This window comes from Accipiter gentilis, chromosome 18, assembly GCF_929443795.1.
Source record: "Accipiter gentilis chromosome 18, bAccGen1.1, whole genome shotgun sequence".
NCBI classification, from domain to species: Eukaryota; Metazoa; Chordata; class Aves; order Accipitriformes; family Accipitridae; genus Astur; species Astur gentilis.
In genome coordinates, this window is record NC_064897.1 from 6,910,709 (window position 1) to 6,982,797 (window position 72,089).

Sequence of the window (72,089 nt, forward strand, 5' to 3'; positions counted from 1 at the left end):
ATGAAATGAGCTGAAAGAAGGGTCAGAGCATCAAGGTCTCTACATTCACCAAAAAGGGGTAGAGAAACTGTTGCCATATGAATTTACCTCAGCCTTGCAGCTGGAGTAGAAAACAAGAAAAAAGTTTCTCAAAACTCCAAGAAAGTCCTTTACTACATAGACAGCTCAGGCTGATGCTGAGTTGAGGAGGGATGAAGGGCTAGGTGAAGACATGCACACAGGAGCACCACTTGCACCGCATGGTTGTTGTATCACTCTGCACTGCACTGCAGAGAATATCTGCTCTGCAGGCAGGACCACGGTGGCAGGTTCACACGCGTGACTCCTACCAGTGGTCTTTGTACCGGGAAATGAAGGGGTTGGGTGCTGTCTACGTGAGCTTCTCAGATCTACGTAGCAGCAGAAGACTCACGAGAAAGAAACAGTCATTGCTTTGTGAAAGTTAGTTGCAAATACATATTGCTAGTGGCTGGCACAACGGGTGCTGACAAAGGTACTCTTTGGAGCCAGTCCCTTGCTTTCTCCAACAAACTGTCAAGCTAAGGGCAAGAGACATAAAATCGCTGTTTCTAAAAGGAGGATGTAAGCCTCCAGAAGCAGAAAGTGGGGCCACTTTCCTGAAGATTTTGGCAATCCTCTCTGGGAGCAGTCCTGATATAAAACCACTCACCAGTACAAAGAAAAAGAACTGCTTGTTTTACATTTGAAAAGACACCTTCATTTGTCAGAAGGGAGCAGAAAGAGTAGAAACTGTTGAAGAAGAAAACATCTTTACTGCATATAAGGACACTGGGGAACACTGGAGCTATGGCAACGTTTCAGGTCTTGAAAAACGGGTGCAAGGGAAAAGGTGAGAGCATTTGTTTCAGCTAGACATGGAGTGCAGAATAATTACAGTTTTTCAAGGATTAAAAAGAATCATTAAAAACAAGCAGAAAGCAAAGACTTCTTTGACAGGCTCAAATCCACAAAAGAACAGGTATAATAATGGATGGGTCACGAGGAGAGGAAAAGGATCTAGCAAGCCCCATCTGGGCAGAGGCTAAGCCTGGGACGCTTCTGACAGCAACAACTGGGTGAACTAACAGACACTCACCATCATGTCAGGGAAGAGCTGGTGAACCCACTGTCCCCCTGCCTCCCCGTGTCACACAGATGCAGGATGGGTGCGGGAAATGGGAAGAGTTTTGTTAAGGGAACTATGAGATGCCACCGTGCTTGCCTTAGAGCAGATCTCTGCAGATGTTTGAGATCTGTCCCTGTCTGAGAGGCATAAATAAAGCTGTGTTTCAACTGGTTCAAGAGCAGGCAAGTTTCAGAACTCCTGCCTAGCAAACAAAAATATGAGCCCAAACTGAAGTAGTTCCTGTACAGCTAACCTATTAGACATCACGCACGTGCTTTTTACAATCCTCTCTGTCACTGCAGACTTGAAAAAAACCAGCAGCTAGACAAAGTGTGGCTTCATCTGGAGATACTGCTTCATGGTCCTTTCCATCCCGTAGCTTAAATTGCATTGTGAGACCATTAGATTATCATGTTAGCCTTTGCTAGGAAAACTGCAGCATAGCACACTATCTGATAAAGATATCTTCACTGAAACGATTATAATAATCACTTTTGTAATTTCCGAGAGGGACAAGCCATGTTTAATATGGCACCTGGCTGTGATTAAGTCCATGGAGGCTGTAGTGTTTAACTGTAACTGATGGCCTTGTCATCATCTGTGGCACAGCTTAATCCTCTGGCGATTGCATCCTTGACTGCAACAACTGACCATGACTCATTCCTGCCTTCACTACCCAAGAAAAAAGAAATTTTTTTTTTTTTTTTTAACTAATGACTCTTCCCTAGGTAGAGTCTAGCAGAGAGCAACAGGAGGCACAAAGCTTTTCGCAGTGCAACTTCAGCAGGTTATGGAATAGAATGAGTCCTCCATTTCCATTTATTGCTTCATTTCCTTGATCTTTCTAGCACGAAATGGTTACAACTGTGTCGTGCAGGTCCAGATTACAGCAGTTCTCCTGGGAAGGAAAACAATAATGTCAGAATAGTGAGAAGACTTTGGTTTCTCAGAAGGCTACAGCGAGTGAAACGGGCACGCTGCTCATGGGGACAGCATTTGGGTTTGTACACACAGATGGGAGGATGGTGCCACTTTGATGCAGATGGTGAGCTGTGTAAACAAGAAGATCCCGTTCTGCATCAGCCTGCTGATGTGCCACTTGCAAAAGGGCATCTTCAGGCTGATCATTACCAGTTTACAGCCCGGCTGTTTCCACCATTCCATCAGTGTTGCTTGTATAAACAGGGAAAAGGCACTGCACCCGGCCAGACTCCTCTGCCCCTTCAGACCCAGGGAAGCAGGGAACCTACACATTTACTGCTCAGAAAGATACTTCAGTGAGAAGGGAAAATATTACACATAGCCATAAAAATAGTCATATCTCCTACCCTACAGCAACATTATTTCAGTGTGATGGATGGCGTAAACCAAATAAAGTTATGTTCAGAGATTAACCTCAACCTTCAGGGCTCTTTATTAGATACATAAAGCTTGATCCAACTGGGCTCTCAAGCAGCTGTTTAAACATGCACGTAGTCTTAATGAAGCCAACCATGCTCCTGATGTGCTTCAAGTGCTCTTTGCTGGATCCATGTCTATACAACTCAGCTCTACTGCCTTTAACCACAGAGGTATTTAATGGGCCACCTGCAGGCTCAGGTGCCACACGGTGGAAGTTGTTGCCAGTTCTGTCACCCAAAGGGAGATGGGTGCATGCTGTGGACCAGGTTCAGATAACACTGGATTTTACTCAGCTTCAGTGGAGCTACTTCCACTCCAAATGTTAAGACCAGCATCAGAGTTGAGCCTCTTCCCAAAAGTTACAATGAGCTTAGCTGTTGTTCATATATTATTCACACATTCAGCTGACAACCCAGCAGGCAAAACCAGTGTAGTGCTCAAAATGGCCTACTTTACTACCATCGCTAGTAGTAGACTGTGTGACTAATGCTGTGCATATGGTAACAATATACTTTTTGCTAGGTTATAATTCTCAGTGCAAAACTGCACACAGCCAACAGACAAAGTACATTTTAGCCCTGGTCTTGAAAAAGGGTAGCTATAACTGGTTTTATTATATTTGTGAAATTCCAGGTGCACATCTGGCCAAAGTACCAACTAGTATTTTCAAACTACATGGGATGCCCAGCAGTGATGTTCAAAAACATCTTCCCCAGACTGATACCAGTCTATGCAGTTCATTCTTCCTTCTTTTCATTCTTCCTTCTTTTATGAATGAGAACAGGGGCAGGCTTATATTTACACAACCTCATTTGCCATCTCAGCTGGGGAGAGATGGAGCTCAAGATGAAGACCATGCCTGTGACAGTGTCTGTAATTCAGGCTGGTTCTTTAAGCTTGGTCTGCAATTGGAGCAAATCCAGCCAGTGCAGGGTCCTGAAGCCCACTCACCCAGCTGACCACCAGCCAAAGACTGCTTCGGACAAGCAGAAGCTCTCTCTTGGCTCCATTGGCTATGAACAGGATCTCCATAGCTCAGTTCGGTTGCTTAATCATGGACATCTGATGCCATCTGAGATGGCTGAGGATGTGCCTGCTTTGATTTTTGGCTACTGCTTCAGGACAGTGCCACGCGCCATGCCTGTAAGTCCCCAGGCATGTCTGGGATACCCTAGGAAGCTCGCTGTTTATTTATTTCAAACCTTCTTGCTCTAGAAGAGATGCTGTGTGTCAATGACCTGAGGATTTTACTACGTGCTCACAAGAGAGAGGTGTCCTGTGTGACAGAATTTACCACTCATATTAACACAAGTAAGAGTAACATTGCTTTGAAAACAAAAATCCTGTACCAAAGAGCCCCACTGCTTCTAAAAGCTATTAGTCAAGCTCTGGTTTTAAACCTTGTGAATTAACTAATTTCTTAAAAAAAAAGTCTAGTGGTCAGGCAGTTCAAAGAAGTAGTACATTCAAAGTGAGTCATTCACAATATCCAAAGGAAGTCCACTTTAAATGTATTGATGAGATTATTTCTTCCAGACCAGCAAGAGTCTGAGACACTCAGCAATCCAGAAGCAGAACAGACTATGCAATTTATTTATCTGGTCTATGCAAGCTAACATAACTAGGATTTTAAATAGCAATTTATTGATAATCACCTATTTATGAGCACCATAGAGTCCCCTGAGACTGTGGCATACTTCTTCAGACATAAATGGTCAGACAGTTAAGACAGTCTGAGAGCAGAGAGGATGCAAACACAAGTATCCTTTCATATTATTTTTGCAAAGCAATATAGAAGACACTGAATTAACACCAAGATCATCACTCCTGTACACGGAGCAGTCACTGTCCAATGTTCTGTTCCTGGATGTGTGCCTGACTTCTAAAAAGCATTTTGATTTGCTGTACCTCCGTTTCTCCAGTGGAAAATGGCCACTCTGATGCTATGAACAAGAAATGCTATGTGAATTAAGCTAACGATCTATTATGTCTAATTCTGCCTACAGCCGGTGAGGTTTGTTGGCACGGCAGACTTGTGTGGGTCAGGCAGGCATTCTGTTTTCTTGCACAGTCCTGGAATGCTAGTTTGCAGAGGTGGGTGTGTGGGTTTGCAATTATGGTGCTGTTGACTCTAATCCATCCAAGAGAAGACAGTATGATTTGTACATAGCTCTGAAAAGAGTTCTTGTCAGGCTTGCTACCATCTGGGCGAAGAGTCATTCCCTGAACCACGTCAGCTGCAGGGAACGCCAACCAGAATAAGCAAATTTTATGAGAATGAAGCACAAATGGGTGTGTTATTAGTTTCAGGACAAGGAGGCTGGCTATATAACCTGAAAAGCTTCTGACGATATGCAAGGAGATAGCTGGATGCTCATTCCACTGCCTGGTCAAGGTGAAGATGGGTAGGAAGGTGGACATCTTCTTACATGAAACTAAAACCCAGGCAAAACTGATCTCTGCCAAGATTTGATTACAAGCATGATTCTCAGGTTAGGTTCATCAAAGTTCCCGGACATGAGCCGAGTATTGATTGAAATGACCGCTCAGATTTCCAGCAGTTCCAAGTTATGTTTAGAGTCAACCTAGGCTCCAGGGCTGAGGATCTATGGTTGCAGAAAGGAAGGTTATGAACCTAAGGGATTTTAATCAGAAACCAGTGCAAACTAAGATCTGGAAAAGTGCTGCTTTCTGTTCTCTGTTTAGCTATATGAGAACAAAATGGTGAAAAAATGAAAAAGGTTTTCTAGCAGAACTGCTTAAAAGTGGAGACCTGCATGATTTTCTTCTGCCTTTCCACAGATTTTGGATCTGTGTTCAAGCCTTTGTTCGCATACGCTGAAAATCAGAGGGGAATTCTGATTTGTTTTGTTTTGTGGGCATTGCTATGTTGGCATGTGTTTGGCTGGTATCCACTTTCCAAATTTGGAAATTACGTCAACATTTGCATTTTCTATTCTTGTTTTAAGCCATTCTGCTTTTAAACTCAGGCTCATCTTCAAGACTAGAGCTTGAGATCCCTAATCCCATATATATTTCAAACCTTTTTTTTTTCCTTTGATGAAGTGAATTTCACTTTTTATTTCTCCTGATTGCAGGAAGAAAAATGGAATATATGTCATTTTATCAGACTCTTCCTAACTACATATACCTAGACAGAGAAAAGCCCAGAAAGGACCACGTGGGTCTAGCTCCGTCAGGATTAAAGACACCAGAAGTGCACGCATGGGAGGCAGACTGCCAGGCGTGCTTCATGCTGTGTCTTACTCTTTGTAGCTATGTGTCAGGTCTTATGTTGACATCTGTCTCTATGTTGACATCTATGACTCTAGCAACTGAACAAACAAATTGAGTCAACAGTGCCCCCCTACAGAGATCAGCATGAATCCCATCTCTTCACTGCATCCTGCTGCATGACATGGTATTATCAGCGCAAGAGGGATGCTAACTGTGTCAGGGTACTGCTGCTCCCTTTTCCTCTATAGCCCATGCTCCAAGGCTCTTCCACCTCAGACAGCTGAAGCTCCTTTACGCTCCCCCAGCAGCCTGTAAGAAGATGCATGGTGGCAGTGCTGTTCCTGTCAGGGGAGCAGGAAAACAGGGCTGATGTCTTTCTGCCTTGCTGCTGCAATGTCTACCCACAGTCCTACAGACGATATGCTGTGCATGTGCTAAGCAGCACTGCAACTGATGGGCTTCAGAAAGCACTGCTTACCTCTGAAAGGCAGCTTCTAGGGTGATCTAGTACTGGCAGAGGGGAACGCAATAGCATATTAGTCAAATCCTTCTACACCTGCGACCTCAGAAGGCTTTTGGGGGAATATATAAAAACTAAAGCCTGCTGCTGGTGCTTGTGCTTGTCACCTTTCATGTAGATTGCAACAGAAGGGTTTACACGTGCTGCCCATGTTTTGGGAACACAAGTACTCTGCACATTCTGCGGCAGTGCAGATTTTGTGGGGCTCAGCTGAAGTCAGCTGAGCTGTTCACGTGTCTGATGTCAAACTATTCTTCTGCACATCGCTAGACTTGGCCTTCAGGTCTACCCAGTGGAGGTCTACCTCACCAACAGGGGCTGCTTCTCTGCTTTTCTTGACTGAACGGTGCAGAGCATCTGCTGCAGTGTGGGATGGTCATTTGGCTGGAATACCACTTATTTATGCTTTTAGATCACTAGATGGCACTCGGGTCAATCTCTACAGCCAACCTCACCAGGACAAGGGCTTTGAAACATCACTACAAACTCTGCAGGGCTGGTTTTGATGTGAAGGATACAGGATGTTTCTGCTCTGGACCTCATTTGGCCCTCCACCAACAAGCCAATCCTCAGATTGCCCTTGCTGTCCTTCCCATCCTGTTTAGTATGAAAACACCTTCCCTTCCCCCAGAGCTGTATGAGTACAAGCTGTGAATATTGCCTGGCTCCACTCATCTTCTGCTTTTTATTTGAACAGAAATCTATCTTGGTCCTTCCAAACAAGCCAGCCTGCCTTTTTCTGAACTGTGGGAAAGGCTCCAGCGAGCTGCAGGTACTTCACGTTCATCTCCCCAGAGCAGAGCAGCTCTCTGTAGTGTTGCTTTGTGGCTTCATACCATGGCTACCCTCCAAGTCAGGAGACATGCTGGAAACTAGGAATGGGCAGGTAAAGAGAAAGAGTCCAGCTGAGGTTGTGCCATGTCCCAGCTCACCTTCTGTTCACCTGTGTGCTGCCCTTGCTCTAAGGCAGGACGACTGAGCAGACAGCCCCAGCATGCTGTGTTCGCTCAGCCTCGCTATGTCACGCTTTACCCAGGTCTCAGTGGCAGTGACAACGCAGCCTGCAGTTTGCAGGCTATGACTAACTTCTCTTAAAGAATAGTCCTGCCCTGGTCTCTGCTCAGCCAAGTTCCAGCCGCCCTGTCTGGCTGGTGTGCCTGCTGGTGTGCTAGCACCGTGTTCTTCGTGCCTGCAATCCCATTTCCATGCACACAGGACCAAGAAGGTTCTCCAGAGGCAGACCTGAGAGGACAGAGCCTCCCCATCAGCACCACTCCCACCCTCTCTGCAGATTTGTGCTGCTGCTTCCCACCAGCAGAAGGTAAACTGGAGCACTGGAGTACAGTGGTGTCAATGGCGTGGCAGGACAGAAGAAGACAAGGACCTAAAGTCCCCCCTAATGACCACAGGAGTCTGCAGCAGCCTAACTGCCTCCAGTATTTGAGGTCTTTGCCTCCTGGAAATAGTTGATAAAGATCATATAGGGACCTCTTTTCTAGTTTTTATCATTTGGGAGGACAGAAGCACTGCTCTGGAAAGCAGTCTGCAAAAGATTGTGTTCTGCAGAACAAAGTCCATCCACTGAGACCAACACCAGCCAGCCAGTCTTTTATCCTCAACTAGCATCCCTTTGCCATGCAGCCTGACAGTCCTTGTAACCTATGGGCTTTTCTTCCATGCCCACAAAGCCAGGGTTGGCTGTAATTCATGCAATGTTCTTCCAGCTTCTTTCTCTGAGTCCTGTTTTCTCTAGGGGCTGCTCTCTTTCTATAGGTTTGCTTTAGCAAAGATAAAATAAGCTGTAAAATTCCCACCTTCTTGCAGAGCCATTCCTGCCTTTCCATACTTTCTAATGCTTTTCTGGCCTTTCTGCATTTACCTAGCTATTACTTATGCAGAACCCATCCCCCTTCAACACTAAATTGTTTCCCTTTTTCTTATGGTTCCCTCTCTCAAGTAATTTTTTGGCTTTTCTAATTAATCTCCCTGCAATGCTGAGATGTTAGTAAAATCAGAGGGAGAAAGGATTTTGTGGGACTCACAAATTGCTTGAAAGCTAACAACCTTGCTAAAGCAGATTTAAGAGATGTTAGGTACAGGCTTGCTCTGTGTGCAAACCTTGACTCAGCATATATGCAAACAGGCTCCAAAAATAGACTGCGCTTTCCCAATTCACATGTGATGCATGTGCCATATTTCTGTGCTGTGCTTTCCAAAAACAGCATTCACATACGATTGGTCGGTCTAAATCTGTGAGTATTTAGCTGCACGCTTTTTCAACACAGGCATCAAAGCACCGGGCTCCACAGCCTTTTCATAGAGGGATTTTTCTCATGGGTACCTCCCCCTCTATTCACAAAAATAAGGGTTATGTTCCCTCCCCTGTGCAATTGCTTAACATCCCCGTGGCAACTGCACAAACCCCTCACGTGGCGAAGTGACATTAGGTGATGGCTGAAATGTATTTTTAGCTTCTTTCCGTGCTCTCGAGCAGCTGGAAGCAAAGAGGTAACCCATTACCTAGAAGCTCACCAATCCCCCTGAAACACCAGCAAGGGCTCTGCAGACCAGTAACCCAGAAACTGCAGTCTGACAAGCAGAGGTTGTTTGCACACAGATCTGAACAGAGAGCGTGGTTAGAAACTGAATAAAAGGCTTCTCTCCTGTAATTCAGGGGAGCAAGTGAGTTTCTGGGTTACGTGTAGATGTCGGCCAAAGAGAGACTGGAAACCAGGACTAAATGGGCAGAGCGCTGCTCTGGTCACAGGGATCGTTTCTTTGTGGAATAAAGCAACTAGGGAGCTGGGGAGCAACAGCTATGCCAGTGCTGTCGCTTAAGGATGGCCCTAAATCCATGCCCCAGTGCTAGAATGTTTGCACCATCTAGTAAGAGACTGTAGAACTCCAAGACATTACAGACCAAGGGATGCCTCACAGGTTTCCACCCACACTTCAAATGTATCTCTGATACACACCCACTACGCTACAGGCACAAGAAGAGTACATAGGAAGAATCTATACCCTGTGTAGTGACACTGCAAATTTCTTTTTAAGAGTCCTGGTGCTAAAGCAAAAATGGCACAACCACATAGCAAAAGCACATAAAGTCACTATGCCCATTTGAATGCACCCCAAAGGGTACCAGATTAACTCCGTCCCATCAAGCTTTATGTCAGAGCAGGTGCTATCCTTCTTCCTGCAACTACCGTAAGCAACTACCACGTGTGCTATCAATAGTTCAGCAGAAACGTGATCAACATCTATACCTTGTTTCAGACCCAGCCGGTCCTGCTGGATGATCCAATACTGCACCGATCCCATATCAGCAGTCATGAATTGTGCAACCACAGCCTGAGGTGAAAGGGACAAACAGAGGTGACATAGGAGTCATATCACTTAGCGGATATGGTCTTCAAATGCAGCAGTGATAAGAAGAGATCTGCAGCAAAGTACACTTCATTATCTAAATCTGCCTCCCATCAGGCAGATAACACTGATGTGTCCTCCAAGTCTGAGGAAAGGAATTTAACTTGCAGGAAATCCAGCTGCTTAAAAAGAGCCTGGGCCAACCTCATTTGGGGCCAATACTGCAAGGTGCAAAGTACTTACTGACAGCATTCAACACCTCCCTTTCCCTTATCTAAATAGCCTACTACTACCACTACTTCACTTATCAAGTGCTCCTTTATACTTATTGAACTCCAACAGCTTTACTCCTAAATACACCAGCATACAAATATGCTGGCATGACTCAGAGCTGGTACTATTGGTGGGTTTTTTTCATGTAGCAGGAACGTTTAAAGATAAAAAATAATGCAGTTACTCTAGGGGCAGAGAAAGAAGCGAAGGAGCTGGCAGCTCAAATCACATTACCTGCTGGTATCTTTGCTGAGTCGTCACAGGCTCTGACCAAGGGTCCTTCACATCGGCTTCAGCACATGGTGGAGATGCTTAGCTCTTACAAACTGACAATTTAGAGGAAACTCCCCGAGGGTTTACAGCTTTCTCTCTGCTCAGCCATCTTCACTGCAACACCAGTGTCTAACGTGGTATTGTTTCCCAGGAAAATAAAAAGTGAATTATTCCTGTCCCAACCCTTGGACTCCCATCACACTTTGAGCCCCCTACAAATCCCTGCTTCAGAAAAGCAGTGCTACAAACTGCCGATACCCGGGTTGCAGCAGAGGTACAACAGTGACCTAGGACTGGGGACGAAGGGCATTTAAAAGGATGTGCCCAAGATGGAGGCTCAGCACCATTTCTGCCCTGTTTCCCTGTGAACAGAGCAGGTTCATCTATTCATGAAACACCCCCTCTGTTCAGCAGTGCCAACAGCCCCGCTGAGCTGGCAGAGACTGTGGGGTAAAGCAGCACGGAAGAGTCGGGGTGTGACAGACAGGCTGTCTCCTCCGCTCCTCCGTCATCAGGTAGCGCTGGGATGTCAGCATGCAGATGTGGGTGGGTACGTGACCGTGCTCTCGATTGCCATTCCCTCCAAGGAGAGGCAGCCTGGTTTGTGCGTAGCTCTGAACAAATTCCCTGCCAACCTCACAGCCATCTGCTATGGCAGTTGTACCCTCAACCAGCTCAGCTGCAGAGAGCACGAACCAGAATCGGTGGCTTCTCAGAATTTGGGATATGGTGCAGAAGGCTGGTGCCGAAATAACTTGAAGTCAGGCAGTTTTCTTGGGGGCTTCCAAATGATCGTTCTTTGCCCAGTGGGATTATAAGAAGAGTGTAAGGTATCTGCAATGAAATGCAAACCTAAGCAAAACTCCTCTGGTTTGGTTACAAACGCAAGTCTCGGGTTAGGTTCACAAAAGTTCACAGCTCTCCTGGTAAACTTGAGATGGGCCTTTCGTGAACCAAAACTGAATGCTAGGCAATTTAGAGCCTTCAAGTAGTCAGTGAAGTCAAGTTGTGAGTGAGGAGGCAACAAATAAAGGGGCCGGTTCAAACAAGAGCAGGTGACTCTCCACGTGGAAGAGCCGCGTTGTGGAACTCCCTGCTGCAGGATGTTGTGGGTGGTAATTGTTTACAAGGGTTCAGCAGGCAGCTGGACAAATTCATGGAAGAGAAATCCCTTGGACGTTTATAATTGAAATGAATACCACCAGTTTGTGAAGCTCCTGGATGTTTCATGGTTCAGGGAAAGGACTCAGAGCAAGGACTGTGCAAGTAACAGAGCCATTCTTGCGTACCGTACGTTATTTCCTTGCCCAGCACCCATAGTGCATACCAGGGCTCAAACATGCAGAAGTATCGATGATCTCAAATTTTACTGAAACAAGGAAGTTTAGGTTTCTAAATGCCCTTGCGATTCTGGAGAAGGGTGGCTCGCCACCTCCCATGGAGACATTCCCTCCATCCTCCCATAGCATTCACACAAGAAGCTGATTGAGGAGGTGCTCTGCACGTTTCCATGGCCTGTAAACTCGGTGCTGAAAGGCACAGCTGAGCTCTTACAGCTCAAGGAATGACTGCACATGGGTTGAAGTGCAGGAATTGTCCTCTTGGGCAGTGTTGTCCGCAGCAGGCAGTATGGGAGAGACATTGGCTTAAGCATCCATGAAAGAGATTTAAGATAGACATTGTCCCTCACATTTGTGAGGAGATCGGAGCACGACATGGGCAAATACTGTGTTAAGCTGATGTGTGGTAGCTTGTGAAGCCACCATAGCTCACTGGTAAATCTGAGACTAGCTTCCCTCGCAGACAAATGTTCCCCCACATCAACTAGTTTGACTGACATCGGTGGAGCAGTGCCAGCTTACACCAGCAGTACATCTGCTCCCACATCTTTACATAACTGTTCCTGACTTTTTCCCTTTTTTTTTTTTTTTTTCTCCTCCCCACAGGTAAAAAGAAACTGTGCTTATTCCAGATTCATTTGAGAAATGCCACCAAAATTGATGATATTGTGATGATTATTACTAATATTTTCTACTGTTCGTATTTTAAGCCCTTCAAACTCTTCCTTACATTGCTTTCAGAGCTGGGCTGTTTAACTCATTCCCAATATAAAAGGCAAGAAAAAGAGCTTTAGAAAAACATTAAACACACTGCAAGACTTGGACCAAACCTAATTTACAGTCACTCTGGATGATCTAATAATGTACAGATCAGGTTCATGCAGCAGTGAGCAATCTGACGGTCAGACCAACGGTGTTTCAGAAAAGGGGAAAGTCATGAGGCAAGCAAAAGGATGCTCTGTGGAAATAAAGCACTTCACAGTGGGGCTGTATTTGCAAAAGCATTTTTCACATTCAACCGTAATGTTTTTCTGCTTTAAAACAATACCTATTGCAAATGCTGGATACATTTACTATAGGCACCACGTTGACACCACCCTAGAGAAAATAACAATGGTTTGGCAGCCTGCGAAGTCTTTTAAAAATAGACTGTGAAGCCCCTGAGAAAATGGCAAGCTCTAAAAATAGGACTAGAGCTGAGGGAGGGGAAAAAAAAAAGCTTTCCTGATGCTAAAGCTTAGGGTCAGCTATAAAATGTGGGGTTCCTTCAAGGACACGGAATGAATTCATTGCAGTACTCTGCAATGATGAAAAGCTTCCTCTCCGGTTCCCTCATGTGCTGCACTGGTCCCTCAATGAGGGGAGAAGAGAGAAAAAGGCAGAATTTTAACAAATGCAAGCAGGTGCAATCTGGGGATTTCCTCCCTTTTTACCCCAGCCCTTGATAAAAGCATCTCACAGAAGCAGCATGGATCTATCTTTGCTTCTCCCACGGTCCTCTCCCTCCACACACCCCTGCCTCTGTTTTCCAGTGCCAATGCTCCTTCATGCAAAAAGGGATTTTATGAGCACATCCTTGCTGCACTGGCACAGAGACAGACCTCGGGAGGCTGAGAAAATCATTGTAATAACCCAAATAATTTTAAGCAAGTGTCCCAGATTCTTGATTGTTCGTGGTGCAGCAAGCTGGACATCTCATTTTCAATTTGCATGCACAAGCATCAGGATAAGGCATGAGGCTTCTGCAGGATTTTAGACCCCCTTTTTGGCCCACTACCATGGTAATTTTTAGTATCATTCTGTCATATCTCTGAAATAAAACTGGAGCCCTCCGGTGGCCAAAACCTCACCGGTAACCTTGCTGGAGGCTCACTAGAGATGGTCTCCAAGTTAGCTGACCTATTTTACCTTGGCACTGGCCAACAAACACTATGGAAAGGGCTCAACAGCCGAACTTGGTGGGATATACTGGGGCAAGGAGCAGTCAGGGCAGACAGATGCGCAGACTGTGGACTCCCACCAATTTAAATCCTGGCACATCTGTCAAATCTGTGAGGTGACCACAGATTACCCTTGGCCAGATTTCATCCTCATCACTAGTTGAGAAGGCACCAATGGAAAGGGGGAGCTATTTAAAATGGCCACGGACACTTACTGGAAATAATCTGATCCATCTCTCACTTAGAGAGTTGCAGGGGAGGAAACCCTAGCCTGAATTCTTGGCAGGAGTGCAATAGAAAGGCAAGTTACTGGTACAGGAGCAGTCAGACACCCCCAGAAAAGCCACCCTGTCACCTCAGAGAATAGTTATGAGCCTCCAGGGAATTATCTTCCTTTAAGGTAGCCACAAAATTCAGCGAAATGAGGTCGTGCCTGTGCTTTTGGCAGCTGCTTTACAAACAACTGCTCACTGCAGATGTTTTGGTTGCTCGAGCGCTTACCTAAAAGCACTTGTCCTTTCTCAAATACACCGCGGATTTACCAGGGATTGGACTCAGCAGAAGCTGAGCTTTGTATTGTGGGGTTTCCTAATGGTGGCTCCTGAAGGTGTGACATTATTTCCTTTATGAGATTATTTTATTCCTGTGACCCTCCTTGCCAGATGGTGTCCAATGCAAAAGAAAGAAGGGTTGCTTGTCTAGAGTTTCCTTCCTTGAACTTTGATTACCCTAGTTTTGATTTTTTTGCCCAGAACCACAAGAAAATCGATGTACCTCTGGAGCCATGGAAGGGAAGTGCCACGCAGTCTCCCAAACTCCCGTGATTGTCGGTGTCATCCTCACAGGGTGGGCAGACTCTGAGCAGCAGATCCAGGCTGAAGGATGTCACGTCAGAGCTCTCGCTGACAGGTTGCTCCTCTGCAGGGCTACATAAACCTCAACCTGCCCCAACTCTCATTGCTCCTGGGAGAAACACTACAGAGCAACAGGGCGCTTCACCAAGCCTGGAGCAAGTGCTCCCACGGGAAACACCAGTTCTTTTCTTTATCTGTACCACCTAACCCTGCAGACTGTGGGCAAGGATAGGGTGACTTCACCTCCTGGGTATGCTGAATGCCATTTACCTACCTCTCTTCTTGAGACTTATTGCCTCCAACAGAACTTCATTTCAACAAAAATATCCTAAATGTGTCGATAGCGAAGGAACGCTCCGTTCTGAAGAGCTTCCAGCCACAAGGATGATATTCCCAGCAAGTGCAGTGGACTGGCACACTTGGACACCAGAGAGAAGGTTAACATTTCAGTCCATGTTAGGCCTTCTCTCATGGATCTTCAAAATCAAGCTGAATGTGTAGATGCAAAAAATGAACATATAACATGTGAGCTGAATTATTTCCCAGAAATCTTACTATACTTCAAAATGGCATGTAACCAAGGGGTAAACAATGTAAAATAATGGAAGAACCTGTAGAAATGCAGTTTTGCTGAGTTATGAAGTCTGGTATGGCTTTTCAGATGAATTCCAAAACCATAAGAAGGTTGGTAAGTGAAGTCACTTGTCCATTCTTTGCTTCTCCCCCACCACAGATATCTCAGTCCTCAGAAATATTTTCCTGATGCTGCAAAATCCACGTGCTAATGTTAGGTGCTCTGCAGAAGTCCACAGCCCTAAGTACTCTAGAAACAGTGAGCAAAAGAAAGGGTTTTTTCCCCCCAACAGCCATGGCCACAAATGGCATTACAGTTATCCCTTCTATTCCGGGAGGGTGAGCTTATCACAAAGGCCCTTGGACAAGGAAAAAGAATGATCTTTCACTCTGCCACAAGCAATCAGCAGAATGAAAGGGGAGTCTGCATTTGGAAGAATTCAAGGAAGCATTTGGCACAGCTTTAAAGACAAAAAGAGAAGATCAAACAGGTGGGGAAGAAGAGGAAAAGGTGGAAGAAATTTTGAGGATTACAGAGGCACAGCTGGAGAAACTTCCTGAGGGTGAAAAAGCACCACAGTTGGCTAGAAAAAAATGTTCAGATGTGTTATACCCTGCTCTGAGATCAAGAAGGCAGTGAGGAGAAATGAACATAATTTAACCAAGAGAGCAATTAAAGCGTCTTCAAACACCTTAAAACAAACCGTCTCACTGCAAACTGGAATTACTCCTGTTCTATAGGGAAGTATTTACTACAATTTAAGACAATAAATCACTGTTTTAAAAAGAACAGCTTGTTCACCATGCATGGAGCCAAAGTCAGTCCAGTTTAATGACTTGCAGTACACGAGCTCTAGAGACTTCTGGCTGCATTATTCAACATTGATATACAGCCCTTGGAAGAGCAGAAACAAGTCCTCATGCTAGCAGCATACAGATGATATTCAGGTGGGCAGGTATGACGGCACTAAGAAACAGATAAGCAATCACTCAGGAAATCCATGTCAGCAGGACCAAGGGAAAAGGAGCATCTGCCTGACCTTGGTTGGGAAGGAAGGTCACATTAACTTATCCATCCCAGTGTACAGCCTGTCGGCATGGAATCCTCCAGCTACATCCCTGACCAGCCCCTGTGAAAGAAGTTATCTCCAGTCTCTAGAGGAAATTGTTTGCAGACTTTTTTTCTGGCACATATCCCATTCACACCACTGCAGTCTGTAAAGGGAAGGCATGGACTGAAAAGACAGCCCCAGAATTAATCCTGGGCATAAGTCCTCCATGTATTGGATGAGACCAGTAGAGAGTAACTTTACCAAGACAAAGCTCTGCCATGGGTCTTAAGAGGAGATGTTTCATGTGCCCTTAAAAAATTCTTCGATTAGTAGCAAAGAACGTTGTGTTGCTCTAAGTGCCAGATTAACAACCTTTGTTGGCTTAACCATTCCGAAAAGATGCAGTTCAGACAATAACAGGATAACCATCCTCCTCACAGTCCTCCTGGTAGAACTGGGACACTACCCAGCAGGGAATGTTACTAGAGGTCAGAGAGGAATTGGTTTCCTGCATCTACCCCAATACAAGGTTTTGTGGTGAGACTGTCAGAGTCGACAGCAGCACTGCTGGTGCATTTGGTGTAGACTGACTTGGCCAAGGTAAGAAAATGCTTTGATCCCTACTTGGCATGACTTCTGGAGTAAAACACTAGCGATTTCTTGTTAGTTCCCTGAGAACTTCATCACATCATTAGACTCTTCCCTGTCTGAAATGGTTTGCTTTTTTCTGGTGGAGTAAAACAATCCCTGGATCACCACATGAGGCCACCATTGCCATTAGACATCCTCAGCACACCTCAGGAGTAAGGTCTTCAGGGAGTTTTGTGGGCTTGTTCCACTCTCTCTGACTCTACAAGCAATGTTAGTTGGAATAAAGTCCACTTACCTGGCTTGCACCAGATCCCAGCTTTCTAGCCAGAAGAAAATTTAGAGATGCCCCACCAGCCTCTTCTCTAGGACGCTTTTCTCTAGATATGTCCTCTCTCCCATTACCTTAGCTTTTCCAGCCTCTCACAATAGGCTGTGGCTGCTCCATCAGTGAGACATCGCTCCTATCTCACAGGAACCAGCCACTTTCTGACACGGAGAGAGCTACAGCTTTTAGATACAGGGAGCTCATCAGCTCAGGTTGCTGTCACTCACTGCTTCAATTTGTGTGCACGGGATTCTAGTCACTGAACTCCTACTGTAACCTGAAGGAAAGATTTTAGATGCACCTAAATATCTATTCCCTCTATTTCCTCCAAATACATTTCCTTCTCCCAGCAATTGATTTCCAAGGAAGCTGAGGTTCGGGAGCTGTTTCTTACAAGCTGACAGCAGTTTGGGTGTCCCCTAGTGGCACTAAATAGAATTTCAGTCACTAAACCCTGGATCTCCGTAAGAGCTGACACCCTTCCCAGGTTAGCACACATCCTTCCCTGACTAGTCATTATCTGCTTTGCTGTGGTCCCTTAGCATCCCCAGCCATGGGCCACAGGACCAAATTCTGACTAACTTCATTTGTGGCAGCCACAGGAAAAGAAAAAGAGTCTCTCTTGACACCAGATACGTTAAGACATGAAGGGTCTGGTTATTCTGTGTTCTCTTGCTGAATATGAGCCTGAGCCACACTTGTGTTTGTGGCTTTTAGCAAGAATGTTTGTCTTCAAACAGCTGTGTGACTGTGGGACCAAGGACTTGTCAAATACCAGAACAAAGGTATCTGTTGCCACTGCCCTAGAGAGAAGATGTAGATCCACCACAGTGGTTGATGTCAGAGAGGGCTTTTGTCCATGGAGCCATCCTCCACAGCTAAGATGAATAAAGACTTCAGTGTTAAAGAAGCAGAAGAGCACCTGCTGCAAAATCTCTAGGCTACATATCTGTCTATAAGATGACATCATATTTAATAATGAAAAAGGGTTGAGAGTATTACAGTACTGTAGTTATTTCATGTTAATACATTCCACCATGATTAATAGTAATAATAATTTAAAAATTCTAAAGTGCAACGTGATAGAATATTTCTGGTTAGAAAAGAGGATTATTTTTTTTTTTAGATAAATTTTAAATGCCACTGCTCTGCCATGAGAAGAAGCTTGGTGACAAATCTCGGTGGTGGAGTTCTCAGCACTCTGCAGCGCAGCCCCAGCTCTGTCCACTTCACACAGGGGGAACACTCCTGCATTGCCTTGTCCATCGAGAGCTTCCTTTCAGTCATCCGAAAGCATATGCTTTAGTGTTGGCAAGGTCAGCTCTATAATTACCCAAGTTCCAGAGGCTGAGTGGAAAAGGGTAACCTTTCTTTAGCTTTTTTGCGTCATCCTATAACCTTTAAATTGGAACAGCTATCAAATTCAGTGGGAGATTTCATATAATTTTTTGTGATACTCATTATCTGGGGAATACATCTGCCATCAATTTTAAAGCCAGAAAGGATTTCTATGATCACGTCATGTAATGTAATTAGAAAAGGGAAGGGAACAGTGGAAGCCCAACCTACTGGCAAAGCAGCCCTGTAATGCAACCAGCTCTTCTCCCACTGTCACCTTCGCACCTTTCCTGGCCTCTAAATCCACAAGTTACCCTGAAGGGATAACCTCAGCAGGCAGACACCCCACAATTCCATCAGCGATGGCTTGGCACCCCACACTAGTAAGGCAAAAGACCTGCCTTTCACCACTGAAATGTAGTTAGTAAAGAAGTGAATACAGCCCAAGCCTAAAAGACTTGACCCTGTCATGTCAACTTACTCATCCTGCTTGGGGAGTTCTAAAACAGCTGTGCCCCATAAAGACAGATGCATGGGCAGCTCGGTACACACTGCCTAATTCATGAACAGCAGCAAAAAAAAAATTAAAAAAATTTAAAAAGCAAACAGCTACTTAGACTGTGCTAAAAAAGAGAGAAAGAAAAATCTAGAGAGTATCCTAGGGGCAGAGTCTGTAGGCATAAGTATTTACACACCTGAAATAGCACTGCAGAGGAAAAGAAGAAAATTTAAAATAAAATAAAATAAAAATAAAATAAAAATCAGGCATTCAGACTTTCTGCAGCTCACCTCTGAATGCATCCTGCGCCCTCTCCTGGAGTGCTGCCTTCATCCCAGCCAAGCCAGCGCAGAGGGAAAGGGAAAGAGAGGTGTGCGATGGAAAGGATCAGAGCTGGGGAAAGGCAGGTGCCACTTAAAAGGGAGAAAGTTCAGGGGATATAATGTAATATAAGGGTCATACATGAGAGGAAAATGGAGCACTACGCAACAGCTGATGTGGGTGACCTTGCTCCCTACAGGGTGCCTAGAGGGGAAGGGATGGACAAAGGGGTTTGGGGCTATTTTAGCTCATTCCACAGCAGAGCGAAGAGAGTAGGCTCCAAAATTTGCATACTACAGTGGAGCAGGCAAGCAGGAGGGGGGGGTCAGAACTCCAGATTTACTAAAAACTTGAGCAGAAGTCTCTGGCATCAATCCAAATTGTGACAATCTATTCTCCAAACACAAGTCCAATCAGTACTACCAACGAAGGGTGCTGCCAGCACAACCGCTAGCCTCTGGGGAAGGTTCCTCAATCAAATCAGAGCAAGATAATGAGAAATAAAACCAAATCTTATAATCCCTACCCTTCCCTTCTTCCCCAGGCACAACTTCACTCCTGTTTTTCTCTACCTCCTCGCCCCCAGCCGTGCAGGGGGATGGGGAATGGGGGTTGGGGTCAGTTCGTCACACGTTGTCTCTGCCGCTCTTTCTCCTCAGGGGGAGGACTCCTCACTAGTTCCCGGCTCCACCGTGGGGTCCCTCTCACAGGAGACAGTCCTTCACAAAATTCTCCAACGTGGGTTCTTCCCACGGGCTGCAGCTCTTCACACACTGCTCCAGCGTGGGTGCCTCCCACGGGCTGCAGTCCTTCAGGCACAGACTGCTCCAGCGTGGGTCCCCACGGGGTCACAAGTCCTGCCAGAAAACCTGCTCCAGTGTGGGCTTCCCAGGGGGTCACAGCCTCCTTCGGGCATCCACCTGCTCCAGCGTGGGGTCCTCCCCAGGCTCCAGGTGGAGATCTGCTCCCCTGTGGACCCCCATGGGCTGCAGGGGGACAGCCTGCCTCACCGTGGTCTTCACCACGGGCTGCAGGGGAATCTCTGCACCGGCACGTGGAGCATCTCCTCCCCCTCCTTCTGCACTGACCTGGGGGTCTGCAGGGTTGCTCCTCTCACATATTCTCACTCCTCTCTCCAGCCGCAGTTGCTGTTGCACAGGTTCTTTTCCCCTTCTTAAATATAGTATCCCAGTGGCGTTACCACTGTCGCTGATGGGCTCAGCCTTGGCCAGCAGTGGGTCCAAATTGGCTGTATCAGACATGGGGAAAGCCACCCCTGTAGCCCCCCCCGCTACCAAACTCTTGCCACTCTTGTTGTGCACTTCAAGAGAACCCAGGGAAGAGCAGCTGATCAGATCTTCAGCTTTTCTTTCAAAAGGTGGATTTTCCTTGGAAATCATGTTTCTTGAGACATTTCTATTAAATGAAATTCAAGCCAGTAAGCCCAAAAGATCTGAATTCACTGCAAGAAGTTCTCATTGAGTTTTATGAAGCCGCAAGAGCCATTATATTGCAGCTGGTTGGCATAAATTTCATCCAGGAGTATTGCAATCAATAACGTGGTTTATGCTGGGAAGGTATGAGGCCCAAAGTCTGGCAAAACACTCCTTCCTCATGCAAACTGTTCATTTGGGGATGATCTAACTCCCAGACTCCCAGAACAGCTCCTCAAACTATTATGGAGAGTACTAGTTGTCATACGCAAAATGCACATCAGGGACTGCTGCAGTGAGTTGGTCCCAGTATCCAGCACTAGTCAATTTAATTTATTAGCACAGATGTCACCTAAGCATCTTGTGGAAATAAGCCTCAGAATCCACCTTTAAAGTCACTCCAAGTGCTGTACATTACACCGTTAAAGTGTATCCTCTTTTCTCATCGGAAGGAATGCAGAGCGGATGAACACGGTGCACCGAGCCCCGAAGATGAACCTCTGCTGCGTTGTGCCTTGAACAGTCATTAATGCTGCTGCAGAGAAGTGAAAGGTTTCCTGATGCAGTCACATTTTCCAGGGAAAAGGCACTAAACAGGAATCAAAACCACAAAAAAAATGAAACCAAGACAGGCCACAGCAGATGCAGCCAAGAAAAGGTACGAAGTTGTCAGCTTGCCCCCTTCCCTTTCAAATACAGGCATGCTGCTCTGGCCAACATGACTGCAGTGCCACCCCAGCCCCACACACCACTGTAGGCACAAGCAGAGTCAGCCTGTGTATATTATCTTTTTCTTCTCGTGTCTTTATTTCTTCCTGCTGCAGCATCCCCACTCCATCCCATCAGTGTCTAAACTAGACCACACCAAGTAATTCGGTGCGACTGGAATCCAACGCACCCTTCTCCCTGCATGCTCCAAGAAAGGAGCTCTGAGACATCTGACTGCACATGTGAGGGCCACAGTGCATCTCACTCTCAACTGCATGAGCTATGGTCATGGCTGATACAGTCTGGATCTTCCACAACCCTGATATCAGACAGCATCACAGCACCACCAAGAACCATTCGCAGTCTCCTCCATCACCAGTCCCCAGCTCCTTGCTAGTCTCACCTCATGGATGGAGGGAGCAGTTCCCCCAAAACAGGGGAAAGTCCTCCCTACTTCTGGAGACTCTACCCATAGTTCGAGGTGTCACTGAGACTTAGACCTTCACCCCACCTATCCCTGCAGCCTATGAGATCCACATTGCTCTCAAGGGACCCTGTTTCCCTGGCCAGGGCATGCAGAGAGCCGGTGACTCCCGATGCATGTTCTGGCGCTCTGCTGGGAGAAAGGGAGTTCTGTAAGCTAGCTGGAAGGGTAAACCCCACGACCCCTTCTCCTCCTCACTGTCACAGTGAGGAGACCAGGCACCACGTCAGAAGCACCTCCAGAAGGAGGTACAGAGGCTGAATCATAGTAGGACTACAGGGTCCGAAGCAGGTCCTCACAGGGCAGCAGAGAGTTGGGCCCCACACTAAAGCCCCCGCAGTGTATTTGCACCTCTGCCACTTCGTGGTGCCTCCAATTTGGAACTGCAGTGTTCCCAGCTCGGTCACCATCAGGAGTGTGTGGTATGGACAGAAGTCCTAGATGCTTTCTTCCCTCCTTATGTGATACCCAGGTTTGATTCCCATATGGACATATAAAGCAACAGAAGGACTCTATTGGGTATACAAAGTAATCAGAAAGTGAGCAGCTGCAGGAGGTAACCAGTATGCGGTTGATTTGGAAGAAGCTACAACTACACATCCCTATATAGTGAAGCAGTTTAGGAAAGGAGGTGACTTCCTGAAACACAATAACACCTTCCTCAGATCATCACTAAACCTCTCCCAACCTAGGGATGTCCCTATGCTACCTTCAGCCCTTGCTTGACAAAGATGCATACACACGGAGCCTCCACAGACACCTCAAGCTCCCAGACAACAATCAGGTGCAAATGTAATGGCATATTTTGCTCTACTGAGCACTTAGGCTTGGATTCTCACTATTCCCAAGCTGCTTCCTACAAACCACTGGGGAAGAGGTCCTGCTGTTCTTCATCCCCATAGATGCATGCCAAGAGAGAAAGACCAAGTGCTCATAGCAAAACAAGTCTTATATGAGCATTTGCTACTCCCACAGGACTGGCTGAACTTGCTGACCCTAAGGACACCAGGCTGGGCTCGCAGTCCACTCTAGGCTCACTGACTGCAAGCGTAATAGAGATCGTGGTTACATGATGCATCTTTGACTGTTACAAAGTGGCTTGAAATGGTCATTTTCTGGTCAGCATCAGAACATACTTTAAAGGGTGATTTTTTTCTATTAATATCCAAGGAAATTATTGTCCTATGAGTATGCAAATTGCTACTCAGGAAATGGCCTGTGCTATTAGGAGCTGTTAATGTTCATGATTAAAAATGTTAATGATTAAAATGTTAATGATTAAAAATCAATACACAGGCAGATTGTCTGCTCCATTCAGAGGCAAACACACCAGTCACACTGGCTTAGATTGGTCTGGGGGATGGAAAATGATTTCTTCCCTTTTAAAGGAGCAAGAGTGTGCTATACAGACCTTGTGTTACCTGATGGTGTCCCAAGAACATCATCACTTCAGCTCAATTCTTTGGAGGTGGTAACTAATGAAGACAAATTTGGCCAAATCACAAAGACAAATAGATGCGGAGCTCCCATCTTTCTCTGGAGAGCACTTCTCATCTCCCTTCCTCACAAACTTCAGCCTCTCACCATTGTGTCTACTGACTTGCTAGTTTCCCAGGAGTGGACATTCGCTGCCTACAATAAATTTGAAAAGGATGAAGTCTAGAAAGTGCAGCTAGTGTCCATCAAGCTATTGTACAAGACTCCTTAATGGTCTGTGGACAAGTTTTAAGGAGTTCATAAAGGTCACTAAGAAAAAAACCGTTGGTTGCCAGTAAGCTGGTATTTACTGTACTGCTATTCTTATCTCCACCACCAATAATTAGAAGATCTGCAAATAAAAAAAGATTGGAAAACAGTTATCTAACTCCATCAGAGCTTGGGAAAGGTCAGATCTAGATCTGTTCAAAGGGTAAAAGCTATATAAGCCCATTTAATATCATTTACTATTGAAGTTGATCTGATTTTGGTCTAGATACAGGTTTTTCTGTTTCTGCCAATCTTCTGCATGAATATTAGCAAGTTTGAAGAATGGCCACAAACAGCTAAAGAAAAATAAGAACAGAACAAACATATATGACACTTCTCCTTCTTTTAACAGTTTCTAGCTCTGGGGGTCTACTGAACCTGATGTGTTTTGTTTATTTAGTAATCTGCAATCAATCTCTTTAACTAGAGCTTATCAGCTCTCCCCTTATTTCCATGTAAGTTTCTTGCCTCCTCACCATCCTTTGTCAATGAGGTCCCCAAGTTCTGCTTCTCTTTGCATGAAGTACCACATCCTTCTTGGTGTTTTGAACCAGGATCCCTACAGCCTCATTTGATTACTCCAATCCTAATTACCCCAGAATAAGGGGGGGTAACTCTTAATCCCTACTCAAGCTCTTCATGCCATTCATAATTAGACCTCTGTCATACTTTTACCACTACCCGTAGTCCCTTTTCCAGGTGGAAGAGTGCCAACCCACTCACTCACTCCCCAAACAGAGCTGTTGCTTACATTGATGATCCTCCTTGCCTTTTCCAAACATTTTCCAGTCATAGTCTGAAGATGGGGTACCAGGACTGCAGATGGTACTCAAACTCCTAGCAGAACCTTACACTTGATTTGCTATTTAGACTGCTACTGAGTGCTGTGGTCATTTTTGGTGGAGACATCCATCATAACCACGTAGTCTCATTCCTGATTGGCAAGGACCAACTCGGTGCCTATCACTGTGAAGCTAGGATTATTTTTTCCCCATACCCATCATCCTACATTTACCTACACAGAATTTTACCTGCCTTTTCATTGAACTGTCACTCAGTCTTGTAAGGTCCTTCTGCAACTCTTTATAGTCAGTCCTTTTCCTTACTGTCCTGAAAAGCTTCGTACTATCAGCAAAGCTGATCACCTCACCGCTCACTCCCTCTTCCAGGTCATTTATGAAAATGTGTAACGGTACAAGTCTCAGGACAGACCCCCATCCAACAGTGACTTGTCTCCATTCTATAAGCTGGCCAGAGACTCTACCCACTGTTTCCCATTTTTAACCATGCCAGGTTCTTCCCTCATCCCATGGCTGTACAGTTCCCTCTAAAGCCTTCTGGAAATCTAACCTAACCAAATATACTTACCATTATCATTGTGCTTGTTTACCCCTTCAAAGAAATTAGTTTTCTAAGGCAAAACCTTTCTTAACAGAAACTGTGTTGACTTTTCCCAATGATTTTTTTTTTTATTTATCAGGCATTCATTGATTCAATTCTTTGTTGTCTATTAATTTGCCTAGTACAAATGTCAAATTTATCAGACCACAGCTCCTTAGATACCCTTGTGGAAACTTTTAAAGAATGGCACCGTGCTTGCTACTCTCCAGACTTCAGGCACCAATGGAAGTCTAAATGGATTATATACAGTGCCATAAGTAATTCCACTATTTCTCTTGAAAGTCATGAGTGAATACCACTCAGTTCTGGTGATTTGTCAGTATTCATTCTGTATGTCTGCAACACAATTTCTGCCAGTTATTTAATAGGAGAGATGCTAGTCTGCCTTTGATTTCATTTCTTCTAATTCAATGACTCTCCAAATTGTATTCTCTATCGGGATTGCTAATTCACTTCTAGGAAAATCATTGTAATAGGCCAGTTATGACAGCAAATATAAATGCTGTACTCAAAATGAATAAATTTATTACTCACTGCTCCTCCTTCTTCCTGCTGTTTCTTTTATACCTATATTACCCATGAATGCAGTTATGATCGCATACTCCATGGGCTCTATGGGCCTTTATGGCAGATGTAGCTCAACTGATCAGTTAGCCTTGCACAGCTTATGCCTTCTCCAATCCTTCCTCCAAAAACAACCTCCCAAACTTACCCTGAACCTGATTGGATCAAAAACTCCTTGGCTCATCCATCATACAGCAGTTACACTGCAGTAAGTCACACTAAGAGGGTGTCACAGAACTTACCATCATGTCTGAGGAAATGTAGGAAGACAGATTTCTGGGGTTCACAGACCCAGTCCTGGAGTACCTGTATCTTCCACCAGAACTTTCTGAATCCCACATTGCAGAAGGAAGCCAGGTAATAATGTCTTTTCCCCTCTGCATCACTGAAAATGAAAAGGTACCCTTCCCTTTCCTTCTTTTTGTGCAACTAGACCACTAGCCTCGATTTCTGGCTGCTTCCCTCATTAGAGTAGCAAAGATCAGATTGTGTCCATGAGCCAGGTTGCATGTCACGCTGTCCTGTCAAAAGGCAGCTTGTCCTAATAGATAAGGATGTAGCGTTAGGGACGGTGCTGGCATGCAGGGAGGAAATGGCTAACGGTCTCATAGGCATGAACGTGAAGCGTGCAGGAAATTGTGAATCATTGATAATACAGCATCACCACGGATCAGTGCAGTATGGTTCTGTGCAAAATTATGTGTTTCTATGGGGTGACTTTTTTATTCTGTAAGTATTTACAAGAGTGGAGGTCAGGGCTAAGCTTACAGCCTGACTAGAAATGCTTTTATCTCCATCATCCATTTGCAGTTCTGATGATTTACCATCTACACGCAGCCTGAGAAAGATGAGATAACCGCTCCTCCCTTGGCAGTAGTTCAGATATTTGTTGCTTGCTGGATAAAATGGGCATTTTCATAGGAAAAACTTTTTTTTTTTCCTAGGAGCATTCTGAGTTTTAATTAATAAACAGAAAAGGGGGAGAGGTGGTGGTGATGGGTAGATAAGGGGGTTTGCATCATTGGACATGACTAGATCTGAATTGTAACCCAAACCTGATTAATTATAATTAATTTTTTTTTTGGCTGAACAGTAGATGATTTATCTGATACTATTGCCTGTAACATACCTGGACATAACACATCCACCTGTAAAATGTTTTGGCAGTTGTGAGCAATCTCATATCTACATGTTGCTGCAGGTTTTGACCACTGCTGATGCAGGCTTGCAGAGATATTATCTGTAAAGATGGGAACCAAGACATGTTTTGGTTCCTCAATGGCATCTGTACTGTTCACTTTAATGAAGAGGTTTTGGGGACAGTAACTTTCCTCTTTCTTCCAAAAAAAAAGGAGCCAAGAATCATCTGGACTGAAAGAAGGGGAAGAAATGAAGCAAGTAGTCAAGTGGGGTCAGGCTGAGACTGTGGTTTAAAATAAGGCAGCTGAGAGAACAAAGGCTTTGTAAGACAAACAAAAGATGGGTGTAAACTCACATTTGAAAGCAGAGTCCAGGGCTCAAGGAGCTAGAAAGACAGCTAAGGACCTTACATAATGGTGTGCGAGGCTGTGATTAGAGACAGTCAGGTCTTTGGATGAGTGGCAGAAAGCAGACGAGCACATATACTCACTGGTAACAGCACTGTCACAGGGTCAAGCTAGAAGAAAACAAATGCTGTGTGTGAACCACTGCCCTTGCTTCATTCAGCAAGATACAGACCATTGCATCTAGTGAGGGAAACGGGGTCTGGCATTCTCCTTGACTGTTATCACTCTCTTTCAGTGTGACTGTAAGGCAGACAGAATCCTCCCTGGTGGATAAATTCCATGGACACGGACTTACCTTTGTGGCTGCCAAGTCAAGGAGCAAGTAAAGATGTGAGGAGCAATGTGGAGATTACCATTGAGCATTCCCAGACGTGGTGAGCTTGAGGAAGCAAGCTAGCTCTCCGGGGAGGTAGCAACACTTAGAGAAGTGCCTGGGTCAGCTCGATTTTGCGTAGGTTTCCAACAAGACCCAGAATCTGGGAGATGCAAAAGCACCTCAGAGGTACCTTCAAACCCATCTTTTCTTGGGCTAGGGCTGGAATGGACCCAGACATCATACAGAGAAGGAGGAAGTCCTTTAAAATGCATGCATCCTTTGGTGTCTGTAGGGCCATGAGGTGAGAAGGGGAGGGACAGAGGCAGCAGCAGCAGGTGTGATGAGACACACATCCCCCCCACCAGCACTGTACTGATCTCTAGCCATGAGATCACTTCAATTTGATGTAAGCTTGAGCCGCCGTGGCTGCTCTGTCACAGAACGGAGGGACCACCCCTGCAGGACTAGGAGGAGGACACGCCAAGTTACCTTTGCACTTTTCCCTGTGGCAGGTGTTCAGCGCAGGAATTACCTCTGAGGAGGAAAAGGTGCACTTCTGCAAGTGGTTGTGAACTGTCCTGAGAAAGCTGCACAGCTGTATAAATTCCACATCAAATATTTCACATGAACATAACAAAGTCCAAGAGTGCAACCAGTCTTTTTGACATAAAAAACACACTGCACTTAAAAAAATGTTGTATTTATTCATATGTCTAGCCTATTTAACAGTGGATCACACTGGTAGGAACAATCACAAATATCTAGTTACATGGTTTCATCAGGTTCTGGCCTGTGCAACGTTGGGTTTGAGTCAAGCGCATATTATGGCATCACCAATAAGGACAAAGATTGCTGTTCAAAGCTCGGTTGAGTCCCATCCATTTGGTCAACTTCCAAGCCCAATAACCTCTTCTCCCACTGTATGTGGGATTCTCTACAAAGAACTTGTATTCTCAAAGTCTGAATCCAGCAGCCAGCCTGAAGCACATGCTCCATCTAAAAATTCTGTTTACTTCATGTCCTTTATTCGAAAGGCTTCAGGTTTTCAGTGCAACTAACAAACAAAAAACCCCTACCCCTACAATTTCTCAGAAATGTTGGACCAGACTTGTATCAATCAGCTTAGCTCCAATAAGGAAGCTGGAATTACTTATCTCACCACATGATCTGGCCTGCAAATCCCAACTGCCTTCCTTGAAACAATGCATCGGAGCAAGGTTTCCCAGCAAAAGAAAAGCAATCCTGTAACTAACATCCCTGCTGTTCGTGCTGACACACAGCACGGTCTAAAGTCTCTGACCTGTGTGCCATGTATCTGAAGGGTACCCATAGACTTCTGCAGCATATTCACACCTTTCTAAACGCAGCCGGCACTTAAGTTGACTCTGTAGACAACTGTCCTTGCAAAAAGGGTCCATGGCAGCTCTGGCTACCCATGGTCAGTCACACGGCTTTGCCACACACGTCAGGACACCCAGTGACTCGGAGATGTCCCACACCGCATGCTGGGCTGCACTGAGACGCAGAGTAAATCTCTGTATCATTTGCACCCAAACAATATGAACGTGGAGTGAATGTTGCCTCCTAAGAACTGTGGGCTCACATCCACGCTCAGGCCTACTGAGCAGACCTGCTCCAAAAGTGTCTTTGGATCTGGCACCTCAGGGTTTCTGTAAACCCAGTCCTATAAGCCTGTTTGAGTCACAGGTAGTCGGGAAGTCACAGCTCATCAGAGGATCAGATGCTACAGTCCTAGGCTGCTACAGGTGCCAAAAGCTGCCGAATCGGAGAAAGCTGCCTTCTACCTCTTTTCCCTCACACATTGACTGTGACAGCTGCCAGACAGGCTAAAAGCTGTTCATGAAAATGTAGAGGGTGTTACTTATAACGACTCCTAGGGAAGCTGGATGCCCAGCATCCATCAGAGTACCTTCTGAAAATCCCAGTCGCCACGCTCAGGGTATCCTTTACACCACTCTTCCTCTCAGTCTCTCCCTTCCCAGAGGCAATTCTTTCTACCCACCTTCCCACTCTCCTACGCGGAGAGCTGGCAACACACACAGAGTGGTTCCACATTTGGTTATGGGAACTTGGCTGCAGGACTGACTTTTGCTGCTGCCAAAAGGAGGGGATTGCAGGCCAGAGCATCCCTCTCTGCCCTTCACTTTTCAGTGCTAATTGGGTTTTCTATCAGTTTCAGCACGGCACAGCGTGGACTTGTGGAGCTTGAAAAGCAACAGAGGTTTTTATCACAATGGTGCAATGGGAAAAGGCTTCAGAGCATTTTCTGGGAACACTGCACACAATTATATTACATTTTCAGAACTGTCTGGCTATTGTGCCTTCTAAAACACATGAAGGACTACAAACAGTGCTATTTCAGTGAAGCTCTCTACAGCCACTGAAACTAAGTCACCACCTCCTTTAGAGCAGGCAGTGGACTCACATGTTCACAACAAGAATTGACTGTACATACGCTAAAGCAAGACGCTTCATAGGTAAATGAGAAATACCTCTAGTTTGGGCCCATCCTTTAGATATCAGATATTATGCATGAACAGGATGATTACTACTTGTAGAGCTATGTGGAACAACTACCGTTTATCTGAGTTATTAAAACACAGTTTTAAATAGCACGGTAATCCAAGGCCAAAAAAGACAGGCAGACAAATGGACACTTTAGCCACTTGTTCGATTGTCTAGAGAAAGCTATTTGTTCTTCTAAGGGCTGACCTCACGCATTTACCAGGACTGGATACTCCATTTGAAAAAAGGTTTAAAATAAGTTTCAACAACGGAGCCTTTTGGAGGTGCCCTGTGACAATTTCCAGCTTCCCACAGGACTCGGTGCTTGTCTGGGGTTTTTGATGAACAGCTCATAAATTGTTGCTTTTTAGCTACTGGCAACTGAATCCTGCTTTATTTAGTTTTCCCAGAAATGAGACACATTTGAATCTTTTATGGGATTCTCCCTGCCTCCTCTCTCCAACCCTTGTTTACATCTAGTTTCAGTTTCCTGGAACTAAGAGTGTTAACCCATTTTAAAACAATAGCAACAAGAAAACCAGAAAGCAAGGAAACCAGTTTCCTGTCCGTAAATGTTGTATTCCCCGCACACAGGGAAACTTCACCAACACTACAGTAAGAAGATGCAACAACCTCCTTTGCAGCATCCTGACGTGACAGCCTTGCAGCATCCAGAATCCAGCCTAGCAAGAAAAGAAAAATTGTTACGTGTTAAAAAAATGCCTCAAACAAATGTATTATTTTGCATGGATCACAGTTAAGACATGTCAGCCTAAGGGTTCATTTCTTAATGAGAATGTTTGAAGGGACTAAATTTGAGATATCTTGTCAATATAACTGCAGCTGGCTACAATGGAATGTGCTACATTTCTTTGCTTACTTTGACTCCTATTGGGGGGATTTGATTTAGGGGGGAATTTTCCTTACAGCTGCTGGGAATTATATGCATCTCTTCTTGCATGAGATGAAATACACATATTAGCAAGTTGCAAAGTTTGATAGGATGCATTGCAGTGCTGTGCTGCTCCAAGGACAGAGACCCAAGGTCTGACCTTTACTGTAACTGGGACTTTGTTAATTCCCGTAGCCAGTTTTTTGGTGTCTAATTTTAAGTCCTTTTAAGACAGTTCTATATTAACAATTTGGCTTATAAGCCTCTTCCTCCATGCCAGGGTCAGGAAAGTCAATCAGAGCAAGTGAGGGAACTTTTTTAATTTTTTTTTTTTTAATCAGTTCTGAAATGATTTATTGAGGCAACAAATGGAAAACGTGTTGGAGCTGCAAGGACTTTTCTTCATTTATTGACTTCTCCATTGTCACACTTTGATGCAGTCCATTCTAGCTGCATCTAGGTCCATCTGTGCTGGTGACACATGAAACCTAAAGGGCTATTCATAAGTTATTAAAGACATCTGCAGTCCTCCACAGCAAAGGAGAGAGAAAGGGAAGACAGAAGTGACGGGAATAAATGTGGCACTTGGGCCTTCCTAAATTGGTCAAGGTCTGTTACAATCTGAAAACTCACAAAACAGTTCCTCATAACTCAAGCAATACTTATGTTTCTTTTCAAAGAAACAAAGGCTCAACTCTGTTAGTCTAACATACCCCTAAGAGTTACCTATTGCATTTTTCTTTACACGGGATAGCTTATGTGTTCCTATGACACTGTATTGGGTTTGTACAGCAAGGTTTTGGTAGCGGGAGGGTGCTACAGGGGTGGCTTCTGTGAGAAGCTGCGAGAAGCTTCCCCCATGTCTGACAGAGCCAATACCAGCCAGCTCCAAGACGGACCTGCTGCTGGCCAAGGCTGAGCCCATCAGCGATGGTGGTAACGCCGCTAGGATAACATATTTAAGAAGTGGCGGGGGGGAAACCCCTACACCTTCTGCAGCCAAGAGAAAGGAGTGAGAATATGTGAGAGGAGCAACCCTGCACACCCCCAGGTCAGTGCAGAAGGAGGGGGAGGAGATGCTCCAGGTGCCGGCGCAGAGATTCCACTGCAGCCCATGGTGGTGAAGACCCTGGTGAGGCAGGCTGTCCTCCTGCAGCCCAGGGAGCTCCACGGTGGTGCAGATCTCCACCTGCAGCCCGGGGAGAACCCCACGCCAGAGCTGGGTGGGTCCCCAAAGGAGGTTGTGACCCCATGGGAAGCCCATGCTGAAGCATGCTCCTGGCAGGACCTGTGGCCCCATGGAGAGAGGAGCCCACGCTGGAGCAGGTTTTCTGGCAGGACTTGTGACCCCGTGGGGGACCCACGCTGGAGCAGTCTGTGCCTGAAGGACTGCAGCCCGTGGGAAGGGACCCACGCTGGAGCAGTTTGTGAAGAAATGCAGCCCGTGGGAAGGACTGGTGTTGGAGAAGTTCATGAAGGACTGTCTCCCGTGGGAGGGACCCCATGCCGGAGCGGGGGAATAGTGAGGAGTCCTGCCCCTGAGGAGGAAGGAGCAGCAGAGACAACGTGTGACAAACTGACCTTAATCCTCCATTCCCCATCCCCCTGCGCGGCTGGGGGCGAGGAGATAGAGAAAAACAGGAGTGAAGTTGTGCCCAGGAAGAAGGGAGGGTTGGGGGGAAGGTGTTTTAAGACTTAGTCTTTATTTCTCATTATCCTACTCTGATTTGATTTGTAATAAATTAAACTAATTTCCCCAAGTCAAGTCTGGTTTGCCTGTAACAGTAATTGGTGAGTGATCTCTCCCTGCCCTTATCTTGACCCACAAGCCTTTCGTTGTATTTTCTCTCCCCTGTCCAGCTGAGAAGGGGAGTGATAGAGCAGCTTTGGTGGGCACCTGGCACCCAGCCAGGGTCAACTCACCACAGATACATGGTTAGGATGTGATTTTAAATTAATTAGGACTCCTGAGTCCTAAACAAAACTCTGAGGTCCAGACTTAATTTAATTGTGTGAGTAGTTGACAGGGTTAGTCATGAGCTTAAAGAAGTTAAGCCTGTGTCTACCTAAACGCTACGAGTAGCTCAAGCCCTTCATCGCAAAGAATTGGCACCATTTATATTTTTACACAGTTTTTTCTACCAAGACAATTCCATTTCCCACTCTGTACAGGAGCGTGAAAGCAGCTTATTCCACCAGGAAGACCGTACACTTTCTAGTCCTTGTGCTCCTGCAACTCCTGCTACTGCTTGACAAGACTCAAGTAGCCAGAAAAAGAAGAGCAGGACCAGCTTATTAAAAGAGTGTACCAGTGAGAAAGCCCTGAGCCAGAAGGTAGGTTGCAACATTGCCAAAGCCCACAGGAGAAGAAAGAAGTGAGAAAAATATGAGACCTGTAGGGAGAAGCCTACATACTGAACAAGATTTGTCAAGAGCTCTATCTAGATTCAGAAAGGAGTAAATGGCAGTGGTACATAAAATATTGCATGGTTATATAAATATAAATATATATAAGCACATTCACACTCACACAGAAGCTACATATTTAAGCAATGACTACAGATATATAAGGAAGTGTAAAATGTTACAAGTAAGAATTTTTAAAATGCATTCATTTTTCAAAAAGTTTTCTAAGAAAAAGCCAGCTCCACCAACAAAATGTAAAGCCCGCTTGCTTTGAGTTCATCAAAACTGTGAGAAATCCCTGATTTGCAAGCTAAATCTGTGCTGATCTTCAAAGCAAAATTCCCTCACTGAGTTTTCTTTCATGTAAGCTTTTTCCTGCAGAATTATATGTTGGAGAAGGAAGTTTTCAATCCAGGGATTACAGAGAGTGAACAAGATAGAGATATGAAGGCTAGCTCACAGTTTTCCAAAAATTCAGAGCAACAATAACTGGATACTAGTGATTGCCTGGAGTTTAATAAGAGAGAGACCCCATCAAACAATTCACAGGCAGAGACAGATGTCTGCAACAGCTGCCTTAATTGAACCTATGACAAATCACTGGATTTTCCTGCAGGGTGAACAGTCACGGTGGGGTTTGTTGGTCTGATTCTACTCTTAGTTTTATGTTGATGTACCTGATATGGATCTTCCCCAAAGTCAGTAGAGATGTTCCACTGGAAAAGAGTAGAGGATGAGTCTACATATTCAATATTGGATATCCAGCATCTCCTTCTATGCATCATGTCAACAAATACTTAGAAACTGTAAAATATACTTCCTTATAACTTGTTTCCTGATCTACAGGGAGAAAATCCCTTCTCCTTTATGGTTTATAAATTCACTTAGTAAAGCTCCTTAGCAGCAAACAAGACTCCTCTTGCACTGGAAGTATTGCATGGTTAAGGTATGCAATGTCATCTGCCTGTCCAAAGCAAGGATTATGCAAAACTTAAAATCAATAGCAATAGAAATGGTCCCAGTAAATAAAGAGAGGCATGACATAAACATGTTTTTGAGTTTAGCATGAAAAATCTTCTTGAAGTATTTGCAAATCCAGAAGCCCAAATCTAAATTTTTCTGGACCACCTTTCATCAAATGTTGTATAAAAAAGCAACTGCAGGGATCAAACACTACAGCATTAAGCAGATGTCTGAAAACAGCTCAGAAAGTATAACTGATACAATTGAAAATATTGCAAAAAACCCAGTTTGGCCACAGGACAGCAAAACTGCCATTTTAAATCTGTCAAATAAGCAAGGGATTAGCTAGTATAATACAGCAGTAAAGAGCTGACATGAAACCAGGGTCCAGATCCAAGGTTATAATAGTGTTTGAAAGCACCATTAAAATAATGATTACTACCGCTCACACAGAGAAAGTGATAGGAAAGATTTTTGACTGGGCCAGAAGAATGGCAGATGGACTGAAGAGGATTTTTTTAAGCCTATAATTCTATAAATGTAAAAGTAATAAAGTATCTAAAAGGAACTGACACAAAGTAAGGCAACTTGAAGCATGAGATAAATGAAATACTGAAGTACTCCTTGCCAGCCTGCAACTTACTCATTACTCAGTTATTGCTTACTTACTTTTAAATACTATGTTAATATAAAGTACAAAACTAAACCAAGAATTTCCAAAGTGGCCAATGACATTGAATGCTCAGCTTGGCACTCTGAAGGGGCTGAATTTCAGAAAGCAGAATTCACGTCTTGTACAGGCATCCAGAAACAAAACCTACTACATTGCTGCCATTTTTGAAAAGGTGGGCCTCATATATGTGTAGAGGGATGCAAAGGATTAATTTTGGGGACCCATTTCTTTATCCCTTATTGCCCTTAATTTTGAAAATCCGATACTGATGCCTAAATTCATAGTAAATAGCTCCTAACTCTTCAGAGAGGCTTTCTGAAACCAGCGACATGAAAAAAGGGACTATGCTTTGGAATGGGATCTAAACTCGCCTGTGCAATTTTTCAACCACATTTCAGACACCTTCTACGTTTATGACTTGAAAAGACGCAATAATCTTCGTATTTAAAAAAAACCTGCTGCCTCCTTCTACCATACAAGGTCCTTGAATCCTTCTCAGTGATGATAGATGCAATCCCATCCAAACTATATGTGTAAAGTAAGAAGGAGATCTACACATAGGAACAAGTACTGGCAAGTTAACTGAGAATAATTTAAGGCTTTGAGTGTCTCTGTCACAGTTGAAAACCCTGGGGATAGCAAAAATGCAGGGAAAGTTACCTCAAGTGGATGTAACTCCACTGAAGCAAATTTTATTTGCTTCCATTATAATAAAAAGACACAGGTGGCAGCCAGGCTATTATACTGTCCAAGGATAAGGGAGAGGTGATTAAACAGACCAGATCCAATGTATTTACAGTACCCATCTTAAAACAGAGAAGCCAAAAAGAGCAACAGAATTGTGAAGAAAGCAGCTGAGTTTCTAATGAAAGGATAAAGCTACAAATTCCTTCCAGTGTCCTGCTGCAGCAAAGGCAAACTGATGCAGTGGACATAAAATCAGGTGATGTTACAGTTCAGGTGAAAAGATGCAGCACTGCCTCACGTGAGATTGGTAGTTTTAGCTTGCCTGAGTGAATGAAAATATTCAGGGAAATTCCCAATACTCCATCATCCTTCCTCAAATTAAATCCACAGTTTAACCACACAGCGCTGGCCATATGCAGCTCGCACTTCTCTCCCTAGGAGCCATCTGGAACTCCCTTGAGGAATCTCAACTTCCAAGCAAATGTTCGGTTTAATTCTGACATTAACAGTTAAAAAGACATTGTTGGATTTAATGTCTTTTATGACATTGTGCAAAGACTATATTGACTTGCTCCAGAAAATGGGTCATGTAGCCAGGTCCCACATTGATTCCCTTCTACGTGCCTAAATCCAATGTAGCAAGGCTAAGTGCTTGTCCTGAGCTGCCAACAAACTCCAGAGACACAAAAACATAGAAAACACTGAATTTCTCCACATGCCTATGGCAAATGACAGTGCTGCTCAGGCTGTCTCGTGCTTCAGGCCTCCCAGGCACATACCACCAGCCCATACCTTGCTATATGTATTGCTTAAAACCTTAAGCAAGAGGTCCAGCTCTGCACATGCCAACTAGTTGTACTCCACACCTGACCACCGCTACCTTCTCTCCCATCACACCAGAAGGGGAAGATCCAGAGAGGGTTCGTTGCTTCCTTTCATAAAACAGCTCAGGGGTGAAGGCACTCATCCAGGATACCAGGCACCTTGTTTCTGTGCTCTCTTCTATTGCAGCTGCCTCCAAAGGAACTCCAAAGCTGCAGGCATTAGCAATTCGGCCATCAGGCGCTCCCAGAGCTGCCTGTTTACATGGTCCTTGCAAAGCGTTACGATTTCAAGATCCGCTGGCAGAATGACAAAACGAGGCAGATCCACCAAGTTGCTGGTGGGAAAGATCTCACCTAGGAAAGAAGGAAGGAGCAAAGAGCAGGAGGTCTCATTCCTTGCTCCAAGGAATGCTCATCCTTTCTCTTCTGCATCATTAATCCTATGTCCCACAAAGCTTCAGCAGCAAGGACAACATCCCGCTGCACCCCTAAACCAGCCGCCTCTGCTGCCTGGTGTCCAGGGGGTTCTCCTACCAGTGCAGATCCTGCACAAAAAGAAGCTGCCCTCTCTCTCCCACCTTGAAAGAGCCAGTCTATGCTCAGCTTAAAAAAAAAAAAAAAAAAGCTGTATCTCTGTTATCAGGGGAGGTTTCTGCCCTGCGAGTCCTGCTTCTGCACAGCCAGGGTGTAGAGCTTCAGGAACGTTGCGGCGGGTTCACGGCACACCCCAGCACTGCCTACCGAGATAGCTCTCCAGTAGCAAAAGAAACCGCTTAAATACTTCAAATGCCGAAGCGGGCACCTCTCCTCATGCAAAAGGAGCCTTCATGGCCAAGGTCACCTCTGCCACAATCTGCCAACCCCCTTTCGCAGCGCAGGTCGCCCACCCAAGCGTTGCCTTGGCAGATACCTCCAGGGCCCACAGGATGGCACTGTGTCACCCCACAAACTCGTCACTGGCTCTCGGTGGCGTTTCCTGACACCAACAGTCAGTGTAAGGCAGACTTTTTCACATCACAGGTTGGTTGTTTTATTTTTTTCCCCTTTCAATTTTCAGGCTTTTTAGAATTCAACGTAATTCTGCAGATTCTCCCATGCCGGCACACCAGCTGATCCTCTGTGTCTTTGCTCAGAAAGATCACCATCTGCTTTCTGTGGGCATTTTGCTTGAATAAACAACAGTAAGCTTAACCCCCGAAAGGGTTAGCCTAGTAGCTACACAGCAACCTCCAGAACAACTGCTTCTTTTTGCTGCTGCGAAATTGTATTTGGTAAGCCTGAAACTAATTAATAACAGCTACTGCTTACAACACGCTTTATATGTTCAAAGTACTGCACAAAACCAAATTCAGTTAACAGTCTTGCTAATTACCATATCATTTGCATTCTACTGAACATCAGTGCAAAGCTGAGTAACCTACAGCTATCAAACATGGACTGAAGGGGGCTCAAGCCTTTACATGCCCATGCATGGACATACTCCACACATACGCTCCAGCTCAATACATACAGCATCCGCACAGTTTCATGACCCCCCTCCCATTTATGGGTCAAAGATGGAGCCAAACCACAGACATTAAAATTTGGACTGTGCACCAGACTTCAAAGCCTTCTCAACAGTGTTTGAGGATCCTAAGACACAGGGTTTAGATTTTTCCTGGACTCACAAAGCATGCTTTCAGGAAAAACATTCTGGGACAACTGCAGAGTCAACAACTTTAAATTAAAATTCAACAAGATATGCTCGTCCTTATTAAAATTTTTGGAAAGGATCACCAAAGTCAATTATTTCAGCTTAAAGTAGCAGAGAAGATGAAGTAACTTGAGTTTTGCTTGAGTCTAACCTTCCTTACCAGCTTTGGCTTCAGCTGCTAGCCCTTGCAAAAGCCTTATCTGTTTTACCTTCATTGTTGTTTTAAATGCTTTTTTGCAGTATGGATATACCCAGGGAACCAGCACACAAAATCACAACAAAATATTAGAGCTGGGTCTAAAGCAGAGGCAAAGACAACAGTTGCTAAGGACAACGGGCTGCTGGGGACACCAAAACAGCCGTGGTTCTGCCGTCTGCTCTGCTTATACCCGAGCCCTGGGAAGCCAGGCTTGCGGATGCTGATGAGAAGTGTGGAAAGCGGCTTGGGGACGAGGAAACTGCTGCCATGGTTGCAGCAGTGGTAATAGTCATCTCCACTCCTTACCTCTCCCCTCTTTCCAAGGGTGTCCAGGGCCCCTCTGGCTCAGCTCTCCTTTCTCTCTCTTTCTGTTCCTCCCCAAGGTTTAACTCTGGCCCCACGTATGCATCAATATATAATTTTGCCTTTGCAGCTGACACCAGCCTGGCACGGTAAAACCTGAATAAACTGAAAGCAACCACATGAATTTATAGGAAAGTTGGCACACTTGGACGAAGTCATGGAGTTGAAAGAAAGCACGATGAGGGAAGGCGCTGCTTTGGTGGACTCCACATGTGGAGGTGGGAATGGAGGTGGCATGGTGCAGGTCAGACACTCAAGGGACCACCAGTGCAACAATCACCGGGAGACAAGGAGTGTGATCAAAAACAGCAACGTAAATACAAGCAGCAACTTCATTTACAGCTCGCCAGTCCCTAAGAAGTGGGTGATTTGGGTTCAAAGGATCCTTTTCTCCCATCACTCTTTCACTGTCAAGTACTAATCCAGCTTAGAGCAAGAGGCAGATTTTCAAATGTGCTTGCTATTGGTCCAACTCTGTTTCACTAAAATCACTAGAAAAAAATCCCAATGGCCATGGTGCAGTTGGGCTTTAACAGGCTTTTTTTAAAAATGCTATCTTCTACCAAACTTCTGGGAGTGAGACTTATCGTATCTTCTGAGTGCCTGGCTGGTCACCTGCAGACCCAATAGTCAGGTTTATGATTATTGCTGGAAAGCATGGAAAGAGGTGTAGGGGCACAGGGAAATACGGAGGCAATGTCACTGAAGCAAGTAAGGAGGGTCAACATCCCACTTATCCTGTTTCCAGCTGTGAAAATAATGATGCCCCTTATGGAAGTTACAACCATGTGAAATCAGAAGCAGGCTGGCAGAGAAGCTGACTGAAGGTCCCACAGTAACCAGCTGTCCCAGCTGCAAACCTAAGTCCAACTTCCCACACCACCTGCTTGTGACACCCCGTAGGAAAAAGGGTCATTTGCATTCTCTGGAGAAAAGTGAATTTACCAATGAATACGTTGATTTTTCCTATTGATCCTTATCACTGATAAACACCCAACTGCATGCTGAGGAGAGAAAGACTTTATTTCCCTTCTACAGTTGGGGAAATCGAGGCACAGGAAAAATTAAATGTCAGATCCATACCAGATCCAGGCCCAGATTGTGCCTGTCAGCCTCAGTCTGTCCCCAGACTGTTATGGTGCTGTGGCAGACTGGATAGCCAAAATTCAAAACCATTCCAATGGGAATTTTAGTTATGCTTCAAGACACTGAATTTTCAAGATAACAGGTCTCATTTCCTAACCCTATGGAAAATTGACCAGCTGAAAACCTAAAGACTTCTAAAACACCCTGTACCACCCTACCTAGTTGGCATCAGAAGAAAAATGTGCTGATGTATGAATACCAGCTGAGAATTTGGCTCCACTTGCCTGGAACCAACTCTCTGCATCAGTAGGGGTGTTAAAATATTTCGGCCATCAAGAAAACTCTTCGTGCATCATGGTGGGCACAGAGACATGACAATGGGCTCTCTCCAAAAACGTAAGTGACTCAGGCACCTAAATACGCTATAGGACAGGCAGGAGTTTGCAAGAGGATTCATCTGGCCCTTTTTGCCCATGCTTGCTTCTGAATCACCAATATATGACTAAATATAAACCATGAGGAACCATAATTGCTATTCTATGTATCCTCATACTCCTCTGAAAGACCATAAAGGAACAAAAACTAGAAAAGCATTTATGAGGATTAGTTCTTAACAACGCCAGTGAAAATCTGCACAGAAATGATCTTGCCAGATTCAAGGTGCAGATTTGACTGCTCAAGTACCAGTGAGCTGCTAGCATCCAAATCACCTTCGTGCTTGGAGAGCTAACATAAATCTATGAGAGAGATGGTGAACTCCTCCCATCTCTAGCATATTTTCTTCTGCTGCTTCAATACCTTGGTCCCTGATAGCAATTCAAGGGGTGAAAAAAGAAAAAGCTGCATAAATTTACTTGTTTTGGACTAGCTGTGAAAAGTAGATGTCAGCCTCTTATCTCCATGGTGCATTCAACGGGCTTTCAATTTACCTTGCAGTAAGTCAGCTCTGGGCTTTGTCAGATATAGAAATATTTTGCACGCTTTTAATTATAAGGCAGCCTGCAAGGGAACAGAGAGTCACGAATAAGGGTGTTGCACTGAATATTTTGTGTCTGAGCCTGAAAAACAGAAATCAGATCAGCATGGCCAAAGCATTGGCCCAAAGCCAACACAGAGCTAGGTAACAGCAGGACTTGTTAGCATTCAGATATTCCATGAGTTTCATGCACAGGGCCAAATGATTTTCTGTGTTTGTTTGATCCTCACTGTCCATATGTTAGTTACTACTGTTACGACAGTAATACAACACGGTGTCCTTAGGGAGCAGGGTCCCCAACCGTGCCTGACATATAGGTCTTAGCTGAGAGATGAGGCATACTCAAAAAGATCTCCCTGTCTACATGGTTTAGGGAAAAGGACCAGCTAAACGGTGTAATACTGTCCCATCTTATCAAGGCACTGGGATATGTGGGGCATCCAAAGGCCATGTGACAGTTCTGGGGACTGTCCCCTTGACTCCAAGTCCAATAGTTAATTACAAGACCTTCCTTATCAAGTGGCCTCTTAACTAACAAAAAAACCCGATACAACCTTTTGATGCAACTTACTAATAAGCAGAAATGGCAGGGCCAGAAGTACCAGCGGGTGGTTTTTTCTACTACGTAGGTTACATGATTGGGGGATGGAGGATGGAGGGGAAAGCTGCATCGGTCTCCAAAACCCATCGCAGCTATATCACAGCTGCAGCTGGCTTGATCAATATGTATTCAGACAACTTCTATGGAAATCTTGATTAACGGTTACTATGCAAAGAAGAGCTCACTACTCATCTTCTCTGAAATACACGTAGCTTAGTCTTAATGGCAGTTCACAAATCTGCGCAGGTTTTTTTAAAGAGCCAACGAAAAAAGGCAAGGAGGTGAGCTCCAGCACACTGCAGATAGCACCTGCTACTTCCATTCTTCCCAATACACCCAGACAATTATGAGTAATAATTTCTTTTTTCTTTTTTCTTTTCTTAGTACATAATCTATGAGTAAAAAGACCCTAAAAGATTAGCTGATGAGTGGAAACAGGTGGAGCTCAGAATTCATAATGACATGTTCTAGCAAGTCAGACTGTATTGTAAAAGCAGTCTGGACTCATTCAACAACTTTTTTACTTGTGCGGCTTTTCAAGAACAACTGGCTTGCCTCAGCGATAGCCAAAGCACTGGAATATCCCTTCTGTCACTGCTAATACATGCTGTAGTACCCATACCATTTGGTGTGTCATTTCATCTCTTTTGGAGCATCTCAATATCACCTAACTGGATTCAAGGAAGTATTGGACCTGACACTGGAGCCACACTGCTAGTAATCAGGAACAACCAATGGTTACCACTACATTGCTTGGAAAAAAAGTTTTTTAAAAATACACTCTCCAAAACAAAGGACAATCCCCTCCCTTCACAAAAAAAACACCAAAAAAAACAACCAAAAAAAAAAGAACAAAAAAAACCCCAAACAAATCCACATTATATCTCTCATTACAGATCAAAGTAAAAAAAAGACATAAATGCAAAATGTTGTATTTTACCTTGTTTACATACATTACCTTAAAAAAAAATTAAAAAGCTGAAACATTCAGAACATTAAGAAAATGATCACGCACGTTACAAAATTTTCCAAACATGCATTTTCTAAAGAATACCAAAATGAGCTGAAATGAAACTCCTCTCACAAATATTGCTGATTTTGAGGAATAGGCATCTTTTGATGGAAATATGTCCTACAAAAATGTTTGCAATCCACTGCATAAAACTGTAACAGATCATCAAATAACAGACTAATGGATAAGCAATAGTGAATAACCCCCAAAATGTTTCTGAAAGTCACTGTGCCACCTCCAAGGGCAGACTACAAAGATCAATTGCTTTGTGGGTATTATTTTGTAAGCATGAAAGCCCATAGTCTACAGTACTAAAAGGAACGTACCTGACAGTACTATTTCTGATACATTAAAATATAAGCATAATTCAGAGCTTCAGAAATATACAATATATTTGTGGAACTTATCTAAAGAAAAAATACAGTGATAAAGTAGATGTTCTAAGTTTGCCCGCCTGACACCAAACAGGACCAATAGGTAAATATCTACTCTGTACTTTTCCATTTCAGGTACTGATGATGAAGTGGGATTCAAACACAAAGCAGGTCTGTTCCTCCATCACTGACAAGGGAGCTTGTGCACAGAGCTCCTTACTGTTTAATGACAGCACTACCCTTAAAAATATAAACACATTATAAGAATGCAGGTCTTGACTGAGGAAGGTTTAAAACTGAAGCATGGAAAGAGCAAATAGGGTCAGAACTTGGTCACAGGTTAAGAGCATGTTAGTGTTTCACACACTGGATAGAGTGTTCTTGAGCTGCTAGCTTTGTAATGCAAAGCCAAAAAAAAAAAGAACCCGTGTAAATACTATTTATGCATAGATAAGACTGGCTTGAAGATTCACAATAAATGCATCTCCCATGCTTCTTATGTATCCTGATGAATCCACATTGCTTACTTGTAGGTTTTGTTCCCGTGCTCTTTACTCCCTGTCAAAGTCAATACCTCCTTGCTAAAAGACACGGTTGCCAGGGCCAAGAGGAAGAAGGTTTGTTCTGTAGCACTAAAGGAGTCATGGGTTCTGCTCATTTAGACTCTTGCTTTCCCACCACTCTCCACAGCTAACTGTGCCTTATTCTGTTCCTACTATAAAATCAAAATGTAATGATGCTCTCTCACCATTGGAAGGTTCTTCGAGCTCCAAAGAGGACAATTCTACCTGTAAAATCCCTTTGCCTTGCTTTTTGCTCTGGGTTTGTGTGGTGATGGCTGCAATAGGATCTTCACCACTACTATGTTACATGCATCAAGACCAATGCTCCGCACACAACGGCAGTGCACATGATAAAACAACAGTAAATTAAGAAGCACATAAACATGCTGATGGTGGTGTCTTCCATCAATTTCAAAGTGAACTGAGCTCAGAAACCAGTTGTGACACTGTGTTCATGGTTCAAATGAAACTCATTGGCTCACTCTATATTTGTTTTAATTCCTTCCTAATTTGGCTGACTGCTGTAACTCAAGAAATTATGCCAAGCACTTGGGACAAGCCCTTAAGATAACTTATGGACAACTGGATTAGCCTGCACCATCCTGCTAATGTCATTGATAAAGCTCAAGTGGTGTCCACATTCACATGCTTTCATAATGTGCATGGTTATTTGTAAAATTTCCTTTGCTTTGCTTTTTCTTTTTTTCTACTTCAAGGAGAAAAAGCAGAGCTATTTCAAAGCTAAAGAGTAGAACTAGCTAGCTAAAATATAGATACACATCCCAAGATGATGGTTTCCTCACAGAAGTGAACAAAGAGCAGCAAGAAGCTAGAAGGCTCAAGGACAAAGTATAAGGACAGATTATTCTTGGCGCTTTTGTGACATGGAGATGGATGGATGGGTGAAGCTCCCACCTTGGTCAATGTATATTCTATCTGCTGAGCTTAAGGAGATATTTTGTGACTTTTCCACAGGATGAAATGAACTGAAATAGGCAAGAGAGGAAACGTGAAGCTTTATTCTGTCTTTGTCAGAACAGTGCCTGAAATTATTCTACTAACGTCTTCAGGCCAGAGTGGCCATTGTCAACTGCTCTGACCTTCCATTCAACAAATGTTGTTGAAGATCATGCATCTGCATCCAACTCAGATAACCTGGCTGAGCTGCAGCAGAGCTGGCTCAGGGCTTTTCTCAAAATTAGGTACAATGCACGGTTCCAATGATTCCTCATGGTAGTGAGGAATTACCAGAGACCCTGGGAAGGAAGAAGGTCAGCGTAGAGCTGGAGAGCTCTGGACAGGGAGAAAGGACCAGACAAGGTCAGCAGAGGTTCCAAGTTAAGGGGAAGGGCAGCAAACAGAGATCGGTGGCTTGTTAAAGGGCAAGAACCTCCCCTCTGTCTCCAGACTAGCTCCTAGAGTGATCTGGTATCCGCTGCTCCATCCTACCCCACCCCTAGGACTTCTTTCTCTTTCCCCCAGTCCCATAGAGAAAAAACATCTCCCAAGACTCACAGCTCCTCCCCTAGTTCTCCCTCCTGCACACACACCTCACATATTAAATAATAAAATCACCAGGATTTAGCATTTTGTAGCTAAATGGGTGCAGTATGGGAAATGAGCCGGATGACACAAAACATGAGGGAAGATCTTACAATTTCTCATCTATTCAGCATCTCAAATACATCCCAGGTGTAGGAGAGGATTCTAGTAGACAAGGCCACTGAACTCGTGCTATTTCATCACATGTAACTACTTCCATATTACCCCTTTCATAAATGTAAGTCCATCTGAAAAACAAAGAAAAATTTGGTTTTTTGCTTTCGCTTCTCCTATTCAGCCTGGAATGAGTGAGCTTTCATTTCTCCTTCTTTGTCCGTTATATTAGAAATCACCTTCTTCTTTCCAGGGTAAATTTATTCATAGCCAGCTCTATTGTTCAAACACCAACACTGCCTTTTAGCTTAACTAGCTCTTACCTCTTTTGGCTACTCTGCCGCCAGTATTTTTGTAACTATAGGTCTTGTCAATCTTTTGCTGGCCTAGAAAAGACAGGCTCTTCCAGCTTCCTCTTGCAAAGCAGTTTCCATTCACCTGATCATTCTTGCTGTTCTTCCGTGCATCCTTCCTGACCAAATTTAGGTCACCAAGAATGCACACAGCATTCCAGATGAGGCCTTACAGGATTAACATTTCCCAGGTGGGACTGAACGTGCTCCTTCTGAGACTTTCAGACACTTGCACCTGCAGTTTTTATGGCTGCATTTCTCTGGTGGCTCAGTGACACCAGCACTCTGGCTGATCTCAGCACCCCCAATCTTGTTTTTTGTCTATCTTCCCCAACTGATAAGCTTGCCACCAAAATCCCCATCGTAACTTTAATTTCTGTGCTATTTAGGATCTTGCCATTTCTTTAAGTCAATTATCCAGTCAATTAGTTCTGTGTCCTAATCCACAGTCTTGATGATGATGTTTAGGTTGCTTCATTGCTAGATTCCATAGTCTCAGCATTACTGCTAATATTTTAAACAATCCCAGGACCAATTCTTGAGGAACGCCTTTAAGAACCTCCCTTCTGTCTCACACTGCTTATTTATTCTGTTCTTTACTGACTCTTTTCCTTCTATTCACCCTCATTTGCCCCATCTCAAGTAGTATTTTTCCATATAGCATGCTAGTGGCTTTTATATGAAGCTTTTTGTCCAGTTTCAGGGAAGGCATGACTGAGATCAGCAGAGTTAGAGCAGGAAAGGAGTAGCCCAATTTGTTTAAACTTAGTATTCCCTGAAAATGGAGACTCTGAAGCCAGCAGATGTATAGCCAACCTGCCAGGGCTGCAACAATTTTCACATAGCCATAACAGCAAAAAACTGTAGGAGGGGTAGAGTTTGTCTCTGTGTCTACCTCTGCTACCCTTCTGTTATTATAGTACTTAAGATTTGCAATATTATATTACTTACAACATTTCTTTAGCTTAAAAAACTCTGTCTCCTTGGAAAACATATCCAAGCAAGAGGAAGCTGATGGAAGTGGGGATGGGAAAGCAGTCAGGAATCTAGGACAAGCAACAGCTCCATTCAACATGGGGAACCTGGTGAGCACGCACGCCCCACACCAGCCTGACTTCTGCTCCAGCCAGGCTCGTGAGTGAGATGTCCAGGACACAAAGAGCTGAGCACGGCACAGCAGACAAGCGCTCGCCTTCCCCTTATGGTACGGTAATGGTGCACCTTCCGGAGAGCACCCTAGCAGATAAGCAAACAAAAAGACTGTGGTCCAATTCTGCTTTCACCGGGGATAAATTTGGAGTCACTTCACTGACGTCAGTGGAGTTATTCCAGAATTGCACCCGTGTAAAAGAGGGCAGCATCTGCTTCCTGAAAATGGATGCCATCAAGCTAATTGAAAACAACAGATGCATCAACGAGCAGCAAGAGGAGACGGTAATGTTCCAGTTTTCTTGTAAAATACCATTTAATTTCTCTCCAGAGAATGTAAGAGAATAAACCAATATGTACTCTAAAAGCTAAATCTTCTGTTGGTGTAAAATTGTATACAACCTTTCAGGTGAATGGACCGATGCGTATCTACAACACCTTAACGAGATCAACTCTAGACATCTGCATTTACAGCCCTCTACTTTGGGCCTGATTCTTCTCTCACCATTTCTTAAATCAGGAGTCACACTGTTCATGTCCATAAGGATACATTTATCTAACCTCGGGCAGACAGCTGAATCAAGACCTCTGTTTTCTTTAAACAAACAGTGGCTACAAAACCAATTAAATTTGGTAATTTAATTGTTAAATTTGGTAATTAAATGGATAAATTTGTGATTTACAGCACTTTTTGACATAGGGTCCAAAACTTTACACCACTGAGTAAGTATCTTCATATTCATTTAGTGAAAGTGAAGCCAAAGAAGGGCTTACTGAACTTTCAATGATATTTTGTATGAAGACAAAGGTTTCCCCTGAGTTTTGTCTCTAATGAATAGGCAACAGGGCTTCAGTATTTCAGGGTGACCATGGAAGTTGATGAGTACTTTCCCTCCTATAAATCCTTTCCTTTCTTTCACTAAGAAAAAGTTATGCAGAGGAAAGTTCAATCTATTGCTTCAGCCCCTCTTAATTTCCACTACAGACAACACGGATATTTCCTGCAGTGAATGTTTATCAATGAATGTTTATGCTTTAGGAACATAAAACCCACACTGATCACAGTTATGTGTTTCCCAAAGTGTAAAACCATGCTACGATATTCAAGCTCTTGTGCCAGCCAACAGTGCCCAGACAGACTTCCCTGAGCAAGTGAAAACCCAGCCAATTAGGCAAGGCATAGAGAATTAACAAGTACTAACAGCATAAGCTACACTGGAAATCAAGGTTACTGCGGTCCCTGTCTGCTTTCCCCCAAAAAACATTCTTCTGGGTTCATCTCCTTGACTAGGGTCTTGCCTTACTTAGGACCTGACCCTGCACAAGAAGGGCTCCTTCTTGCAAATTGGTGGGTAATTTCATCACCGACTCTCTTTGGTGGCAGCTAAGGACACTCGGCATTCACCGGTTTGTTTTATCAGAGGATTAAGTCTTCTCATCCTGCAAGCACCTGCTCCCCTCCTTAACTTCATGTGTAAAGCAAATGACTGCAAGTCAGGGATTCGACTGTGAACCTGCTGATAATACGGCTACAAATGTCTTCAGATCTGTCTAGAGTGCAAGCTCCAAAGAGCAAAGAGGAAGACTGTGCTTTTGGTTACAGCAATGTCAATAGAGCTATCTCGTGCTTACAGGGCTGCAGCTGTGGGCAGAATCTCACTCAGTCTTAAACATCCCTCTGAATTTGTCTGCACATTTCCACCATTGAAAAATAAAATAAAATAAAATGCTATTGGTCTCATTTTTATCAATATAAACTTAAAGAGAAGTTTAACTTTGCTGATTTTGATAGACTTACTTGGACTCAAGTCAGATGAGCGCTTTTGGGAAAGCTGTAGTTAACTCCTGCTGTAATCTGCAGATCTTTCCCTGATGTAAACAGGACCTTAAGAAAAGAACAAACAAAAATAAGCTTTTTAACAAACACTACATATGTTTTGACTTGATGCAGAAGATTGAAGTTGGAGCCCAATCTAAACCAAGGTAGTTGTACTAAATGGAGTTTTGCCAACTTGAATCAGCAGATGGTGAGGATCTGGCTCATACTATATTTGTGCAGTTTATAATTATCTTTCTTTCCTCACCTAAAACCAGATTCTCCCTTTAGGCTGCAAATCTTAATTAGGAAAACCTTCCTCATTAATCGCAAGAAACTCTTAGTCATTAATTTCACAGAAGAAAAAGAAATCTTACCTACTTCTGCTATAGCAGCAGATGCTGGAGCTGTTTGTTTCTTTGCTTTTAGGGTTGATGCTATTCTTTCCATCACAGTATGGAAGACATCTCAGTCCTTACCCTATGTCTTGCTGCCCTGAATTTCCTTTATACTCATTCTTCTTTATCTCCATAGGGATCTCTGTACGCTGAACGGGGGGGGCCTAGGAAAGAACACCAAGTCCAGTCACCTTCACCCCCACAGCTGCCGTAGCAGTGAATTTTTATCCATGGAAGCTGGATCAAAAGGGACAGGGCCAAAACAGAAAATTGCTCAGAAATCCCAACTTGCAACATTTTCCAAACAGGAATGGAATAGGAGTTTCATCTTGGAGGTAACTGCAGGAATCCACCAGTAATGTAGACTTTGAAATATCGCAAAACAGCTCTCCATGCCTTTCACGCTTACAGTCTTTTGTGTGTTTGATGAGTGCGGATTAAAAAAAGGTGTTCTCAGTAAAATTCTTCCTTTCCTTTCCTTCCCTCCCCACCTCCAACAAGATGATTTCCACCCTGTCCTGCTTTGCTGCAAAACATCCTGTGGGAAAATTATCTGGGCAACCGACTGGCACGGTTCCACAGCAAAACTATTTCCTAGTGAGATTGTTGAAAGAGGAGTTTCTGCTTTTTTTAATGTGATGCTTTAGCTTGTATTCCTTGTCACTGGGCACCAGGATGGCTCTACATTCACAGGCCAGTTGCCCCTCAGCTCCTTGACTGAGAGTCCTCAGATTGCCCTTCACACACTCCCCATTTCTCTGTGCACAAGGATATACCGATAAAATCCCTTCCCATCTCCTGGTTTGCAGTCTCTGCTTTCAAACAATGTTAACTGTCTGTCTGGAGTTCGACAGGACAGTTGTACATGTTATAAGGTGACGGGATCATCTTCAGTAAGCAAAGAAAACAGCTGTAAAGGTAAGGTACTAATATCTGTGAACTGAAAATATTCAACGAGTGCTTTTGCTTGTAGCCAAAGTCACCGGGTAGAGAGAAAGTCTGGGAGGTTGTTATGGAAACAAGTCCCTGGAGGTGCCTACTTTGCTTCATGAGGATGCGCTCTGCCTTCCGAAGGAAATAGCTAGACAGACAGACAGACAGATTTGTGTTTCAAACATCCAGGAGTGAGTGCTAAGAGCTAAGAATCCGAGGTGAGATTTTTGAAAGCATCTCTGTGATTTGGCGACACGAGTCCTCTGTAAAGTCGACGGCATGTGTGCCACTACGTCACTTCAGTCACTTGAAAAAATTCTGCAGGCTCCTTAATAAAAATGCCAGATTCCAGAAGTTCTATAATATATAGTATTATTGATGACTCTGGGACTTCACTGCCTTGCTTTTCAGGAGATGCTTAGAGAAGGATTTACATGCCTAAACATAAGTTCCAGGTTACAGCTTCCAAGCTTCTGTTGGCTTTTTGTATTCCTCTTAGCTCTAACACAGAAAACCCAGGGAGCAAACACCACTCCTGTCTCCCACATTTTCATTTGCACCTTCTTTTCAGAACCGAAAAATGTGGATTGTAAAAACCGCACGAAGCTGTCTGTTCGCAACGAGGTTTCTCCACACGGGTGTTTGGTGTATGCGTGTGCATGCGTGCGCGTGTCTGTGCGCAGGCAACGCTCCAGCTAGAAACTCACTGCTGAATTTCACCTGAGAGCAGGAAATCTCTTTACAAAAGACACGCTGGGATTATGCTACCAGTAATTTGCCTCACATCTGTTTTTTTGCCGGAGTCTCCCTGCCCAGCCGTCTGTCATGCTGGTCGGGAGAACAACCTGTTCTGAGCAGGGAGGGCTCCTGCCTGGCAGGAGCAACGGGGTCAGGCCCAAGGGAAGAAAAAAGCACGGGAATTTTCTGACGTAGGCTCAGCGTGCCTCATGCCTCCTCCTGAACTTGCGCTTAACCTGAGTTTTTTATATCTTACTTTGGGGAAACTTCTATCAGCTGATACAGTCAGGCATAAAAAAAACCCCAAACATGGGCATTCTGCTAGCAGACAGCAGCAGCCTTGAAACATCCCTCTTAAATAGCAGGTTCTCTTGCTAGTTGCTAGGGCATCTGCTAGGGCAAACACAAAATTTGAAGAGTCACTCTCTTGCACTCACAGAAAAGATTTCATTACAGTGACCCTGAAACACAACTAAGAACAACAGCAGCTTTTTACCGAATTAACTCACTGACCAAGACAACTTTTTACACAGTATCAGCAGAGATGCCACCGCGCTGATCCTTCCTCAGTCCCACTTATCCGCCAGGCTTACTTACCCACCGGCTGGTTACGTGCTTCAAGGGATGCAGGATGGCTCCCAAGGCCCCGACAGTCACAGACATTTGCCTCGGTCCCGACGAACCAAAGAGGAATTAGGCACCTATGTATTCAGGCAAACTCCTCTCAGCTATAGAGCCCTCACCGCATCACACTTGTGTCTCCCAGACTGACCTGCAGTAACTGAGACAAGTGGCATTCTGCTGCCGATTTCAGCGAGAGAGAGAACAGAGGTTTTAATGTAATGGTTGTGCGCTGACCCCGAGGGAGATCCCTGCACATTAAAAACCTTTGAGAAGACAACGGGACTCTGGAGAAATGCAGCAGTTAGGATTTACACAAACAGCTTCTACCGTATGATCAGGGCCCGGATGAGGAGAGGCCACAATAAAAGCACTCTAGGCATGGAGCCAGATCTCAAGACAAAGAAAAACAAGCAGGGTAACGAAGATGCAAACAGATCCCATCTCACAACCAGCTCTGTAGCCAGTTGGGACTATATTAAAGTGTATGCCTTTAGCATTCTTAGCCTTATGGTTGAAAAGCATAATATATACATATACATAAAATGTATTCTATATATTTTGCATCTTGATATTATGTCTGGTTTATGTATTACATGTGTCACATGCAATATGTAGTACATTCTAATATGCATATCATACAGTATGACGCAAGGCATAAATGGCTGCCTTTGCTTTCATACACATGCACACATGTGAATGCAGAATATACACTCAGATTTAAAACAAGAAAGACTTTTCCTTGCAGGAAAATTTGCCAATAGAATCTGAAAGCATCCGTTTCCCCTTCTCATCCACTGGCAGCATTTGAAACACTTTAAAGTTAGATGTAAGGCAGAGCTGATTGAAAAAGGGAAATGATCTGGGGAGCAAAATGTGCGTCTTAAGATGCAAATCTCTGGTCCCTTGGCAAACGCAGCACTGCAGGCCGAGCGATGCATTTTGCATTGCTAGCATGAGTCGCTCTCGTAAAAGCTAGTGCATGCAAAAGACATTGCTGTGCCTTCCATCCATGAAATACCAGGAACCGGCTAGATCAGTAACACAGCAAAAGCACCTCTTCAAGGCTAGCTGTTCCTCCCCTCATTTGAAAGGCCTGGGGTATGCCGTTGGGTTTGTGCAGATGGCTTAGGGAAGTTTGTATCCGTGCCAGTCTAAATCTCAAATGTTGACACACTTACCCTGGGGCAATTTATGCCTGTGACCTGCTAAATCAGTGCAATCTTCAGACAGCACAAGCGCAGCTGTCTGTGGTCAAGGTGTTTCAGCAATGTCAACAAAATACCAACATGCAAACTTCCCTCAGCTATACAAACGCTTCAATAAAAACGCAGCGGAGTCAATTGCTCTCACGTGCCTGAATACAGAACTGGGTATCGGAAGCATAAAGTACATCTCATTAAACGCTATTGTGTGGAGATAAACTGTGGAGATAACAAACGATTTTACTCAAACGCGCCTTGCATCAGAAGGCACTTACCACTATGAAGATTAAGTTGGTACTGTAAAAGCCAATTAACATCAGGGCACTGGCATAAATAAGGCTGAAGCAAGCTCAGAACACAGAGCATCCTCACCAAGCCTGTTGATTTCTATAAGCCTGTTTTTGGTAAACGGTATACGGTCGCAAGTAGCAAAGAGCTTTTAGACCTATGCACCTTTTTTGAAACACAGACCAAGAGGGTCTTTAGCATGCCAGGAGTTGCAAAGAAGGCAGGCGGCTGCCTGCTGACTCTCCCCTACAGCTGCAGAACTCACTGTGATGCTGGCTACAGCGTTTCCATTATTCAAAGGCAATGGCATGGCAGGCGTGACCGATCCCCCCAGCCAAGGGCACCGCGCTGGCACAGGAACTAAGGGCACAGCTCGAGCCAGATGTTTGTAGCCCCTTTAACTGTTTACTCCCTGCCGAATCCTTCAGCCGAAGTAGTGGCAAGGGCTTCTCTGCTAGTGGAGTAGGAAGGCTAGGTTTCAGAGCAAACATTGACTAAAAGCAGTCTTCAAAAACAGAGAAAGAAGTGCACGAGGGAGTGGGGGATGACAGCTAGCACTCCACGGAATAAAGCAAGAACATTTCCGCCTGTACACGGTAATGAGAAACAGCAAATCAGGACAGAAGAGCCCATTATCACAATCATTCTGTTTACGGTATCACAGTTCACAGTCTGGCATGTAAATGCTGAAAAGATCCAGCTGCTAGTAGGAAGACGGCTGTGCAGCAGCAGCTTGCAGCTCTGTGTCAGGACCCAGGCTAACAAAACCGATCACACCTCTGTCAGCATTTTCTTCTCTTTATAACCCTGGTTGTTGGGAGGAATGAAGTTGGAATATTTCATGGACTCCAGGTCTTCTGCCTCCAGGAATTCAGATTTGCTGAGAGACTGATTACTGTCCCCCTTCTTGGGCTCGGAGAAGGGTGACTGCTGCTGGCCACAGGTGACGTGGGTGTACTGGCACTGCTCTTCGTGATCAGTCTCTCGGTGGTAGAAGTAGTTGAAGTTGGACACGATGACGGGGACAGGCAGGGCGATGGTGAGCACACCCGCGATGGCACACAAGGAGCCCACAATCTTGCCACCGATTGTCATGGGATACATGTCCCCATAGCCCACGGTGGTCATGGACACCACCGCCCACCAAAAAGCATCAGGGATGCTGGTGAACAGGGAGTCGGGGTCATCGGTCTCTGCAAAGTAGACAGCACTGGAGAAGAGGATCACCCCGATGAAGAGGAAGAAGATGAGGAGGCCCAGCTCCCTCATGCTGGCCTGGAGAGTCTTCCCCAAGATCTGCAGCCCCTTGGAGTGCCTGGAGAGCTTGAAGATCCTGAAGACCCTGACCAGGCGGATGACTCTGAGGATGGCCAGGGACATGGCTTGCTGCTGGCCCCCGTTGTTGCTGCTGCTGCCGGGCTGCTGCTTCTGCTGCTGCTGCTGGGCCAGCTCGGTGCCCAGGGTGATGAAGTAGGGGATGATGGCCACGATGTCGATGATGTTCATGATGTTGCGGGAGAACTCGGGCTTGCTGGGGCAGGCGAAGAAGCGGACGAGGAGCTCAAAGGAGAACCAGATGATGCACAGGGTCTCGATGAGGAAGAAGGGGTCGGTGAAGAAGGGGCCGGCGCCGGCGGCCGGGCGCAGGGGTGGCGGAGTCCCGCTCGGCGGCGCCGGCGGCGGCAGCAGCAGCGCCTCGTCTCCGGGCAGTGCCGCCTCCCCGAAGCCGGGCTGGACGCCCTTGGGCTCCTGGCGAAACTCGGGCAGGGTCTCCAGGCAGAAGATGACGATGGAGATGAGGATGACCAGCACGGAGACGATGGCGATGGCCCGGGCCGGCCCGGAGCTCTCGGGGTACTCGAAGAGCAGCCAGACCTGGCGCTGGAAGTGGTGCTGGGGCAGGGGCTTCTCCTCCTCTTGAATGAAGCCCTCGTCCTCGCGAAAGGTCTCGATGGCCTCCTGGCCCAGCTGGTAGAAGCGGATCTCCTCCAGGAAGATGTCGAGGGGCACGTGGACCGGCCGGCGCAGCCGCCCCCCGGACTGGTAGTAGTAGAGGATGGCGTCAAAGCTGGGCCGGTTGCGGTCAAAGAAGTACTCGTTGCGGAGCGGGTCGAAGTAGCGCACCCGGCGGCTGGGGTCCCCCAGGAGCGTGTCGGGGAAGATGGAGAGGGTCCGCAGCTGCGTCTCGAACCGCAACCCCGAGATGTTGATCACCAGCCGCTCGCTGCTGCAGCAGCTCCCGCCGCTCCGCTCCTCGCCCGGCACCTCCGCCTCCGCCTCGCCTCCTCCACCACCACCACCACCACCACCACCACCACCTCCTCCTCCTCCTCCTCCTCCTCCCGCCCGCGGGGCCGCCAGCGCCAGCGGCTCCTCCGCCCGCATCCCGCCCGCTCTGCCCCGCTGCCCGCCGCCGCCTCGCCCCTCGCCTTCAGCGGGCGGCACCGCCGCCTCCCTCCATCCTCCCGCCGCCCCCCGACCCCCCTTTTGCCCCTTCCCTCCCTCTCGTCTCCCCGCCCTGTTGCGCTTCGGTGCGGCCGCTCTCGCCCGGCGGCTCCGCGGGGCTCCCGGTGCGGTGCAGCTCTTCCTCCTCCTCCTCCTCCTCCTCCTCCTCCTCCTCCTCCTCCTCCGGTGCCGGTGTGTTCTGCCCGGCGATGCTGCGCGGAGCGGTCCGGTTCTGCCCTCCCCGCCGCGCACACCCACACCCACACCCACGGGGGGGGGGGCGGGGGGGGGGGGGCCGGTTAGGCGGAGGGAGGCGCGCAGAAACACGCACCCACGAGCGGAGGGAGGCACGGAGGGCTAAGGGAAAGGCGGAGCGGGCAGAGGCAGCGCCAGCGCGGACACGCAGGGATCCAGGCAGATTGCACGCACCCACGCAGCGAGACACGGGCACGCACCCGTGGACGTGCGCGGAGACTGGTGCTCGCCCCCTCCTCCTCCTCCTCCTCTTCCTCCGCCGCGGCGGTAGCAGCAGCCCCAGCCCAGGAGAGTCCGGCTTTTTGGTGTTTGGTTGTTGTTTTTTTTTTTTTTTGGGGGGGGGGGTGTACCCCCGAGTTGAAGCCGCCGCCGGCGGCCAGGCGCTTCGCAACAGCTTGTTCCAGGGGTGGCACCGCCCTCGTCCTTCTTTACCCCCACCCCTCCACCCTAAAAACCTGCCCCTGAGCCCCGGCCCCTTCAGTCAAAAACCCTGACGGGGACTGGCAAATACCCCGGGCTCCGAGCTCGGCCGTGGGAGCGGGGAGAGCTCGGCGGCGGTTGACCGCAAGGCTGCGGTTGACCTTGAGCCAAGCGCTCGGTTGCCCGTGGCTCGCCGGCCTCTTTTTAGAAATGTCATTGCCATGATGCAAAGCGCGACAGTGGCATCGGACCGTCCCCAGGTGGAGACAACCTGTCACACGGTGAACAGTGCAACTGGGGAAAAGAAAGACACGGGTGAATACAGCTTCTCTCCTCTCGGTTGGGGTGGATGGAGTTTGCCCCTTCTCCCAGGTACCAGACAGGTGAGCTTGCTCATTCTTCTGTTTACCACCGCGGAGGCAGCGCTCAGTCTCCCTGGGAGCCAAAACGGCGTTTGGCAGGCAGTCGGACCGCCAGCTCTTTTGGCTTTAGAAACCTGTGGCTTCCTCCATCCCTGTCACGCTTGGCATCCGAAAGCGTAGAGAAACTCATGGCAGTGTACTTTCTCCCTCTGAAATTGGGGCTAACAGGTGAGGCTGCTTCCGTCCTTCCCGGGACGAAAGTCTGTCTTTCCCTTGAAAGCCCTTTGCCAGTGCTAAATATTATTAACCAGGCTTTTAGCATCGTAGTATCTGCTGCCTTTGCTGGCTGCGAGCCACATGCTTAGCCTACGCTATCTCTTAGCAGCACAGACCTAGAAGAAAACATTCCCCTCGTTACCCCTCCTCCCAATTCCCCTCTAACTAGTTGGCAATATTCAGTTACTTCAGGCTCTGGACATTTAGACCAGCTGACTATGGCTGCCTTGTTTGGCTCTGTCCTCAGGAAGGAGGTGAATGTGATTTAAATATCGCTTAATCCTTTTTCCTTTCTCACTCATTAGCATTGAAGATGGCTGTTGCAAAAGGAAGCATATTTTTTTCATTTATATGAAGATGGCTGTTGCACAAGGAAGCATGTTTTTCTTTCATATTATAGGGTATTAAGGGTATGGCAACCAGATGAAAAATACTTTGCTGGAGAATATACCTTTTCTTTTAAAAAAATAAATCAATGTTTACCTTTGTAATAGTAAAATGCTTCTTGCTGAGATTCTTTTTTTCAGCTATTACAATGAAGTATTCATTCACAGGATTATTTGAATCATAATTATGATGTATTCATTCGTATGGTTAACTATTGAGAAACCCTTTAAAAACAGCTTTTGGGAGGGACAGAAAAGCTCCTGAGGTTTGCAAGAGGAGACAGGGCATGTCTACATTGCAATCACTGCTGTGATTGAGCTCATCCTGTGCTGGGTTTAAACGAGCAAGCTTCAAGCAGCATAGCAGAGACAGCGTGCAGCTCCACAACGGTTTGCAGGACGATTTTCCAGCCCACGCAGACATTTCATGCTGCCACAGCTCTGGTCTTCACGTTACCTGAGCTAGCAGTGTCACAGATAGCTGAGGTGCCTCCACGCTAGCTGCAGTCCCATCCAGCCACGTCTACCAGCTCTGCTCACCTCCTACCACAGTCCAGCTCTGAGCAGGCAACAAGGCTGCTCTATCCCTCCCGGTTCTCGCTCCTGAAAGCCCTCAAGAAGTCACTGTATTTCCCTCTGTGTATTTACGCTGCACCTCAGTCTCGGTATTAAACCCATAAGCCCTTGCAACGTGCAACTAAACTCTTTTTAGCACACAGCCTGTTCCCAAACTGATCTGCACCACACTGCCTGTGCAGCCGCACCCCTCACTTCTATATTAAGAGGCGATGCCAGCTGCCACCGTTCAGCCTCCGTGCAGATCTTGCTGGGCCAGCATCTTGCAATGGTGCACAATTTGCAAAGCTGGAAAAGAACAGCAAGGGAGACCCAAAGATGTCGGGGAGGGGCAAGAGGTGAACCCCGAAGCAGCACTCCAGAAAACCACACAGCAGTACCGTAACGCTCTCTGCAGAGTGATTTGGCTGCTAGGTCTGAAGCCAACACCACCAAACCAGTGCCACCTAAAGGTGCCGCTAAGCTTCTCTTTGAGCTAGTGGCTGTGTTCACATCTCCAAGCTCAGGTATGGCATGTTGCTATGGTTCAAGGTTTTAGGATGACCACCTCCTCCCCCAGGCTATATCGGTCACTAATGCCATGGTGCACAAATACCCTTCGTAGATACATGGGAAAAATTGTTGCTGACTCTAGCACAGCAGGACATTCTGCTGCTGGGCTCTCATCCTACTCCAGAAGCAGGAGGGACATTGCCCCCCCAAGCCTGGCCCTTACAGACACCTCTCAATCTGCGGCGCAGCAGTTCAGCTTCAATAAGCCAACCAGTTCCTTGGATGTCTTATGCACCCCCTGAATGTGGGTCAGTATATTGGGTAACGCTACCACCCTTTGGACTCCCTTTAGCTCCCTTTCGCTGGATTTGATGTGCTCAGCCCTGCAGCTGCCGCAAAATTATGGGTATGTAGCATTTTCTCAGGAAAGCCAAGCTCGGAGACCCTTAAGGTAAGCACTCCAAAACTAAGGTACCCCAAGTGGGTATCTAGAGCTGCATCTAGCGCATGCAGAACTTCTTATCCACTTTCTTCCTTTCTGGGTTTCCCAGTCACCCCATCTTCTCCTGAACTTTCCAATTCTCTCCTCCGTGGCTCCTGTGCTACCCCTGTCTCCTGCTTCCTACATTCAGGTACTCTTCCCAGTTATGGAGCACCTCCTCCCTCTCACCCTACTAGTTTCTTCACTTACTTGTAGGTCAGTATTAAAGTCAGTATACTTTTCATGTCCCTTTTCCAAAAATCCTATTGGGACTGGACCCTGCCCAGTAAGCATGGAAGATGGTGGCTGACTGCCTGGCTCACTAGAAGGGGACACTGGGCAACCAGGAGAACAGCTCGCCATGCTTCGCTCATGTGACCTCTTGTAATACTCACCTATAGCAAATGAAGAGACCAGAAGAAAACCAAACAGTCCTTCATACCTGCTGTAACTTCAGTGAACTATGGACCTCTGAAATCCTGCTTCAACACCTTAACATGCAGCCCAGGAGGTGCAACATAACCTCCCACGGGCTTGAGGCCCTGAGGTAGAATTCATCTCCCAGGAGCCAAAATATTCCACGTGTAAAACAAATCCCGATGGTCTAAAAAGAGCAATAGCCAGGGAAGTAAAAAAAAAAAAAAAAAAAAAAAAAAAAGTAATGTAATAGCTGGCAGAGCATCCACATTTGAAATGGTCATTTACATTTATGCACAGTACCAATTACAGCCAACTTCATACCTCCCTACTTACTCAGAGTCATAAATCTATAAATGAGACTGCCAAACAGGAGAGGAAAGCAGAATTAGCTTATGCCCTGAAGCTGTTAGCCATACCACTCAGAAACAGGAGTTCTCCTGTTTTGTTCTCTTACCAGAAACCAGGAACAAACCTATCTGTTTATTAACATCCTTGCAGTCATCAGAGCAGCAAACTGATATGCATCAAATGCTAATGGCCAAATTCTTTAGTGCCTTCAGCCTCTTTATCCTAGTCTGAGTGAAGGTGCGGGTCTGAACCATTATTCTCCATCTGGCAGAATGCTAGACACACTTATGCTAGGAAAGAGGAGTGACTTCACTGAAGACGGGAAATGAAACATTGGCTTTCGTATTCACATTACACAGTAAGAGGGAAGAAAATATATGAAGAATTCTCAGTTTGTGTAACTGCAGATCTCAAAGCATCAGATGGCATCAGGGTGAATAGGGTTTGGGCATCTAACAATACCCAGGTATCCATCACACTGCAGTTTCCACCGTTGCCACAATAGGCAGCGATAAGACTTCCCAGTTTTCCCAAGACAGAAGCAACCCTGACTATTTTCTGATAGGAAAGCATCCATCCTAGTTCTCTGAGCTGCTGACTCCTTTCATTCTTCGATATAAAGTTCCCTCCTCTCCCCATTAGCTACACATTTGAAGAAAAGCCAGCAAACTCAGTGGGGATGTTATTATAGAGATACAACATCACCCACAGCACAATGAATTCACCTGTGTGCACACACACACATATTCACACATGCACACTTGAATGAACTGCCTCCCTGTACCATAGAGTTTCCAATGCTTTCACATTTACAAAATACTCCAAAGGCTGTCTCTACGCAGTGCTTTGAATAGGATGCTTGTCCCACCGTTAGCTGATGGAGGAAGAATTACACTTCCATGATAAGCTGAAGACGACAGTCTCATTCACTGTATCACCCAGGACTATTTCTGGAGCACTACCTTTTCTGTACCTTGAATGAGGACATGTTCTTGTACTAGCAAAAATATACCACCATGTAAATAAAAACTGTCACAACACTGAAATAAAGGGAGAAGGGGAAGGGAAATCAGGTTGTACCAGAAACTTTCATGCAAGCATTTCCCAGCTTTCAAGTACGTACCTCTGTAAACATGAAGTGTCTTTAATGCTGTGTTTGTCTTGGGCTTTTAAAAACCTAAAACTGAAAATAAATTCCCCAAACTTTTATCCTACAGATGGTGACTTTAAAATGTCTTTTAAACCTCTATTTCCAAATCCCTTAAGTATTTTCCATGTAAACCTGTTTTTTTCTTAGATGCCCTTCACAGAGAGACCCCTTAGAGGTATTTCAGGGACTCCAGGGCTCTATCTGTCACAGGATGAAAAACATGCTGGCCTGCCAGACGGTCACAATCTTTAGGCTCACAGCACGACTCTATGGTGTGTAGGAAATGAATGAGTGGGGACAGAAGATAACAACAGTATGCAGACCCACCACCAGAAAAAGATGGAGGGTTTCACAACTATTTGCTAGGCAGCTTAGAATTACTGAGAGGTACAAACACTATGTCCAGCTTCAGATTCTGCAGTGTCAGACACAATTTTTTTGAGATGTCTGTCCACCCTTCAGCTGGACTTTGTCCGCTTTTGGTTCTGTTCAACCCCTTTTGCTCTGCACTCTGCCATTCAGTTTCCATCCCTTAATTTATTTCTATCCTACAGTCCCTGAGCTGGTCCCAGATGATTATACTGACAACCTGTGCCTTGGCTCCTGCTCACGTCCCATCCTCCTGTTCCCACCTTCTATCCTGTCCCAGCCCTTTCAGTTCACTCTTCTATGCAGTCCCTTCTGCTCCTAATCCTTCTGTCTAAGTTTGTCTCAGTTCCCCAAATCCCAAATATTTCAACAGAGCCCCCCTTCCATGGAAGAGAAGGACATTATTTCCAAAATGACAAGCAATTCTTTAAAATCCTGCTGTGGCATTTGATACGTCTGCATTTGTGTGCAAGTGATATTTACAGCCCTTCTAGTTCTTCCAAATGCATAGTGAGGAAAATCATTTCAGCCCAGGTACAGAAAGCCCTTGCTAGGAGTCCTGGCTAAGATCAGATTGCACATGCTGCCAGCGGCACCACTGATGATTTTTAGCTGGTGGTGTTCGCAATGGAAAATTTTATGGTAGACTTGTGTTTGCATGCATATAATGCAATGGAGGTTTGAGAGAGCAGCATCATACAAAACACCACCACTGTCAGTTATTCATTGTCGAGCTAATATTAACAAAGTGATAATATGTAGCTGTACATTGGAAAAGAGAAATAAGTGACATTACCTTGTAAGGGATCCTGTAACTTTCTCCTAAGTGGTCCAGTTAATGATCCACCTCAGTGCCTTGTACCCAATGTATGTGGAAGGAGAAAGCATCTGCTTCATTAAGGCAATCCAGTCAAGGACCCTTTCAATGCAAAGGTGATTGATAATAAAGGGGAAGAGAGAAAGAAAACCACACAGAGACACAAGTCTGATAGAAAAGGGATAATGGAGGCAACGGCAAAGACCAGAAGTCTTCAGCCACAGACTGACGGGCCGTTAAGAAACTCCAGGCGCAGCTTTGGAGAGGGACACCCTGGGCTTTGTAATGGCTGAGAAGGGGGCAACAAGAGGAACAGGAGGAGTTGGGATGTTCGAGGGGGGCTGTGGGACTCTGCAGAACTTGTTGAGGAAAGTTTAGGGCAAGGGGACGACCAGGGAGGAGAGGGTCTAACGAGGTGTGGGTCGTGTGTGAGCGGTTGCTGACGGCGGGTACGCGCTCGCCTGACCCAGCCCTGCCGCTGCCCACCACGGTCCGTCCCGGTTCTCCTCAAGCCCTTCCCTCGCTGTCTGTCCCTGCGGTCTCGCCCCCCACCCCACGTGTGCCAGCACCGTAAGGACGAGGTGCCGGTAACCGGGGGCACCCTGCGAGGGGACGCGGCGCCGGCTCTGGGCTCGGAGCGGGGTGCCGGACCCTGGGCGGTGGTGCCGGGCGGTGGGGCGGGCGAGGGGCTCAGCCCAGCCCCGGGGTCGGCACCGGTGGGGGCGTGTGTGTCCCGGGTGTAGCTGCTGGGGGGACCGGGGTGGGCGAGGGGCTCAGCGCCGGCAGCTGGAGCGGGACCGTGGGTGGCTGCCGGGGTGCCGGGTGCTGGGGGGAGAACGCGTGCGTCTTCCCCCAGCCCGGGCTGCGTGGGCTGTGGTTCTGCAATTCCCTAGCAAGCTCTGAGTTGCGCTAGCCGGCGAGTAGGAGGCCCTGGGTCTGGGCAAGGGGTCCCAGGTGGGCAGAGGGTCCGTGCTGGCGCTCAGGGAATCCTTGAGTGGGTGCGGGCACGCTTCTGAACCTGGAGGGTGTTGTGTATGTGTCTTCACTAGTCAACTTCAATCCTGAGCAGCCGGAGAGGTGGAAGGGGACTTTATCTGGCTGTAGCTGTGCATTATGTGAGTCCTGGCAGCGTTACCTGCGGGTACTGCAGAAGGCAGCGCCTTGGCTGCAGCACTCTGTAGCTAGACCTGTCAGTGCGTGCGTGTCTCTTGGGTACCCACTCAGCCTTGGTACTGGTTCAACTGGCAAATGGAAAAACAACAGCCACATCCACTGGCCCGGGACGGAGAACCGTGGGTCTCTGGGCACGTGGGGTTGGGGTCCAGCATCCAGGCAGGAGGAATCGCTGGGTCCTGGAGCTGCTGGAGATGGCAGCCACTTATAGCATCCCTTAACACCCACACCTGAGAGCTTGGGGTCAGCCAGTGCATCTTACACCGAGAGCATCTCTAGAGATACATGCACATGCAGCCCGATTAAAAAAAACCCAAACCAGAAACACCTCAAAAACCCATGGTAACTTGTTACATTTAAATTTGGTACTTCTTACAAATTATAACGGGTTGTTAGATGTTGCCTGTATTGTAACCTCCTTTATTTTATGCCACCACTGCATATCACTATTGAGAAAGAATGATAAAGATTTTAGTGAGATTTTCATAGTTCTGATGTGAAGGGAACTCAATATCCCCAGGGTAAGCCCCCGTCCCGTGTCCCCCCACCACACACATACACAGTGCTGTGAGGAATATCCTATGTGCACAAAGATCTTCCCCCCCTGCCATGGTTCCATACAACTCATTTACCCCCAAAAAGCATGGCTGTCTGTCCTCATCCTATTGACCAATAATCCCTCTGTACATGTAAATACCGTGTCTCTCAGCCCCACATCTGCCCTGGCCTGTAAGGCATTGTCACCATCCTCTCTCTGAGTGGAAATTCCCTATAAACATTGTCTTTCCATTTTTCTTTCACTAGGCATTGTTAGGGTCAGTGTAGGCAGTAGACTGACGAGTTGCACACAAGAGGAAAAGCAGAAGGGAGTACACAGCTCTTTCTGCTTGCTCTCCCTGTCCATCCCTATCCCACCTGGGAAGAGGAGAGAAAGAATTTGGCCTTTCTGTAACTTAGAACCACCCTTCATAGGGATTTCTGTTCACCCCTGGAATGGAAATGATGATATTTCTAGAGCTCATGTGGCCAAAAAAAAGGGTCATGTTGCTACCCGTGAAGCCAAAGCTGGCAGCACTGTGTTCCTTCTCTCATCTCAGGCTGCCTCTCCTTTCATCCCACACTGTGCACTTCCACACCTGACACACGCACCTTTCCACTTCCCCAGTGTCCTTCCTGCGGGCACGGAGGGCACTGGAGAAATAGCCCTCAGGTCTGGCACTTTTTATCCCATCCATCCCGCACGGACAGGAGCAGCAAGGTCGTGGTTAGCCAGTACAGCTCTTCCCACTGATGTGGAAACATCTGGTCTTCTCGGTGCGAAGAAATCCTCAGGGATTTGGGTAGTAAATCTCTGACAAGTCTAAGGAAATACATGTTAAAGGAAGGTATTGAGCAAATTTCTTCAAGGATGGCAAAAAGCACATCATGACATCAGAAGAGCCTCCCTGCTGAATTTTCTCTCTCTGCTCAAAAAGTAGTAGAGCTTTGCAGCAAAATGAGTGTAATAATTTTTGACAGGCAAAGCAAAATATTTTCCACCAGCTTTGTTTCAGAAGCAGCCAAATAATTTTTTTCCCCTTTGTTTGTTTTAGCAGAAGCTTTCCAAATAAAAACAAACAAGCAAATTACCCTGAGGTAGACAACCGACATGAAAAAATGTTATTTGAACAGTCTTACTATCAACAAGAAACTCTCTAGCTGGAGCAGAAAGGGCTTAACCAGACTCTTCTAAGATAACAGTAGTATGATCACTGTGCTCAGTGACAGGATTTTGGGAGTGTTTTCACTGAACCCAGTGAAACCGAGCTTAAAACCCAACAGAGGAACCTGATGTACAAAAACCAGTACGCAGACTAATTCCATTCACACAGTCCTCCCACATTAATTGCTATAAAGAACAGAAATCACTTCCCCCCTTCTTGACCACTGGAACAATAAGGTGATCTTCACATATGAAGCAATAAGAAACAGATGTAAGCATCAGCCTTGTAACATGAGTCGTCTCTTTCCCTGGATGAAAACTGCTGAAAATCAGTGGGGCTTTGCAAAGAAGCTGAACAAAAACCATGGGGGCCACTGATAAGGTGAGGACGAAATGTCTGGTAGGAATTACCCATGCCAAATCATCTCTGTTCACTCCTGGGCTTTCTGGAAACCACTGGAGAACCACAAGCTTTCAGTCTGAATCAGATTTCAGGGCAATGGGAATGGGCTCTGGAAGTAAACAGGCAGAAAAAGGAAGGCAAATAGATAAATGATGCCATTGCTCAGTGAGGCAGGAGAGTCAGGGACAAAGGACAAGAAAAAGACTGAGGTATTAATTGCCTTCTTTTTTTTGCATTAATTATTACCAGCAAAGTTGGACCTCAGGCCTCGGAGGACACTGAACCTAATAGCAGAGTCGGTGGGAGTGAAGCGTTATCACTCATGGGGGAAGATGGAGTTAGAGAGTACTTAAGCCAACCAGACATACACAAGTCTATGGGATCAGTGAGGATGCTTTTCATGGTGCTGATGGAGCCTGCCAATGTCATTCAAAGGGCAGTTTCTATCATCTTCAGAGGTCATGGTGACCAAGGAGAGGTTCCTGTTGTCTGAAAGGCAAATGCAAACCCCATTTTCAAGAAAGGAGATTCAGGTAGCTATGGGCCAGTCAGCCTCACTGCCGTCCCTGCGAAGGTTCCAGAGAAAATCCTGCCTGAAACCATTGCCAGCTACATGAAGGATGTGAAGGTGATTGGGAGAAGCCAGCATGAATTTATCAAAGGCAAACCACGTCTGACCAACTTTATTCCCTTTTATGACGAAAAGCCTGGTTCACTGGAGGAGGAGAAAGCAGTGGATGTTTCCTACCTTGTTTTATCAGCAATACAGTGTTCTCTCATGCTTAAATGTACAGTATATAGGAAACAACAGCCTTTCCTTGCTGTATATACCACCACTGTGTATATACAACTTAATGAATCCTGAAAAAATGTGTTAAACAGCAATGGACATAGAGAGCTATACTGCAGATCTGTCTGATACAAGTCCCTCAATTTCAGGATTTTTCAAGATTCAGAGCTTGGCAGAATCACAGCTTTAAGCGTTAGATGCAGTTTAAAGCCTTGTGTAGTAATCTGGGAAGCAGATCTGGGATAACTTTGTTATAAAACTTCCTAGAGAGTAAGGAGTTCCAAGGAAAGGGTATATTGTCCAAGCTCCAGCTGCTCCTTGCAGAACATATCTACAGCACTGATATCTAATTATCTAACTAGAATGTCAACCTGAGAATTTCAGGAAAGGCTCCTCAAAAGGAGAGGAAGAGTTTCAGGATCAGCAAGAGCAAAGGAAAAAAAAGCATTCTCTCCTAGCCCTGGTGTCAAACTATAGATATGTAGTTTGGCACCTAACACCAAATTAAACCAAGTATTTGAGCTCTGTGCACAGCTCAAAGCAATGAATCACACTTTTTTCCATGACATCTCTGCTATTAGAGCTGTCTTATCCACTTATATCCAACAGTTTCTTAATGGCTGCCAAACCAAGCCTCAGCTCTTGGGAAGAGGAATAACAGCAGCACCAATCTTTTTTTAAAAAAAAACCCTGAATAGGCAAAAGCTGCCTGCAAAATAAAACAGGGACCTTCCTGAATCACCCTTCTGAGTTTAATGAGATATCTGTCCAGTTAACCTTCTATATCCTTGCCAGGTCAAGGCTTGCTGTGAAGATGTCAACACCCAATGGATTATGATTGTAACGAATAAATATTACACAATCTGGTACTCATGAGAAGCCTTATATAGTAACTTAGGTACTGTTGTAGGGACAAGCATGGGAGCAACTTTCCTTGGCTGCTGGAATCCCACTAACCTCTTTCGGATCGCTCAGAGGGAGCCCAGCATGTCAGTGTTCGTGGAGCTAGGCTCTAAATTTGCTGAGGGTTTTTCTGATGAGCAGTCTTGTAAAATGCTGTTCCAGCACAGGGGATGTGCCCATAAAGGTGTCAGACAAAATTCCTTAATTATAATGTTGATGCTTGCTTCTTTAGAAGACTGGGGAAAGAAAGGAGGGGGAACATCCTCTTACAGCCTCTTTCTCTCTCCCAAGACTGAACAGATTTTAATTTTTTACTCTAATAACCAGTACTATAAAAGCCTTTTTCCTCTCAGAATATCGAACATCTTTTTAATAACATGTAATGAAGAGGCTGTGGTTAAATAATGCAGTTCTTTTGCCCCGGTTCTGATACCTTTTTTATATTGCTCATCTAAGTCACTAAAAGGAATTAATATTTTATTGCTTTCTATGAAAAATGCATAACACCTCTCCCATAGCTTTTCAGCAAGGTTTCAAACTCTAGTCGTTGCAGTTCAGAACAGAATTTCTTTCTGACTTTGCTCTCACTGGAGTCAATTAGCCAGTAAAATCCCTAAATTATTTGTTAAAAAATTAAGAGGAGCCTTAAATTTGTCATGGAAATTGGTTTTGAACTTGCACATTCAAGCTACTGTCATGTTTCAGTTTTACAGCCCTGAAAAAACCAGAAATTTCAGTTTCTGCTTGTACACATCATCATATGCTGCCCCTTTCTACAACTCTGGATTGAGTAGCCCCTGATTCTTAGGAAGGAGGCTTTCTTTACAAAAACATAATCTCCTAACCCTTTTCTGTTGTATTCTGTCTGTGCAATAGGCCAACCAAACCCTGAGAACTAAGTATTTGCGAACAAGACATCAGACTAACACTGTCAATTAAGCAAATATAACCAAACTGACAGGTCTCTGTAATCAAAACTATTGTTGACATCTTGACGTTGGATGAAAAATAAGCAACCTTGCTTGATTATATGAAGAGCTTAAGCATCCCTAAAGCATCCAGATTAATTGCCAGACATCTAAAAATAAATGAAGTATTCCAGGCTTTTAAAAACAAACAGAACCCCTCACATTTCCAGTAGGTTCTCAGGAGCAGAATCTCTAGGATTTTTCCCAAGGGAATCATTTCACATAAGGATAGTGATCCTAACCCTGCAGTTTTTTACCCAGTTGAGAGGCACTTCTTAGCCTTTTTAGCATAAATAGCACCTAACATGAGGAATGGTTTGACTAAATGATTGGTAAATGTGGATTTCTGGACTTCAGATCTTTTGTAGAGACGTTGCTATTAATATTTAAGAATAATAATAAAAAAAACCCCATAGATTAGCTCAGGACAGAAATAGCATTAACTATATTTCATTTTGTAAGGCATTTTGAGCTGTCATCAAAGCCAGCTATTGGAATGGAGCCTTAAGGATCCAATCTATTTTTGTGAGCCCAAAGTGACCAATAATTCTGTAATTGCTGAGGTAATTCTGCAAATGCTGAGGTATTTGCAACACCTGATGGCAAGGCTATAGGGACCATTGTAGCCCAGTACAATGCTCGGTGTATGCTCCCCAAACAATGCACAAGGAAAGTTAAACAAGAAAAATATTTCCCAAGCCTTCTGCGGAGGGCTCTTGCACAGATTTGTTTTTCTGCAGCCAACCAGTGCTCTCTACCAAGCAGGAGTACCCACATCCCACGTGAACATTGTAAGGACCAGTGGGCCTCCTTGGCAGATGTTTCTGCAAGGTAATGCAAGTACACGTTCTGAAACAGGACTGCTCCTCCTCCAATCTCGTTGACATCTTCTATGGGCAACACTGCCCTGAGATTCATTCCTCTGCCTGTATTATTAGAAGGACATCAGTGCTACTGAAAACCCATTAAATGGATTTGCTTCCAGCATTCCTTCAATTATACGTAAGCCTACCCAGCTTATACTGATAGATTCAGAGATACCCATGGCCATGCTACATGCTGTTCTGAGGAGATGTCTCATCTCCTGTGTATTTCTGAGTTATGTGGAAAATTGCAGATAGATATAGCCGAGGCAGAACACCAGCAACAAAGCAGTATCAAGCTGCACAGACTACTCCTGCCTCATGTCAGATGAATTCACCTGACCTCTTACACCCAACCAAATGATAACCCGAAGGAACACCATGTGCCTGTCTTCCACTTTTTCTTAGTTCTACGCATCAGAAATACACTAGTGGAAATTCTGACTTACTAGATGCATGCCATTAAGCGGTTCGGTGCTTTATCTATGCGTTTATTTCTTCCCCCCTTTTCCCTGGCTGCTTCTAAGGAGAAAGAGAATTTGACAGTAGTTCTTTATAGGAACCATAAGGCTGAGCAACAAAGTCCTGTGTCTTTCTGCTTTTCCCCTTTCCCAGTGCCTGGCTGCCAGAGATGCTGCTGAGCGGGGCAGGTAAGGAGGTGGTTGCTGTGTATCCCCACTCGAGAATTGCTCCTGAGTTTCACTGTTCCGCTGAAGCTGGAACCTTGTGAGCAGACAACCAAGGATCCCTCTCTCCAGCCATCCCGGAGGGGAGAGAAGGGAAAATAAAAAAGCTTTTTCCCTGTAAAATTTTGGTGTCTGACAACATGCATTTTCCATCGGAAAACTGTTCTCACGGAAGATTCCCAGTTAGCCCCGGTTAAAATGTAATTCCCAAATCCTCCTAAAGAAGGACTACCATCTTTATTGTTTGAAAGCAGGGATGTCCGAGCCCCATTTTTGAATTTGCAGGAAGACAAGTGAAGGAGGCTCCAGTAAAGAATCACTCAAGTTTCTGAACCGCAAGTGTTATTGATTATCCCTGGGTAAACCCACAGACGTTTGTCTGCAGCCATCAGGATTACTGCAAGTCACCATTAGTGTAACTGAGGTCCAAGAGACCCGCAGAGCGCTGGGGAAGCCTGCTCAGTCTCCTGGGGATACCCACATGCAGAAGCTGATCCTAGATCAGAAGTGAAAATGAATGGACTAGGACCTTCTATCAGACAAAGATTTAAATTAAAAATATAAACTAGATAGTTATTTAAAGCCTGGCAGCAGGCTTTCTCCAGAGCCCAGCCACAGCAGCTGTTCTTTTCAAGGGTATTCTAACAGGTAGAATTCATGGTAAGGTAACTGAAACCCAAACACTGCTGAGGGTCAGCAGTTGTGTGCTCCAAAATCATACTGGTGGGTGCACTGCACACAAAATGAGAGGCACAGACCAATACTGCAATTCAGATAAATGGGTGAGGGATCAAAAGTAGGGATCGTCATGAAATGCATTTCTTTCTCTGCTGTTCCCAAGTGATCGCCGTTAACTGCAAAAGCAGAACATCGCCAGGGAATTCCATAAGGACTTCCAAGCACTACACGTTGCCAAAACATCTCATTGATTTCTTAGGGAGCATACCGAAGTCTCCACAGGGGGAGGAAAAAAAAAAAAAAAAAAAGAAAAAAAAATGCAGAAAGACTTACTTTTTTTTCCTTCTATGCTTATTACAGAGGCACTAAACTTGGTCTCAAGTTCAAATTCTTACCCCAGACACAAAGAATGTTGCTTCCAGAGAAGATTGAACTTACGCATGAGCCTATTAGTGCATTTCTACAAGAAACTGCTGCCTTTGTGATTCTTGGTACACGCTGAAAAAAAGGAAGTCTGATTTTCAAAACAGGTTCTTACCGCTTGTCAGGATCACACTCTTCAAAGTGCCTGACTTTAGACATTCAAAATGAATGCATTTCTGAATCATTAGTCCTTTTTTCAAAAACCAAGATGCACAAATCTTCCCAACCTGACTGGCATTAAAGAGAACATTCTGCTCAGTACAAAGATCTTCTGATCAAGTTGCAAAGGAGGTAAAACACTTTACCAGTAACGTGACAGGAGGTGAATACCTCAGGCTTCATGTAAAACAAAAGGTGTATTGAGCCTGAATGCTTCAGATGAAAGAATCCTTTCATTCCAGGGTAGTTTGGGTACAAATTAAGCGTGTAGGCTCTTTCTCAGAACATAACTATCTTTTTTCCTCTGTTATATTCGGTCAGGTCAGATTCAGTATTGAAAGTTTGCTGGAACTGTCTGCAAGCCTCTATTTTTTTAAGGGTCTTTTTAGAAATAATTATTCCATGTTTCAGTAATGTCTTCCACCCAAACTTCTTGACTGACCTTTAGAATTGCTGTCAGATTCATCTTTACTCTGTCCAAACACGTGAGTAGTTACTAAAGCCAAATAGCTGTAGGATTTGTACAAAACTTTAGGTGCATGTGGGCATGTTTACATGCACAGGTTTGGTTGCAGGGCTGTGCTTATTTACAGAATTATTCACTGGTTGTAGAAATATGTATCGTTGTAAATTTAGACATGAAAATATTTTTTAATCAGTTAGGGAGTTTTTGCACAATGTATCTGAAAATGCATGTTAAAAAGGGTTGCATTCACTATTCTCTCTTCATGGATTACTTTCTTGCTTCAGTGGTTTCAGCCATTGGAGAGCAAACAACCACCCCACAGCAAGAACAGCGAAGGGTAGAAGGTTTACCTTAAAGCAAGCAGTTCAGAGACAGCCTGTAGAATATCATGACTTCACATCTGCTTTTCACTGCAAAGTTTCAAATATTTATTTCAAGAGAAATCAGGACTGGATGGCTCCAGAGTCTGAGGTAGATTTGTTCTATAATTTACTCACAGAAAAAAGCTCAGTGAGCATAACGTCAAGGCTTTAGAAGATGAGCAGTTGTATTTTTGGCACAGGGATACTCAGCACTCTCTGTAAGTTAACCCCATTGGGATCTTCTCCAGACAAACTACCAAACCCCAGATGTTTCCCTAAAAAGCACAGGGCTTTGGAACAGGCCAACCTTAGTGATGGGCTCATTTTTGTAGATGGGGAAAAGACCCAGCAAGCTGAGGGCCTGAGGACACAAAGCACGTCAGTGGCAGAGCAAGCCCCAGAGCTGAGGTTATCTTTGCCTCAGCCCAAATCTCTAATAAACCCATATCCGTATGTGGCAAAGTGCCATCACTCTCTTGTCACATCGAGCACATCTCAGCTGGCCATTCTTGGATGAAGCATTCAGCTGAGGGACCTCTAGCCAGAGGGGTGGAGGCAGATCAAGATTTGTGTCTTCAAAGCAGATTTGTTTCAGAGAAGAGCTTATCCCAAAAAGCCTGTCGCCAATCCCACCAATTCCCCCCTGCCCCAGATGCCCTGTTCTCCTCCTGGAGATCCCCAACTTGCATGTGGCTTTCAGGCAGAGAGGATGGTAGAATACTATAAAACTACAGAAATCCCTCCCATCCATTAATGCAATCAGAGGGAAAGTCAAGAAATGAGATATTAGAAGGAAGGTCCTGCCTTCAGAGAAAGATGCAATGTTTTTCTCATATGACAGAGGACACCTGCTTGCACTTATACCAGCATCGGTCAGAAGTAATTCACCTGCAATGAACAGAGCGGCATAAGTGCTGAACCCACCGAAAACAGGATCAGGCCCACAGGCTCTTTAAAGGACAAAGGCAATAATATATTCTGAGACTCGGCTCCCATTTCACAACAGCCGGATGGAAAGAAAGCGAAGCCTCCAAGTCTGCCACACTTCTCAGAGATTCAGAGACACTAAAGAGAGTGCGAGACTACCAAGTATAGGTTTGTAATTTAATTTATGTTTATTTTGGTCCAAGGTTGAGGTCAATGCACAATGAGGAGGTTATCAGATGACTCATATTAGCCCGAGCACTGTGCCGGGATAAAGTTAGTACTGTGCCTACTGGGAAGATGTAAGATTGTCAGATGGCCAGGGTACAGCCTTATATAATTCATTTCTATTCCTGAAGTAATTTTCTTGACCAAGTCCGAGAAGGAAAGGAACATTCTTTTGTAGGGAGCGGGGGGGGGGGAGAATCTGGGCTTTCCACATAATGTGCTCAGCTGAATTGACAGAAAAGCTCATTCAATTGCTTTATTAATGTAAATTACTTGCACTGTTTAACACTTACCATGATGATAAGACACACACAATGATATCCAGGTTTTTTTCTACCTGA

At 45.3% G+C, this 72,089-nt stretch overlaps 1 protein-coding gene and 1 long non-coding RNA gene across 2 annotated transcripts; both read right to left on the minus strand.

Annotated features, from left to right (window-relative positions):
* Nucleotides 1–27,947: 27,947 nt before the first annotated feature.
* LOC126047608 (uncharacterized) lies at nt 27,948–49,009 on the minus strand. Its single transcript, XR_007508621.1, has 3 exons — nt 48,418–49,009; nt 48,023–48,109; nt 27,948–30,437 (listed from the first exon to the last, which is right to left on the minus strand). It is a non-coding gene; the product is annotated as an uncharacterized LOC126047608 (long non-coding RNA).
* Nucleotides 49,010–49,018: 9 nt separating this feature from the next.
* Nucleotides 49,019–54,608, minus strand: KCNA6 (potassium voltage-gated channel subfamily A member 6). Its single transcript, XM_049821432.1, has 2 exons — nt 52,211–54,608; nt 49,019–50,890 (listed from the first exon to the last, which is right to left on the minus strand). The coding sequence occupies exon 1, from the start codon at nt 54,606–54,608 to the stop codon at nt 52,995–52,997; it is 1,614 nt and encodes a 537-aa protein (XP_049677389.1). The 3' UTR covers nt 49,019–50,890; nt 52,211–52,994.
* Between the last annotated feature and the right edge of the window lie 17,481 nt (nt 54,609–72,089).

What these genes read in the sequence shown, in the direction of transcription:
- KCNA6 (XM_049821432.1), bottom strand. Translation starts at nt 54,608, where the DNA reads ATGCGGGCGGAGGAGCCGCTGGCGCTGGCGGCCCCGCGGGCGGGAGGA.